Genomic DNA, 72,089 nt, shown 5'->3' on the forward strand with positions numbered 1-72,089 from the left:
GCACTGACCACACTTTCTTGTGCCTTTCTTATTATATGCCCTACTCTTATAATTTTGTGTTTTAACCTCAATGATCTTTTTCAAATTCATGCCTGTCTTAGAAACGAAGTAAGGACAGTTAGAAATTTTATCCTTTATCCCCTCGTCACTTATCAATATATTCCAGTTGTTTGAAATTATGTCCTTGACATCCTTCGTATAATCCCCTTGTTTTAAAATGCAAGCCCTGGTATAAGGTTTTTCACCCTGTATGGCATTTTCATTTGTGGTATTATTTTGGCTGGCAGACTTGGCGACCAGCCCAGTACCTAATAATGAGGGATATTTATTTCCCCATTCACTAGCCACATAATGTATAATGTCCTCAATCATACTATTGGGGTACCCCTTGTCCCTGAATAAATTACCTATAAATTGCAATTCATTTAACATGTTATCCACATTGGACGACATACGTGCCGCTCTAATGCACTGTCCCTTGACAATGCTGCGTTTCGATGAATACGTATGTGCGCTCCCAAAATGCAAATAAGCATTGCTGAAAGTCTCCTTTCTATATACTCTTGACTGAAAGGAATGGCCATCAGAATAAACATAGACATCTAGATAGTTAATACCCTCCTTGCAATATTGATGTGTAAACTGTATAAAGCTTGTGGTCTGGTTCAAATAATCAATAAAACTTTTTAGTGTAGCTTCGTCACCTTCCCATAACATAAAGATGTCATCCAGGTATCGGACAAAACACCTGATGTAATTCATCCAAGGGGACTTTAAGACAAATTCTTCTTCCCAATCAAGAAGAACTAAGTTGGCATACATGGGGGCACAGGCTGCCCCCATCGCTACGCCAGAAGTCTGTCTATAATATTCCCCTTCATAGTAGATGAAGTTGTTGTCTAACACTATTTCCAAGAATTCCCTCATCAGAACAATAGTATCCTGATCCAAACCACTATGCTTATACAAACTACTCAGGAATCTCTCAACACCTTCGTCCTTCGGGATACAAGAGAACAAATCTCTTATATCTATGGTGACAAAAATTAAACTAGGACTCCACAAGTCCATTTTAAAGATACCTAGGAATTCCCAGGAGTCTTTCATAATATGTCCTACTTCTCTATAAATATGCTTTAAATGATGGTCAATAACTTTTCCAAAAGGAAACACTTTACCATGACTACCAGAAATTATCGGTCTGAAGGGGGGATCAACCGGGTTTTTCTGAACCTTGGGAATACCATTGATAGTAGCCAAGATTGGATATTCCACCCGGAGATATCGGTATAGTTCATCATCTATGCGAGTGCCTAAAAGCAGTTCTTCGAGATAGGAATCAATCCTACTGTGAGCAATATTCACCTGATTCAAGGAAGAAACCTCATAAAAGGAAGAATTGTTCAATATATCAAATATTCTTCCGATATATTTTTCTTGGTCATAGAGAACTATACCGCCCCCCTTGTCAGCTACCATAATTCTTACTTTCTGTTCAAAAAGGTAGTCTGTCACTGTATGGATCTTTTTAATATTCAACCCATGGTGACAGTTCTTTTTATATTTTTGTGTATTGTATAGATCATATAACTGTGAATTAACCACGTTTTCAAAAGAACATCTTGCCTTGTGCATAGGTGGGGTAAAAGTGCTCTTTCTCTTTAAATGATACTGTCTGCTTGTGCACATTATCATGGAAAAATACCCCTAAATTTACTTTACGAAGAAATAGCTTGATCTCCACCATAGTATCCAGTAAATCAAACGATTTATCTGGAATATACTTCATTCCTTTTTCAAAAATATCAAAAAATTCCGATTGCACTGTGCATGCACTATAATTATATATTTTAACATCCCCATTTTGATGAAGAATGGCATCAATGTCAGGTTGATGAATATCCAGGCTAATATCCACCAATTCATTAATACATGTATACAAATTATCCTCTTTCACTGATATTGCCTGTCCTTGTTCCCCCTCTGTGGATGTGTTCTGTTGGAACCCTTGTTGTTCCTTCCAACTTCCTGCCATCGATACTGCCCCCTCCCCTGCTCTATTAAAAAATCATCCCGATATGAAAAATGTTTAGGGACTTCCTGTCTTTTATTTGCATATTTCTCATTATCGAAGTCCCTTGCCTGATTATTATTCCATCTATAAACAGTCCCATTCTTATATTGAGACATATCCCTAATACATTTCTTGCTTTTCCTTTCAAATGCTTTTTTACTATTATTATTAGCATAATCAAACTGTTTATTATGTAATTTTTCCCACTGGGGAAACAATAAATCATCTGTAATAGACTTATTCAACACATCAACTTCATTCAACAACCGACTCAGTTTGGAATCATTACAGACAATAATGAATTGCATAAATTCTTTACCAAAACTGTCAAACATGTCATTGCAAGTTTTGATGTTATTCTCACTCATTTCCACACCCAATGGCTGTTTGAAGAATCTCAAACCCATGCGAACTATACCACACTCAATGTTTTTACGTAAGTATGCATTTTCAACCTGCAATGACTTTATCTTATTTAATTTGTTACCAAAATCGTATATTTTATCCTTAAGCGAGTTGCTGTTACCTTCTTCAATAAATCCAACATGCATAGATTTGTTACTAGTATTGAAATCATATTTTAATTTAAGAAAATTGTCCAAACAATAGTTCTTATTCGTAACAATTTGTTCAACGCTCCCAGAACGCGGAGCGTTAGTGGGTACAGTACCTTCATTATATTTATTATTTTTGCGTGAAGACGCCTCTGGTATGCCATATGTGCGAGTAGCAGTCTGTCGTTTGGGCCTGGCTCCAGAGACAAGAAAAACATCTTCAGAATGCCTTCCCGAGGCTGTAGAAAAGTTTAGAAGACCCTTCTGGCTCGGAACGCCAATATCACCTTCCCTCTGTGAGCTGTTGGACTCCAAAAGCGACGCAAGACGCTGCTGCCCATTCGGGATATCGTCATTGCTGTCATTGTCCAATGAGGAACGTGAAGACACGGAAGCCAGGGGCTGAACGGTAGATGTAGTTCGTTGAAATGAACCAATGGGCGGTGTTAAAAGTTCCACAAGTCGTGTAATTTCTCCCTTGAGTATAGCCATTTCAGAGTGGATTTTATCCACTTCCTCCTTTAATGCAGCTGTAGAGCACGTCGAAATATCTTGCAGGGAATCCATAGCGGAAAACAACCAATAGTGAAAGTAAACCTCAGACCTCAACCACAAATAACAGAGAAAACGAACATTCAAGTCCATTCTCCTATGTTTGTGAGGATCAGCTCTAGTATGCTCGAGCCCGTAGTGGGAGTGTGAACTATCTAATCCAATGTGTTTGTCTCTAGAAAGTCCAGGAATCTTTTGCTCTGCATGTTTGGGGCAAGTGTGATTCCAGGTTAATTATGGGGTAGTTATAGTCACCCCTGAATATAGTATTGGGTTGAATGGTATCTCCAGTGCTTCTAAGCATGAATTATAGGTTTTCTGGGTCATAGAGGGTGACCTATAGCTTGCAAGGATATGGTATGGAACTTTGTCTAAAATAACATGAACATGGAGAAGCTCAGGTCTGTCATCTTGTTTGACCCACCTTGATGTGAGCTTGTTTTTTTAGGTAAATTGAAACAACTTCACCTTTAGTCCCTGTCTGTGCAGTAGCTGACCTAAATATGTGGTAGGCATTGTGGCCCTGCACTACCAGGGTGATCTCTGTTACTTTAAACCACATCTCTGTAACTGCACAGATGTCAGCATACTCTAGGGTTAGTAGAGCTTAGAAGGTGTGGAGTTTCCTGTTCAGCTTCCTGGCATTGAGCAGTAATAACTTTAAATTGCATTTGGTTGGTTTTGTTATGTCAGAAGGTTTGTCAATTTGGCATTTGCTAAAAAAGGTACTTTGTGAGAAGGCAATGTTTTAGCTAATATTCAAAAGCCTAGAGAGAAAATGTGCAGACCAACACTGGGAAAGCAACATGGTCTGTTAATTATGTCCTCCCATGCTGACAAATATTGCACCCCCTTGGAATGAGACCAGAAACTAAACCTATCATTAAAGCCAACCATCTTCTGTTTATATTGTGAGCATCATCCTTGGTGAAGGTAGAATGCTGATTAGTCCAAGGCTCATGCCAGCCTAGGACAAATAGTCTGAGAGCTCCATAATGCCACTCTTCATAGTCCAAGGAGATACATCTTGGGACATTTACATCCATATGGACTATGACCAAATTATACTGGTCTTATCATCCGATGATTTGAGTGCGTGCATGATCTGGCAGATCCTGGCTCCTGATAGAAATTGATTGTGACTTTCTCTTTTCTCAGCCTGGTGAGTAAGACCTCTGTATGTCTCACAATTGAATCTTCTATGGCTGAAATATTAGGTTGTGTGCTAGCTTGACTTATGGTCTTTGAGGCTGAGACTCTGTGAGATGTGGCTGTATGTGTAGCAGTGGGTGTTGTTTCGGTGAAGTACTTTTGGTGCTGCTGAGAAGATTTGTCGTAGGTCCACAATCTAGGAGGTCTTTGTGGTTTAAGAGGAATACTTTAAGTGCCTCATGTGGTGGGTGTAATGTGTGCAACTTTGACAACTTGGTTGGTATTATGGGTGCTTCTATGTAAGAGCTTTACCTCCAGTGATGTTGTGTAAATACATCTCTCACATACCTTACAATATGTTTAAGAATCAGTTGGATGTTCGTAAATATAAGGTGATTGCTACATTGCTTTAGAATGCCTTTATACACCAAGCTGTCTACAGAAATAGCATGAAAGTTTATGTCCATGGTTACTGGTCTTCTTTTTTCAGAAAAAAGAGTATTTATGGGAGTATCTCCTTCAAAGCATGTGGGGCAGTGCTTATCCCTGCTCAAACCAGTTGCTCTTACACAAACAAATAAGAGGAAAGTCTGATGGGTAGTTTTATTAGGGAAAATATCAGTTCTAGGTAACTGTGTTTATACAGTACACTGCTAACTACCATTATACGATGAGCAGTGTCATACAAACGTGCTAAATTAATAGAAGCAGGGAAATCTGACTAAACAAAGCAAACAGACCTCTGACCAATCAAGAGATTTCACTTAAAGCCTTCCTTTGTGATCACCATGTTAGACAGGACAGGCCACCTTCTACTCCCACTAAAAATTCAGTCTCAGACCTTCATAATCTAAAATCACAGCACAGTTAGCCCAAAGTGAATTTGAGCAGGAAATCACACAAACTAGCTTGAAATACACCACTTTTAAAATGATTACAATGCAGAGAACTCAGTAGCTAGGACAGTGAAAAGCATTGTACTTTACAGAGACAGAGGGTATAAAAATGCAAAAAAAAAAAATTCAAAAATACAGCATGCAATACTCTTAGATATCATATAAAAGTGCAAAAATCTATTTAAAGTGCTTATCTGTACTAGGTGTGCCTTGGACTCAAGCCAAATGTTTGTGAGCTCTGTGGAGATGGCTTTTATCCATTGATATATGCACCATTACAGACTCAACCAAACATTGTCCTATTAATTGCAAGCAGAATAATGCATGGAAATGAATGATGCCGTATTGTAGCATTACACAGGTGCAAATAAAATTAAAGTGCATGGGTCATATGTTTACAATAGATTGCAAGAACATTGTGGAATTGGAAATCACTCCCTTCCATTCACAACTGCTATACTGCTACTGCTTCTGATACAGCAATCTGAGTTTTCAATGTTTCATTTTTGTATAAGGATGATCCCCTCCAGTTTTCATACAACTTTTGCAACCTTCCTTCACAAAATAATTATGTGCACTCTACATAATCAACTGTGTTACAATGACTGCAATACTAATTAAATCCTGAGAGCTGAACAGAAAAAGTGCCTTGTATGGCCACATGAAGAGAAATTGATGTATCTGAATGAAGCCAAATTAAGAGGTGTTATCCTTTTTTTTTTCAAACTGCAGTTAGGAGTAAGTTGCTACTGTCTTTTTAATCAGCCCTGTAAGTTGTGTGCCTTGATTGTATTTAATACAAATAAAGCAGATGAAGCAAATGTCACAACATATAACCTGTGTCTTTGTTTGCAGGTGCTCATGGTAGTGCTTCAAGACACCATATGCATTTTCTACAATGATTTACTGATTTGGGTTAGTGTGAATAGCTGCACTGTTTGCATGGATTAAACTGTTTTGTCTGAGTCCTCCAAAATTAACTTAATATGTTCTGCAGTAGTGATTTATTATTAACCTTTCAAAACAAAAGCTACAAACCTGTTTGTCAGTAGCTTCACAGCTACATTACTCAAGAGAAGCTATAAAAATGCATTTCAGAATGTGACATACAGACTAAATCTGAGCACATAATCCTGCTACAGTTCAAGACTCTCGACTCACTGTGCATCGAGTGCCATTTTCATAGACATAGTTCTAAATGTTTGTACCCCACTATCTGAATATGTGCTTGCAGCTTAGCATAGACCTTTTTTGGAGTTCTTGTGCCTGCTATGTATTTAGAAATGAAGCCTTCCACCCATTTTTATTCTGCATTTATTGGGAAGCATTTATCCATCATTCAATGAGTGTAGCCTCCCAAAATAAATTACTGGATAGTTAGCTTTGTAGCATACAAATCCTCTACTAATAATTATATGCATATCTTGGGCTTTATGTAGATGCAGCAGATTCTGTCTTTAGGAGTGCTTGAAATTTTCTTATGAGTCAGATGTGCCAAGATTTTCACTGTTCATAGGTTCATAGGTTCATAGGTTGGTACTAGGCTATCAGCCCTAGGGCCTATACAAGCCTAGCCATAACAATTCCCTGGCTATTTCTTCCCACATTATTTACTTTCCTGGACCCCTGTCTAGCAGGGTGACTGACGTGATCCCTGGGGTGAATTTCCTTTCTCCCATCCAATCATCAAGGTTCCTCTTGAAGAGGTCCAAAGAGGCACTCTGCTTGACATGTATGGGCAATCTATTCCAGAGTCTGGGGAGTCTCTGGGTCAGGAACCTATCCCTCCAGCATGTTTTGTTTATTGTGATGACAAGGTTTAGATCCCTGGAGCGTGTAGCTCTGAGGGATTGGGATTTCTTTAAGTGTAGCATGTCCAACAGCTCTGGGTTTGACATGGCCTTGTATGTTAAGCAGAGATCGCCTCTGAGTAGATGATATGCGACAGAGTATAGCTGGAGTTTTTTAAGGCGGTCAGCGTAGGGCATCTGCTTTAGGCCTGTGATTCTTTTAGTGAGGTATTTCTGAGGCCTTTCCAGTTGTTGCAGATGTCTTAAGAGGTACATACCAAATGGGGCGTTGTATTCTATAATGGGTCTAATGAGGGATGAGTACAGTGGGACAATGACCTCCTTTTTTCTGGATGAAAAGCCCTTCGTGATGAGGTGTGCCACATACAAGGATTTCCTGAGTGTTGTGGCGATGTGGTTATCGAAGGTGAGACCACTGTCCACCTGTGTCCCTAAGTCTCTTATCACACTTTCTGTGTTTAGTGTACTGCCACCTATATGGTAATTCATGGATACATGTTTTTTCCCAAAGGGATAACAATACATTTCTTGGCATTGAGCTTGAGCCCATGGCTCTGGCACCAAGCATCTGTTTCTGTAAGGCCCTTTTGTAGAGTATCCACATCATTTGGGGATTCAATAATGGCTCCCAGTTTGCAGTCATCTGCAAACTTTGTTAGCCAGAGTCCCTTAGTGTTGACCTGTACTTCAGAGGAGTAGATGCCAAACAAGAGCGGCCCCAGGACTGAACCCTGAGGTACTCCACTTGTCACTTGTCTGGAGCTGGATTTGGAGTCGGCTACTTTTACAGTGTGAGTTCTATCAGTAAGCCATTTAGCAACCCATTGGGTGACATAGGGATTAATGCCCAACTTAGTAAGTTTATCTATGATTCCAGAGTGGGGGATGGTGTCAAAGGCCTTGGCAATGTCTAGATAGGCTGTGTGGACCACCTTACCCTTGTCCATGGCTCTGGAGACTGATTCAAAGAAGTCAATCAGGTTCAGGAGACAAGATCGGCCCTTCACAAACCCAAACTGGGTGGGGTCCAGTGTTTGAAGGTTGCCAATGTTTTTGTTTATAAGTTCCATGATAATACGCTCCATGGCCTTGCAGATAAGGCTTGTCAGACTGATGGGACGGTAGTTTCCGGGATCCAAGGTGGATTCCCCCCTTGTGGATTGGGATAACTGTAGCTCTGTGCCACTCAGTGGGCACGAAACCTGTGGTGAGGTATGATTAAACATGACACTTAGGTGAGGTGCCAGTTCATATTGTAGTTCATGTAGTACACAGCCCTGGATGTCATCTGGTCCCATGGATGCTGTATTCTTGGCTTTAGAGAGTGAGTTTTGTACCTGTGTGGCCGTTATTACTGGAATTTGGCAATCTTCCAGTATTGAGATGGGCCATTTAGGGGGTGAGAGGGGGGTGAAGTTGGCACTGAATCGATCTGCCAGGATATTGGCAATATCCTTCGGATCAGTATATTTAATGCCATTCTGTTTTACCTCAGAGCAGATCTGAGCATTGCCATTTAGATTCTTGACATAGTTATAGAATGCTTTGTGGTTGTCTTTTGAATCTTTGGCAATTTTATTTTTTTAACTAGCTTTGGAGGATTTTATGAGGCATCTCAGTTCCTTACTGAGGCTAGTAAGGGAGTTTTTTGCATCCTGGGATTTTCCTCTTTTCTGCAAAAGTTTCTTCCTTTTGTTGTAAAGTTTGTTTATGGCAGGGGACTACCAGATTGGCTTCCTTTGTAATTTTGGGAACACTGCATTTTTTTCTGCAGAAAACACAAATTGATACACTTGTATCTGCTGAACCATATAGAGTACACTGACTAAACTCTGAAATAAAAAATATATATATATATATATATATATATATATATATATATATATATATATATATATATATTTATATTATTGCAAGGCTCATATTTAACCTTACTATAACAACCCATTTATACCAAGGTGTTATATATGACCTGTGTTGGTGCTGAACTCTATGCCATCATATAGACATCAGCCACCACATAGTTGCATTGGAAATCATCTGAAAGATTTGAAAGGTGTTTGGCACCTGGCACTGTGCCTGTCACAAGCAACAAAAAGAAAGACAAGTGTGGCACTGGAAAATGTGTAACAGTTTTTATTTTTATTTTTTTGTCTAATCGGAGTTGCACTTCACTTCTAGCTGCCATTTTTAAGGTTATTTTAAAAGATGCAATAAATAAAACAAAACAGAAGCAATAACAGTTAGAACACTACTTTATATGACAACCAGAACATTATAATCAAGAATATTATTGAAGATTATGATCAGGTCTCCAATCATAACCAGTTTATTTGTGTTTGAAACATGGATGCCAAGAAATTCACATGAGGAGTGAATCTAGGCACCTGCATTCAGGACACATAATTAAAGGTTATAATTAATGACCCAATTATAATTTATTTAGTAATTATAATTTTTTTTTTGTAAAAACTTGGAGCTTTATCTGCTCCATTTACTACAATTTACAGAAAAAGGTGTATTAAAGTATTTTACTGGTTTGAACGAAAGTCAATCCCTTAGTGCTATAAAACAGATAGCAGTACATTTTTCAGGTTTTTTGTTTAAGAATTCTGGACAAATCCAAAAATAATGGGAGGGACAAAGGATCAAAATCAGAGATATTTTTTAAAATAATGCTGCTATTTACTTAAAAAAATCAAAGAACAACAGATTTTGCATATTCCTCTTCTTTTGGCTTTTCCTGTTAGGGGTCATCATAGCAGAACAACAGTCTGCAGAACCATTGGCAGTGGAGTTTTACAGTGTTGAATTGCCAGCGCAGCGAACAACCTTCCACAGAAGGCACACATCCACATGCACTGACACATAGGGCCAATTTAGAGTGTCTAATCCATCTGCAGCATGTCTTTGGGATGTAGGTGAATACCAGAGCACTTGAAAAAAACCCATGCGACTGCAGAGAGGACATTCAGACTCTACACAGAAGTCACTCTAGTTGAGAATCGAAGGGTAGAACCTCTTGCTGTGAGGTGGCAATGCTAACTGCAGCACCACTGTGGCCACCCCATAACAACAGGTTTTGCATCAATATTCATTTTCTGAACAATAAGTAATAAGAAACTCTAATGTCTGGCATTAATGACTGACTACAATCTTTAGTGATTTACAATAAAATAAAAAAAAAAAATGAGATGCAGAGCAAAACATCAGATAACTCATGGACAGTTAGTTGCAAGGCATGGACAGCAGACATAGACAAAGCAGTTTTACTTTCTGTTGTTGCTCTTTGCTGGTGGGAACTATCCACTGGAAATCCCTAGACCAAGATCTAATCACTTCGGTTCAGCACCCACCTTAACACTGTTGCAAACAGGTCTCATGAATGATAGGAAAGCTGTTAACTAGTTTACCTTTTTTCACAACATGAGTTCATAATCTTGGCACTCCATGTGCTGCATTTATATACATAGACACCAAACTATTAACCTTAAAAATGAACAGTTAAATAGCCAAGTCATGTGAAATGAACACTAAGTGCCGCATAGCCTAATCGATTACTTTGCCCATGGAAATCCCTTGACCATCTGTATAATCTTACTTATTCCACTGATGCTGTTGTCATTATTTCTCCTATCTATGCCCATAATGGACTAGTCTCTGAGAGGCCCTGAGAGGAACATGCTAAATATCACATGCCTGTCTGGTTTTCTGTCACAACTCTCATCAAAGGTGAGTACCTGCCCACACACACTTGCAATACTTAGTTCCCTTTATCACCTTGGAGTATTTCTGTTTTATAGCTCTGTGTAGCCTTGCAACTACTGTAGACTGAACATGAACAATCCAAGGAGACCACAAAAGTATGCTGAAAGGTAGTATATTTTCATTCAAAACATACACTGGTGATTTAATTGTGTGTTGCTTTACACCGGGAATGGTAGTTGGGTGGGCTGCCTTATCACATTCAAATCTACAGCTCTTTAAAGGCAGACACCACACAATGTTTTTTTTTGTATTACTGTAACTTAATCACAACACAGAATGCATATTATTGGGTACCACAATTAAGCTGTTTGAATGTCAGAAAATGATTTTAGCTGAGCAACTAAGACAAAAAAGCTGCTTTATTTTTTCAGCTGAAAATCTTTTCTCATAATTAGTATTTCTTTGATTTGAAGTTCCAGACAGTTGTTGTTCAGCCTGTCATCAGATAGGAATGTGATACCTCATTACTTGACTGCCAGCAGGTGATGAAGAGTTAAAATATGGGACAATATCAAAAGCTTGCAACCTGGAAGTGAACCTAACCCCTTCTCACACATATAAATGCAGTGAATAATATAAGGGACGTTCTCAGCTACTAAAAATCCACTTGATACAGAGAGTTATTAAGGACAAAGCGAATTTGGAAACATTGCTGAGCTCTTTAATTAAATTACACAACGTCACCATGATAAGCTAAAATATTGCCAAGATAAAATCCATTACCATCACAGTGGGTACCACTCATATTCTTTGTATCATATACCCAGAACCAGAATATACTTCATGACTAAGCAAACACATTTATTCTGGAATAGCCCAATACAAGTGACCATCAGGCATAACCACCACCAATGAACCAATGAGCTTCCTTTTTATTAGTTAGACAATGTATTTTTAATCCTAGGGGATCTCTAGGGATCTACTTGATAAAATATTAGGTTATTCACTTTACCAAATGCCTGTACAAAACCATTCTTATATGAAGAATAGTATCAAAAGCATTTTGAGTGTAACATAACATCTACAGATAGTTCTATATACCTTATATGAATGGTATTGTCATAGAAACCAGACAGGTTAGAAAACACAAGACAGTTTTTCAATGAAAAACATGAATAATGACACTATTACATCCTAATTAAGATGGGGGTAAGACCTCTGTTACCATCTATTCAAATATTTTCCCACATCTGGGTTTAAAATATATAGGAATTGTTAAAAAGAAGCAATAGATGATTCCCTTTCTGTTAAAAAACAAACAAACAAATAAACACTGAGCTGCCCTCATTTTTTCCTGTGGGCATATGCCATAAGAGACAACTCTGAAAAAAATTGAAGTGGGAATATTAAATCTGCCTACTTTCTCAGGCAATCAAAGGTAATGGTGAAACACAAGTGGATCATTAACAGTGTAAGGAATGTGATTGTGCTAACGGTAAAGCCTTTCCGTGTAGGAGAGAGCAGATGGGGTAGGGTTCACATATGAAGTGGGATTGGCATAGGGTTGCTAGTTTTAGCTTAATGGGGTGGGGATGGCATAAGGGGGTGGTGTTGGCAAAAGGTCTTTACCTCAAAGATACAAGGTACAGGGTTTGACTCTGGCATTTTTTTTTTTTGGGGGGGGGTAGACTTGTAATAATCCACTGACTGATGGCCTACTATTTACCTATGAACTTATAACAGGAAGCTCCTCACTTTTTTTTGCCTTTGAGTCTTCACATCAAAATACTTGACCATAAACTTGAAACATGTAAAGGAAGTATAAACATCAATGAAAGTGTAAGAAAACATCAACATTTAAATTTCAAGTCCTCCAGTATATTATGAGAATGAAGTGAAGTGGGGATTTTAAAAATACACTAATGCATTGTGAATGGAAACACAGTTGTGGCTAAAGTACTTAGGGGAGTTGGACTATTTGATAATGGCTGTATTAAATCTAATTTAAAATCATGTATAAATAAAAAGTATAAATGAAACTGATAAAAGAATGGAATACCATATGTCTGCATTTATTGTATATAGTACTATTTGTATCTTAGAGTAGAAACTTAAAATGTTAGTTTTTATTGTTTTCTAGTTTTTAAAGTGGCCATGTGAACTTAACTGAGTGCTGCTGGATGCTAATCTTGTTGCAAGCTTTTATTAGTATCTGTTGCAGAAGACAAATGTTCAAATGTTACAGTTGCTCAACAATTTTGTGTTTGTTGATTTATGGTATATGTGTTATATTGTCTTGTGGTTTTATTTTCTTACTATCCGTTATTGTTTCTCTGACCCTGTGTCACACATCCATATTGTATCTCACTCCATCTCCTTTGCTTTCAAGTGAAAATACTTTAGCTCCTCTAGTCTCTAGCCATATCCTTTCCCTCTCATCCCATGTACTGTTCTGGTAGCTTTCCTGTTAATTCCTTCACTAACCCACAATCCCTGTTCTTATGTTCTTCCAGAACTATACACAGTACTCATCGCATGGCCTTATTAAGATGTGGTACACATGAAGCATTAGCACTTTGTTTCTGGAGTCTACTTACCTGAGGATACATCCCAGTTTTGTGTTGGCTGCTGTTACTGTCTTCTCACTTGGCACTTGGTGGTTTATTTCAAATGTCATCAACCCTCACTGATCATTTTCTTGCTCAGCTACCTTCAGTCTCAGTCCACTCTTCCAATAATTTAGACCAGTGTTGCTGTGGTCCAGATGTAACACTTCACATTTGTCTGCAATCAGTTTAGATTTCCACTTCTCAGGTCACTTCATAAGGCTTTCCAGATTCTTCTCTGGGCTCCTCCCCCTCTCCATTTTAGCACTAGATTGTATAATCAGTAAATAAATCGTTCCTATTCTCTTTTTCCTTGGATAGGTCTGAAGCAAACATATTGAATAGTATAACACTTAAGACTAAGACCTGTAGGCCTACATCAGTTACTTATTTTGTTTCTAACACATATTTTTCCACTAAAACACTCTGTGTCCTACCATTCAATCCTGCAACAAATTATCTATTCTTTAAACATAATATTATTTAAAGATATTTTCTACACATTCTGTAACTCAAGATAAAAGAAATTTACCATGCATATAAACTATATGATTACCATCACACAAAACATGGATGACATTCATTTATCTATCTATCCATCTATCTATCTATCTATCTATCTATCTATCTATCTATCTATCTATTTGCATTGTTAACTAGCACAGTCTGACTGAGCTCAAAGCCATTTTTCATCAAAGACCAAGGGAGAAAAGCTTCATTTTGCACAAAGCAATATAAATACCCAGAAACAGAAACAGATTGTTAAAACAAATACATGTTTAAGCAGAAAGAAAATACATAAAGAAAAACTATCAATAATAATTATGTACATTGATTACAAGCTGCTGAAAACAAAGAATATTTTATAAGATATAAAAATAGATCAGTATGAGTGGGATGACAAGTCGCAGGGTGTGTAGGACGTTGACAGAGATGGGTCTGTACAATGGAGTTTAGTGGGCATCGTAACCAATAAGGGTAATGAAAAAACGCGCGCGCACACACACACACACACACACACACACACACACACACACACACACACACACACACACACACACACACACACACACACGAGACAGAAGAGAAAAGTGAGATGGATTTTGGGGAGATTTTTGTGTACAGGTTTATCTGGTGGAACATAACTTTTTTTTTTCTTCCAAGTAATACTTAAATTAACAATTTATAACTGAGCAAGGGTTGTCAGAAAAGATTGGTACTATCCAAAGGGCAGATCCAAGTGGTCTTTAGATATTTCTTAAGTAGGTATTCAAACTGTTTTAAGATTTGGTTCAAGTCAAATTTCAAAAGGGAGAATCTTTCATTGTCATACAATATAAACTGAGTACAGAGAATTGCACAGTGTATTTAGATGTTTAAGTAAGTAATAAATATTGATTCTGTATTCTAAGATTTCTGTTGGGCACATTGTTGAAGAAGTTTGTTGAAAGTGGTACATTCATAGTTTTTCTAGAATTGTTTGACCATTTTCAGTTGGGAGTAAGTCAATAGATGAGGTGGTTCTAGCCTTTGCAGCTCCTCTATAGCTATACTTTGACACACTCTACTTTGCAGAATAGCTGTGAATTTGGCTGTTTTGTTTTATGTTATTTGCATACCTCTCAACTGTACATATTTTCACAGAATGTCCAGATTTTTGCCTCATATTTTCTGGTCGGTTTTTCATAAAATTGTGGTTTTCTAGCAAATCAATACCAAATTACTAAAGTTTGAAGTCAGAAAATAATGACAGACATTTCAGCTTCAGACTTCATAACCTTCAGAAAATTCATGCTGATGCAAAACCTGTTAGTCTATCAACTTTCTAAGTTTGTAAGAGCTGTATTTAAAACATGTCCCTATTTTTGGGCCTTTGTCCCCTATTATTTATGGCTTTGTCCAGATTTTTTGCTTTAAGAGGTTGAGAGGTATAGTTATTTACAGTTTGTTGAATTGAATAGACTAGCTGTTGGTTAGAGTATTAGAGGATATTACAGACATGGTAGCAAGAGTTAGTAAGTAGTAGGTATGAAAACTTGTTCACAAAGGAAATGCTTGCCATTGTAAAGTATTTTATGTTTACTGTTAGTTTTGCTTACAGTGTACTTGATATGTTCAGTGTTAGAAAGATCAAGTTCAGTATCTTCAAAGGCCTTCAAATAGCTTACCACCATAAAGCTCCAGGTCAAATACCCCTGAGCCAATCCACAGTTCCATTTTTTTAAGTATTAACTGATTCATATTTCCTGACCTATAATGGAATATTATTCCGCTGCAAACTATACTTTCAAAAAACAAAAGTTCCTTGACTTTGTGAATTCAAATGCCCTGGAGCAAATTGTCCACACCCCAACAAGATCTGGTCCTCACCAACATGTCAAACAGGTGCACTACTGCAACTGTTGGACCCTCATTATTTAAAACTGACCACAAATCTATTACCTTTGAACTGACACTAACACCAGAACTCACAAAGGGTAAAATCAGAATAAAAAATTTCACCAAGGCAAACTGTACCCTCCTAGGTGAAGGTATAAATGCATTCCAAACCTCACCCCAAGCTGAAAGTGGTAACTATGCTGAAGCCTAGACTAAAGCCCTGTACAGTTACTTGCATACATGTATAATCTCAGCTGTACCAGATAGTATCAAAGCTAGAACCCCAAGTAAAATCAAACTGCCATAGTGGACTTCCAGCATCAACAAAACATTGCTGTCCAAGAAAACAGAGACAAGGACCCAGTAATGGAAAAGTACCCTTCTCAGCCTTAACATGCAAATAAGACAACTTGTCAAATCCTCCAAGAGCTCCTTTGAGAGAAACCTAGCAAGTACTACCAAGGATAACCATAAGGCCTTTTACAGCTATGTATGTACATAAACTAAAGGGTAGGACCCGAACATGTGCAGACCTGGTGGCCAATGGTATCACACACACTGACCCACCGAGATAGTGAAACTGCTATCGGATAGGCTTGATGAAAATTTCATTTCCTTATCCACTCCTAACTTACAACAAACCCTCTCCCACACCTCTTCTCCACCTTAAATATCTGAAAAGCAGGTCCTCAAAGCCATGTTCAAGGCAATGAACATGGGAGACTTATGCCTGGGGTACAGAGCAGCCCAAGATCCAAACCTAATGATCTTACTGTATATCAGTAAATCAAATGGGTCTAGGGCTACCCATTTCAGAGACTTAAATATGGCCTGCGACTTAAATAGGTCATGCTGGAGGGACAGATTTATCTCCCGGTGACTGCGACTTCTTTGGAACAGGCTAACAATTTTTCTGAAACAAAGCACCTCTATGACACTGTTCAAGACCAACCTGGATGAGTGAATGCGGCACTGTGAATTCTTACCAGGGATAGTGCCCACAACCCTCTGGAACATGAGCAGTCATCATTGGGTATTGACTATTACCTCTGCAGCATTATACCAGGTTGAAATGGCTAGGCTCAAAATTACCTTCGGGTCAATAGTCTAGTAATCTCCTATGATCCTGTGATCCAATGCAAAACATGATGCTGCCCGGACAGTGAACCAACAAGCTCATCAAAAAATAATTATTAATCCTGGTATTCAGTAGGTGTGTCCTACTATAAACCCATAACATCACAAAAGCTCTATCATTAATCATTTACAAATAGCAATTACATCTCCCTTGAATAACCTATATTTAATTGTGAAGAAAGATAACAGATTAAGTCTGTGATAATTTATACCCAGCATTCCTTGTATCCCACTAGTAAAATGCCTTTTTCATTCTTTCCAGTCTATCTAACTGAACTCTATCAAACACATATATAAACCGACAAAACTCTGCAGTAGCCTAATTATAATTTTAAATTTAGAAGTAATACCTCCCTATCTTGGCTAACTAAAAATGAAAAATAATATTCATTACACACTAATGCCTTCTAATAACATCAAGTAAATGTAGTATCCAAATCTTTTATGACACATTCATCTTTAATGCTAACATTATCCAATGTATAATAATATTAAGGACTGTCTTCCCCAAAGAGCATAACACAGGTTTTGTTGACATTAAATTTCATATCATTGTCAGATACCCATCTTAATAAATTATCCAGATATAACTGGAAGGATTATTCATCAGATAACATAGAAATAACTGAGCCAACTTTTACATCCTCCACATATTTATTCGTGTATCAATTTCTTACCTTTGGGAAATTGGTCATAAAAGTCCAAAATAAAACTGGACCAAGAACTGAGCATGAGCAACTCCTGCTGTTATCTCCATTTTACCAGAAAGTATGCTATCAATCTTCACCCTACATCTAATCTCTTACAGCCACCTATCTACAAATACATTAATATTGCTTTCTTACTACCACTTTCAATAAGGACATAATCTTGCAATGTGGTATTGTATTAAAAGCTTTCAACATGTATATAAATATAAGATCAACTACTATCCCTTCACCCACAGATTTCCATAGATGCCATTTAAAAGAAAGCAAGCTAGTACCACAAGACCTCCCAGCTACAAAACCATGCTGAGTGATATCATAATTCCAGACCAGAATATCAATAAATAAAGGCAAAGGGAAGATATCAGACTGGGAAGGTGGTAGTACAGAGTGGAGAGGGAAGTCAAACTTTTTTCTGATGCCCTGATTCTAATGCAGTTCCTACCTGTTGCAGCTATCCAATAATGTTAAACACTGGTGTGCCCCATTCCTCTTGTTTTCTACTTATTCTGGGATTACTACTTGCCTAGAGGTATTCAGGAATGCTTTTCTGCAGCCTATCAATTGATTTTCCTATTATTATATACAGGTATGTCTGAAAATGAAAAGTACTTTTTGGTAGATCATCATCATCCTTGTCATCTGTATTCTACAAAGGAAGGCTAAATTAAAAATATTCAGATGAGTGATACTCTGCCTTAAATTATCTAATAGGGGTTTATTTATTTATTATTTTGTTTATTTTATGTATATTGACTGGGATAGTCCGACTGGATATTATGTCCATTTTCAGCGGAGGCCCAGGGAGAAAAGCTCCAAGATAATAATACACATTGAACATTTAGTAAATGCTAGTTTCAAGCAGATTACAGTCAGAAGCAATACCAGCATTTAGCACATATAGTACTAACTTACTATAAAACACTTTACAAAACATAACATTATTTTCAAAGTTATATATAGATAACATTACATTCAGCTTTAAGACACATTGGGCAGCAGTTATACAATTGACCCTTCCTGAAATGGAGTGGTAGAAAAAAGTTAGAAGTAGTTGAAGGTAAGGCACCTAAGAAATAGAGTGGTCACTAGTTGGGGTTAGTGCAAGGACATAACCAATGAGTTTTGAAGTATTTCTTGAGTTTGTTTTTGAATTGAGTGATTTTACTTGTGTTCTGATGCATATTCTCATATACTGCATATTTGTGACTACATCTGTGAGTAGGTTACGTGCATTCTTATGTTTTGATTTTGCCTGTGCATGAATAGGATAATCTGTTTTATTATAGTTTATAATGTATAGCCCTGAAACTTTAATAATTCCTTATTTGTCCACAGAACTGAATTCATAGATGAAATTGGCTTGGAAAGCCAAATTACATGGTCATCTGCAAACCACAAAGATATTTTTTTCTGTGCTTTGGAAACTGGAGAAGCAAAGTCCCTGTGCTTGTTTCTTAACCACTGATCCAAAAAGAAAACAACAAATAACATGGCTCACAGCAGGCACCCTTCTCTCATTCTCTTTGTATGCTTTTTGGATCTGACAGATATGTCTTGTTCTTGGGTTACAGAGGCTGGCATTTTCTTATATAGGAGTATGGGGATCCCATATTTTCTATACCCACACATAAATACTGCCACTCTGCTGAACTGAATGTTTTCTGCTAATCTGCAAATAATGTTGCTCCTTCCAATCGCTCATCTGAGTACACTTTTTTACACTGAACCAGACTCTCAACTATACAGCTTTTCATAGAATATCCAGATTTTTGCCTCATATTTTTGGTCTGTTCCTCATAAAATTTGTGATTTTTCTGGACTTTTTTTGGCAAATTAGTGAGGATTCACTAAATAATGACAATCATTTGCGTTTCAGAATTTATATCCTTCAGAAAATGTGGGGTAACACAAGACCTTTTATTTTAGCAACTTTATAAGTTTCTACCAGCAGTATTTAAAAATGTGTCCCTATTTTTGAGGCTTTGTTCCCCCATGATTTTTCGCTTTGTCCAGATTTTCTGTACGAAGAGGCTGAGAGCTGTGCACTGAACTGTAGTTTGATTATATCAAACCCTCTTTTCCTTCTTTTTATGAAACCTTGATTTAAGAGAATGAGCTGTGAGGGTATTTTCCATAACCTGTTTCAAGTATTTTTGCAAAAATATTTCAGGTCTACTTACATCAACGAGATGGGTCAATAGTGCTCAGTTTATTGTGGGCTCTTCCTTCATAAGGAGCATGATGTATTTTCCTGTGGGATTGAACCCTTCATTTCTGCTGTAGCATAAGGTTTGTATAACTTTTCCATTATATTGGACTGACTGCTTATAACAATTGGGAATTAACCCATCTGTTCCCAGTGCTTTTCTTGTCATTAGACCCTTTATTGCTTGGATATTTTTTGTTTTATTCACATGATTTACAAGCATTTTAATGTCTTCCTGTGAGATTTTGCAAAATTTTTCTTGCTTCAGCAACTCGTTTGCATTTTGATATGCAGGGATTTGTTGCTTTTGTGAATCACTTTTGATACTCTTATATCATATGTGTGTGTGACCATTTTGCCTGGTTCATCTTTGAGAGGGAAGATGGCAAGCTCTTGTGCCATTTGAGACTGTCTAGCCATCAACCTTTGAGATGCTATCCTTTTTGTCCAAAAGAAAAGTATGTGGTGGTCCCATCTCTCTGGTATAATATTTGCTTGTAGTGCTCTGTACTGTTTTTAAGATTGATTCATCTTTACATAAGTGTTTTATCTTTACAGCTGCCTTTCTTATACCATTCCTTCATGCCCCTGTCCTTAGTTTCTGGCATCTGTAATTTATCTATTTGTGCAGCTTTCCCACCCTTATTATCTGCCGACAAAGCTTTCTGTTTGATTCCTTGAATTCTAGCCAAATACTAATATCATCTTAAATTCATTATTTCTTATTGGTCAAAATAGTTGTATAGCTGTAGTTTTTCCTTGTCATTTAACCAAAATGAGTAACATTCTACATGTTTGCATGCCTAGTTATTTGAGTATTGAAAATGTTCCTTAATATAGAAAGGTCAGAGTATCTGGTCAAAATGAATTCTACCTTTGTGACCTTTGAGAATAGGGGTTTGGATATCAGCCACCCAGCCAGTCTGTTACCTATACCTACCTCACACCTGATACATGAATAATGTGTGCATGGGGTTTACTGTGTGCCATACATTTGTTAACCCTAACTCATATCAGCTTCTAGGGCTTTTATTTTATTGAGGCTCCTATTTTGCCCTGGAGGTGTTTTATCCATCCAATAATCCAATTTCATGTTGAAATCACCCCCTGTCATAATATATTCTCCATACTTTATAAACTTTATCAGCATATTAAATAGTTCTTCAAAGTCTTTGGTGCAGTCTATGCTGGGGCCATAATAGTAAACCAGCCATCTTTTACTTTGCATTGTCTAAAACTTAAAGATGATCTGATTTGAAATTTTGTCATTATAATTTTTTAATAGCACCCACTTACTTGACGAGTGCATTAAAATTGCAATCCCTCTTTTGTCCGGCACAGCTTAGATGTCACTGATCTGTTCCATTGTTTTTTTTTTTAAGCCAGACACTGTCACTATTGTTTAATTTCGTTTTCTGAAATAATTTCTTTTTCATACCTCTAATGCTTAGATAAGTATGGTAATTACTTTCTGCCATGTACATTCCATCTGACAAAATTATAATCATTATTGCCTTTTGTTGTCTCTGCATACTTCCTTTTCCTGTCTGAGTCTTTCTCTGCTAGGTCTCTGTTTTGTGTTAAAATTTTACTGTCTTATTTTATCACATTGATAGATATACCAGTCCTTCATTTGTTTGTTTATAGCTGACAAAGTAATTTTAACTGTAAAACCTAAGCTTGGCACATCTGAATCCCCTAACTTTGTCTTGTTATTTGTACTCCTACCTATGAACTAGCTAATCTAGTTGGACTTAAGCAGTAGAGGTGTTTATTACCGATCTTCCACTACATGTTACACAGAGTAACTGAATGGGCAGCCTCAAATTCTCCTCCAGTCTATCTTGTCTTGCCCTTCTTGACGCTGGAGTTAACTTTTGAACATGGGTTATTGGCAAAGCTGGCAATGCTCTGCAGACCGATTGCTTAGTGTTTATGAACCTATGAACCAGAAGTGGATAACTTTTAGAAAAATCAGTCAAACCATAACCCTCTCAGACAAACTTCCTCTACAAGAGATCTCACTGCATCTTGTTGACATGACACACAGTTCCGATTTAAATTTAATTTCATTTTAAATATGACGTATTGTTACGATGACATCTAATGTTTTTACTCTTCATCATTCCTTCTGTGATAACAATGCTATTTTGTTCTATGTAAAATATGTTACTAATATTGACATATATTAAGCTTTCTTAGACATGCAGTTGTTATTACTTCCTCTTATCTTTTCTTTTTCTATGTTTCCTCTATTTTGGCAGATTTTAATGTGAGCATATTCTATTAACACTGAAGCATTTTGCAGTAAAGTAGTTAAATTCTCTAAAACTACTATGATTGCTTCAATTTCTTCCATCAGTTTATCTGAAGTTGTTGCCAGCATGGAATTCCAAGCAACTTGCTTTACTGGATAGTTCTTCCAAACTGCAAACATTTTTGTTTATACTGACATTTCATTGTATTTTTAATAAACATTCAGCTCTTCAAGCCATCTGCAACTCTCTCCTGATGAATTTGCTACCATAAAGGGCTATAGGCAATTAAAACTTTACTAAAACCATGATCTGAGAAGAGAGATAGAAGAAGACATAATTATTCCTGCTGCTGCCTCATGTACCTGCTCATACACTGCCTTAACCCCACAGCTTTGTCCGTGATATACAAACTGCAGAATTCTAACAATTAACAGACAAATCTATATACCCAGTTGCCATTCTAATAAATATATCTATAAAAGAGGCATATGTTCCATATATTGTTTCACTCTATAAAAAGGCCAGTTTTCTTGAACTTACTAACTTTAGGTCAGTTTCCATACTGTTTCCTCTAACTAAAACTCTAGAAGAATGAATCCATGAGCAATTTTTGGATCATGTAAATAGCAACAACAACTTACTCTCACTATCACAGCATTGTTTTAGAACATGACACATTAATGAGACTGCCGGATTATCTTTCCTAAGAAAGTGTCAGCCAAAATAGAAAACAAGAACAACTTCTAGTATACCTTTTTCTAAACTTCTCAAAGTCTTTGGGACAGTGTCACCCCACCCCCCTCAAGTCCTAACCAAGCTAGAACACCTCAATATCAACAGCTTCCATTAGTCTTTACAACTAAGCATCATTAATGCCTGGATATTTTGTAGCATTAAGCTTTGACTGCCATTTTAACTCACACTTGTTTACGTGCTCAGCAGTTACAAAGCCCCCTAATTCTAATGAGGCTTGTTCCATCAGCTCATTATTAAAATTAAAGCATTTAGAAGTCTGAAGAACTTATGTATACTCAGGGTTTGTGTGTGTGTGTGTGTGTGTGTGTGTGTGTGTGTGTGTGTGCGTGCGTGCGTGTGTGTGTGTGTGTGTATATAATATATATATATATATATATATATATATATATATATATATATATATATATATATATATATATATATATATATATATATAGGTCCCCTTCACATCGTCGACATTCCAAAATATCGAAGACCATATGATCAACATTTGAAATGCCAACCATGCGTAACTGGCATATCTGTACAGTGCGGGATTGAAAGATTTCCATCATATGCACTATAGTGCGATCTTGGAGTTGGTATATTTAAGTTACAGAGGAGAGGGGGCTTGACCCCTGCTTGTATGTAGGGCAGGTGTTTGTGTATGTGTAGGAACGTGCATGTTTGTGTCTGTGTGTGTGTGGTATGTTTAGTGTGGATGTCACAATTTTAAATTTTGCGCTCCCGGGGTTTTGAGTTTATGGATTTTCGGCTTCATGGTCTCGAGATACTGAAATTCGGGATTTCAGTATTTTGAAATTATGAAGTGAAACCAGACCCCCCCCACTCTCTCTCTCTATGTAACGGTGTAAGGTTTGAGAAAGTATTAACAGACATGTTTATCACTCTTTGGAGGATCCCTGTAAAATAGTTTAAGAGGTATTAGCAAGTATGTCTAGTACTGTTGTGAATGAGTTGCCTAATACCTCTGCATTGAAGCAGTGTGTAAGTAGAGTAAGGTATAAAAGGAGACTAAGTTTGTATAAGGACATGTGTACATCGAAAGATTTGCAGCCTAACATGCTTCCCATTAAAAATGGGTGCTTTATAATTGAGCATGCCAGTGAGTCAGATGTCTGTGTGAATGCAGTTATAATTACAATGGGATCAATTATCAAATTGTTGTGATTGTGATGTTGTGTTTATCTGAATACATCCTTGTGGACGTCACTTTTCCAGTTAGCACTAGAGAATGCAAACAAGTATATAGTATTCACTGCCCTTTAGAAGGCAGTGAGAACAGGAAAATCATTCCAGTTGTAGATGGCATAATGCCATGTAAGACAGAGGAGTGCTACATCAGTTTTGGAGAAATGTACTGAATATATGTTCACGTCATAGTCTGCAGTTATGTCCAAAAATGATACTTATCAATTTTGAAAAAAGGTGCAGTTAACTCAATAAAGAGATATTTAACCAATACTTCTGCAAAGGGGAGCTGGTTCCCTCTCTGCCAAATTACATGAAGGCAGATTCAGAAACTTTATTTAGCCACTGAGTTTGGAACAAGCATGGGTTTTGCTATGCTCTGTAAACAAATACCAGCTGTAGCCTTTCTATCACCTGATGACATATTTAACACCTTTGCTGAAACTGAGAATGATATGCAGACAGTGGTAAACCATTATGCATTTTTTTTAATGAAAATTACAGTATTGGTAGGCTTAGGCATTATGGGATAGGAGGTTCAATGTCAGAAAGGTTGCCACCTCTATTTGATGTGTCTTTTTGGAATCAAGTTTGAAACCTGCAGTCTTGTGTACCCTTGCAGCCAAAATGCAGTAGAAGGATGGCACAGATGTCTTCAAAGTTTGATGGGAAAGCAGAAACTTTTCATGCTTGCCGTATTACACACTATTCAGTTAGAATTAAACAATGCTGAGGGTTTGAGAAGTAGGTTGATGTCATGTTTGCCTTCTTCCCCAAAAAGACATCAGTTATATGACATGGAAAATGTATCTGAACATTTTCTAAGCTGCAGGGAACAGCTGACACTGTGGGGTTTCATAGAACATGTTGCTCAACATTGCTCCTTCTGAAAATGTTGTTCACAGTATGCAAAACCTGCAATGTGTATACATTGGGAGTACGCTCTGATGTTTCAGCACTTCTCTCTCTTTTCACTAACATGGATTGTACAGATATCAATTATCCTTTACTCTTCAATGAACAGGGGATGATGCACATGTATATTAAAAAAATAAAAATGTTATCTTACTACTGCATATGTCCAATACTAACAGGGTATACAGGTGCATTAACATAAGTAATGTATGCTGTAAGTTGATGCAATTGTTGACTTAACCATATGAAACTTACAATTTACTTTCTGGCATAAGAATGTTGATGTCAAATGAACAAATGCAGACGTTCAGATGTTCTAATACAGTGTATTATAAACACACTGAATTTGAAATACCATTATCTCATTTTCAACATTGTTAGTAAAAATATTCAGATTTTTGACAGCTAAACTCACAATTAGCACTACTCAATCAGATACATTTCAATATTTTGATAGTAAAACTATATATATATATATATATATATATATATATATATATATATATAGATCTAATTCTAAAGCCTGACTCTCAGATGACCGACTTTCAAAATCCCAAGACAAAAATCCCGAAAGTTCAGAAAATGGAACGTTGACTGTTTACTAGGCTAAGTAAACATTTGGCCTGAGTGTGAGTTTTGTTTACAGTTGGTCATGTTGGTGTGGGGTGCACAGCCTCCCACCTTCATGGGTTTTACTTACCTCAGTGTGAGTTTTGTTTACAGTTGGTCATGTATTTACTTCTCCTGTTAAAAATCAATGTTTGTTTCTGACCTTTTGTGATTTTTATTTCAGGATTTTGAAAGTCGGTCATCTGAGATTCGGGCTTTATTCGTAGACCCCTATATATATATATATATATATATATATATATATATATATATATATATATATATATATATATATTATATATTCACATATATATCTTTTGTAATGTTTTATGTGTATATTAACATTTATATGGGCCTAACAGTTTTGATTCCTTGGACTATATTAGTAGGTATTTATTGGATGTTTTCTTATGAACAAGCATCAATTTATTTGTTCGGTCAGTGGCTTTTTAGCAACCTTTTTTCTTTGGTTGATTTTAAATGAATGAATGTATTTTAAGGCTGCTTAAATGATTGTGTCTTATTCTGATGAAGTTTGTGCAGGATAAGAAACAAAAGCGCTTAAAACAGGATATTCAAATGTAGCCTTTGGAATTATTGTTATTATTTCTTGTAGAGTTTGTTATATATTCACTACATAGGGAGAATCAAATTTTCTGACTTTGTGGTATTTCAACAAGCAAGAGGTCATAAACTTATAGACTGCATGTAAAGAGATGATATATATAAAAAGGTGGACCTCAGAGACAAATATTACTGTCTGATATGTTCACATCCCAGGGGAACTGACCAAGGTGGTAGAATCTCTGGGCCACTTAGTCAGACATCTCCTGAAGATATGGTTTTGGAGATAGTTCTGAAAGGGGCACTCTGGAAATCAAATTGTTGTTACTTGAATCCAAGTTCCATGGCATAGAGGCATAAAGCCCTAGCTATGCAGCAGGCAATCTAAATTTGACTAGGTGGGGGAAAATAGGAGTGAGTGTCTGCTGCAGATTTTCTCATCTTTAGGAGAAGACGATTGACTCACCATATGGGTAACACCTAGTAGGAGCATAAGGTGTTCACTCAGTGGAGCTCCAGGTTAGCTAAGCCTACTCCACCATTGTGCATTCACACTCCATAGCCAAGGGGAAACTAGAATGCTGAGACACACTTACCCTTATTTAAGCAGCAATTGTGGGCTTGGAGAAACTGATGGGGTGGGAGGCACTTTAAGGGGTAGAGTGAAGGCAGCCATGCAGAAGCACTAAGCTGACCCACTCCCTACCACTTGATGCATACCAGGGAATGGACTGCAGATAGGGGTTCCCAAGCAAGAATGAATGGACTTTAAGGCTATCGCCTAGCCTGATAAGCCATCAGGCATAGTCTAGAAGGATTGGAAGAAATGTTGCCAGTTGAGAGAATGAAGATATCCACATATTCTGTTGAATGCTGTAGGACAAGGCAGAGGCATCAGTTGATTTATTCTTCATCCTGTAGCATGGCACATTCTTGCACATCTCCCTTCTGCACCCACTTATCCCATGCCTCATCATAAAGTTCAGAGAAGAAAGACCACACTAATACTTATTCACTGCCTTCTGGCTGTGGATGTACCATTTCAAGAAATCAATTCTCTAGGAGTACAATAATTTACTTAGTCCTAGTCAGGGGTATTCCCAAACTTGCAGCTAAAACAAACTGCTATAGGGTCTGGATCTTGATGTAGATCCAGTAAATCTTATGTTATTCTCAATTTGGTTTTAGAAGTTTTTGAAGGTGTTGAGAAGCTTTCTAGTTGGCAGGCCTATGCTTCCATGTTTCAATGTAGAAATGGTTCTCCATAGGGGCAGAGCAGTACACTCTATGGAAATGGCTGCCTAGGGTCTAGCTTCAAGAATAGCTAAAATGCAGATGCATACATTGCTGTCACTAGGTGTTCAGTGCACATATTTAGTGGCATTGTTGTTGAACCAGAATTCCAGGAACTGGGCTTCTCTCAGCATGATTATTCTTCAATAGTTGGTCTTTTAATTCCTGGTCTGTCCTCCTGCACTTTACAGTTTGTTCAGAGGTTCATAGGTATATACCAGACTAATGACCATAAGGGCCTTTATATACCTAGCTATGCAACCCACCGCAATTGTGTGCCCATGTAACATGGGCATCTGTTTGGAGAGGTATGTTAGGAGTTTGCTAAAAGTTTAGTGTGTGGGTGTGTATGGGGTGTATATTAGTTAGGGAATGTTTACTGTCAGCCTATGTCTATTAGAGACATGGTGGCCAGACTGGAAATAAATTTTCAATTTCACATCCCATGGGCAAGGCTGCATTTGAATAGGGTTAGGGATGAACTCTGCTTCACATGGATGGAAGCCTATTTCAGAGCATGGGGATCCTTTGAGACACAAAACTTTCTCACCAACATGTTTGATATATGTCTCAGGCAAAACTTAAATCTTTAGGTCTAGTGTTTCTGGTCTTGTTCAGTTTGTGGACATGCAAAAGGTCCATTAGGGCTGGACCTGAAGATATCTTATATGCCAGACATAGACTGCCTCTCAGTAACCTGTAGGAAACTGACTATAGAGATAGGGATTTGTGGCAATCTATATAGGACAATATGTTTATACCCTGGATTCTGTTGGTGTGGAATCTTTGTGGGAATTCCATCTGTTGCATATGCCTGGTCAGGTACATACTGAATGGGAGATTATACTAGATGGGTCTGATATGGCAAGTAAAGTGGTGCTATAACTTCCTCCGACCTGGATGCCATACCATTACTTATAAGTTGGGTGTCATAGAACGATTTTTTACCTCCTTGGCTACATGTTGGTCAAAGGCCAAATTACTGTCTACATGTATTCCCAGATCCCTAACTACCAGGTCAACTCTTAGGGGTGTATTATTGATGAAGTAATTAACCTGAATGGACATTTTCCCAAAAGAAACCATAATGCACTTCTTGGCATTGAGTTTTAAATCATGGCTGTGGCACCAGTCATTTGTCTGTGTTACTCCCTCTTGCAGGATGTTAGTATTGTGGGAGGAATCTATGATAGCTGCCAATTTGCAGATATCTAATCTGTTAACCATGTCATCCTATGCTGACAAATAATGATTCCTCCCTGGAATGACACCAGAACCTAAGCTAATTGTTAAAATCAATCAGTTTTTGTTCATACTGTGGCATCGCCCTTTGTGAAAGTAGAATGTTGCTTAATGCATGGTACATACCTGTCTATGACACATATTCAGACAGATCCATAATGTTTCTCCTCTTATAGTCTAGAGAGGTACCTCTCAGGTCACTTACACCCTGGTGCCTGTGATGCATTGACTTGAGAGTGTGTGTATCCTAGCAGGTTCTGACTCCAGATAAGCAATTAACCATTATTTTCTCCTTGTCCAGTCTGGTGAGATGGGCATCTGTGTGTAATGCAATGGAGTCTCCTATGATAGGACTCCTGTGTAAGGTGTTTGGTTGCCTTTTGAGCTCTATTTTGGTGGTCCATTGGATGTAGAAGTATGTGTGGTGTTTGGTGTTGCTTTTGATGTGTGCTTTAGAGATTACTGAGGGGAAGCATTGCTGTTTGTAGTTTTAGGAGATATTTGGGTTTGGGAATATTGTTTTTTGTGTTAGCATAAGATGTTCTATGCATGTGGTAGGCATCATGTGTGGTGGATATAGGGTATGTGCTGCTAACAATCTTGCTTGTGAGATTTCTGCTTTCAAAAACATTGCTTATATATATCTCTCTTGGATATTGTGTTAGTTTCTATAATGATTAAAAGATTGCCAGTGAACAAGAGACAATTGTTGCATTGTCTCCGGATGCTCATATCTACCAAGCTGGCAAGGGAGACATTTGGAAATTTCATATCCATGTATTCCAGACCTGTATTAGGGTAGACTATTATGGTTTGAAGTGTTGGTTATACAAAGGTCTCCTATGGTGGTTTCTAGGGTTAGGGACTACTGCCTGATAGTGCTAAGATAAGTCATTAGTGCCATTAGATGCACAAACTAGCTGGCCTAGGCTTAACTCTACTTAATGCCTCAGTAATATAGAGGTTATAGTCCTAATACTAGTTATGTAAGTAAACTTTACTGTCCAAACCTTTGCATCTGTACAGGGCACTGCCAAACATCCATCTCAACCTGGAAACATCAAAAATCTGGATAAGGCCCATGAAAAATAGGTACAAATCTGTACGCTGATTAACATGCAATTTGCATACATGATTACATAACCCCACCCACTCCAGTGGAATTATGGGATACCAACTTTCAAATGTAAACTGAAGAACAGACAACTAAAATATGGCACCAGAGTCCCCCTGCAGCTATTCCAATGACCCATTACCTGGCTATTTCGCTCTACTTACCATAAACACTAATGTGCATACTGCTTTACTTCTACAATGAGCATTTGGATTTTATTTTTACATGTTATAGCACAATGCACAAACACTAATAAACATCTGCTAAATAAAACATTACTATCTCACAATGAAACCAGACTTAGCATTAAAACTTCTTTGCCCTTGAAACTTGCATTCATTGAAACAGCATTGAAACCCATACCACATCCAAAGAAAATGTATCTGGCCAGTGGTGGATAAAGATTACCTTTGGGCTGTTTTCAAATCATAGGCCCCTTGCACACAAAACAAGAAACATATATGTGTTCTTTGATACAGCTTCCTGATTTTATTAAATACATTTCAATCATAAAAATCTACTTCTACACACACATGAGATATATATATATATATATATATATATATATATATATATATATATATATATACACACACACACACACACACACACACACACACACACACACACACACACACACACACACACACACACACACATATTAACTGCCATACCTTCTGAATTATTCCTAGACAAATAAACAGCTTGTGTGTTGCTCTTCCTTATTCAGCTGCTGTAACTATATTGTTACAAGTGGTCAGACTGCCCTCTGTCCTCCTTTCACCCTCCCTTCAAATACTCAGTCTTTCCTGTTTTATCTGATTGTAGGAGATTTTCCTTCTATAGTTGTACCTCCCCGCATTGATGATTGGAAACCCCATTTTATTTGAATCCATGTACCTGTTTGCTTTTATAATTTTAAATCAAACTGTTCCAATGGCACAATGACCATTATGGGTATAAAGGCTATCAGCTGATATATTTGCAGCTCATTTGTTTGTTACTTTACACACTGAAATTAAATATGGTCCTGTAGCTTTATATGCCCAATTCCGACATCTGTTATATCAGTTATGTTACTTGTGTATGTTTTAGGTCCTTTCTTGTTTGTTATGCCTTCAACACTATGAAACTGCTTACTAACAAAACACTAAAGAGTGTAACTATTATAGTCATTTTCTGCCTTAGGTTTGAATCTGTTACTCTCTTGAAGTGGGTTTAGACAGGTTGCAACAAAAGTCATGAACTTGAATTGCAGTGATTTGTCCTTCAGCAGGCTGATCTTCCGTTACTGCACAGACACAGAATACAAAGCAATCTAGACATTTTACAGTCCTCACATTGTGTGGAGGAAACAAGCATCTGATCATCTAAGGGCTGTTACATCAAATTTATGATATGCTGTATAACATGGCAATATTTATTTAGACACAGACAATAAGAAGATGAACATTTCAGAAAAAAGGTTAATTCCATTCAATACAGTTGGCAGTGAACTCCTCCTTTCATAAGCAGAAACTGCATGGATTTGACCTGTTGCTACATCTAAAGGTCTGACTGGCTTATATTTGGTTTTCAGGTAATACAGCCTTCTATTTTCATTCTATCAGTACTGACTTAGTCCATGTCTTACCCACACCCCTAAACAGACAGACAGACAGACAAACAGACACATACACACACACACACACACACACACACACACACACACACACACACACACACACACACACACACACACACACACACACACACACACACACACACACACACACACACACACACACACACACACACACACGCAAACACACGCAATCTAACATATCTCTGCTGCATATGAAATGGCAGCTCTTCCATTCCTCCATTGGCAGCAGCTCACACATCCCTTCCTTCTTGTCAGCAGTAGCGCTGATCAGCCTCACATCTCTCCAGTCCACCACAGTAGTTCTAGACTCGCATGGCGGCTTTGAAACGCTCATATATATCCACCACAATTGTTCATTCCCACTAAACATTTGGAAATGAGCAACCAGAAATGGATGCATGACATATGTTGAGGAGCCTTTGAGCTTGGTGCTGGCAGCTTTCTCATGGAGCAGACATCATCACGTGATGACATCAGCTCAAAAAAGCCAGCATTTAAATTTTTAAAATAAAAGTGCCGGAAAATTGGGAATGAAGTGGTGCCAGTCAGGAATCGTGACATTACATTATTTGGGCCCCCAAACTCAGATTTACCAAGTAATTCCATACAGTTGGGAGGTATACTGCCAAGTGATGCAGCGAGGTGAGCAGCTCTGTACAAATGTGCCTATATAGCATCAGAAAAGAAAGTGAAATCTAACCCCTGAGCCCTCTGACCAATAAACAGCGACACTTTCAGCTTTTCTGGAGTGCTTCCCAACTCAGAAAAAAACAGGCAAACACCTTCTGCCACAAGATGGATTATCCAGTCCTCTTAATGTAAAAACACAGCAAAAAGGAACCTTCAGGTACAATGCAACAACAAAACAACGTTTTCCCTAGTTATAATACCCAATCGCAAGGTGATTTTAATGCAAATAGTTTAGAAAGGAACAATTAGGAAAAACAGGTGATTTTTTTTTCACCAAAAATACTTTAAAAACTCTTTAACGGTGGTAAATCAGTAGTGATCAGTTAAATAATGAAGTATAACTGCAGTAAATCAAATACAATAACTAATCTTTGCCTGGATGGCAGTGGATATAGTTTAATGGTCCTGGGTTCTAGTACAGGATGTGTAAACTGTGTTTGGGATGTCCTGTGTGTTCTAGCAATTAGAATTCCTGGTTTTCACGCAGGTGGCCTGGGTTTGCCTCTCAGTATAGGAATTGGTCACTCTTTTGGAGGTGGGTTTACCATAGTGGTTAAGGTCATTACCTCAAAGACACAAGGTATAGGGTTTGATTCTGACCATGGGGTGTTGGCTAGGCTTAAAATGGCCCTTCAGGGCAGTTAGCCTATTATGAACCAATGTAAACACTTCTCGATCACAGGTGAGGATACAAAGCTTTGCTGAGCTCTGTTGAAATGAGCACAGAACCACACAAACACACCTAATTTATAGCAACAAAATTAACCTGAAATCTATCTCCTGAGCCCTCTGGCCAATAAATTACCTCACCTTGAGCTTTTCAGAGTGCTTCCCAACTCAGAAAGACCAGGCAAACATCTTCTGCCACAAAATGGATGACCTAGTCCTCCATGTAAAAACACAGCAAAAAAGGAACTTAAGTGCAAGGCAGTGCAACCACAAAAAAACGTATTCCCTGCCTAGATTGCCCTGCAGCAAGTGATTTAAATGCAAACAAAAAGCAACAATTAGAGAAGACAGTTGATTTTTTTCACCAAAAGTACTTTAAATGCTCTTTAAATGCAGTAAAACAGCAATGATCTGTTAAATAATGAAGTGTTGAAGTGTGGTAAATTAAATACAATATAGGTGATTTCAAAGCACGCTAGCAGCAGCTAGATCACGGAAAAGCAAATGAACTTTATATTGATAAAATACAAAAAAAAAAAATAAAATAAATTATTTGAAAACATATCTGCAGTCTTCAGAACTAATGTAATGTTCCTTTGTTCCTTTTTGTTTCTTTTCTCACCAGGAGCAAAATAGAAGCACCAGTCCCCAAGCTGATTCCTGAAAATCAGTTCTCAAGCTCTGCACAGTAGTAAAATTTCAGATGTTAGAGATTTCAAAACAAGTTGGAAAGAAAGAAGATGATAACTGAATTGGACTTAATGCACTCTTATGGCCCATCAAGAAGGGTCCCTGAAGGTAAATATCACAGATACAGTCTTACTATAGTGTTTGACCTATGAAATGATCTTACTTGTTGTGCTGTAGATGTCAAATCATCACTGTCATTTCTTCATTTATGAGGTGCACCTGTTAAAAATTGGGAGTAAAACATCAGACGCAGAAGCAGGAGATCTTATGTAGGTGGTGTGTGAGATTATGGTATGCACCAGGACTGAGATCATCCACCTTCTAGTATCTGTATTCTGAAAACAATGCTGCGTTGTTACAGATGGAGAGGAACCCACCTGGAAGACCGACCAGTGAGGATCTCTCATACATCAGCTGATTTAAGAAGACCGTCTTTCGTATTTATGTTAAAGGCACAAAGAAGTAAGCTGGATAAAATGTGAGGAAAGAAAGTTAGAAAAGCAGAGGGGATAGAGTTTCAAAAGTATAAAATGGCAACATAGTGAGGACATTCTGATGGAGATAATCTGATTCCAATACAGTAACAAAAGGAAAAAAAAAAGCATGTCATGGAAAATTAAGAAGATGCAGATAAAAATGTAATACAGTATTTATTTTATTATTTATTTATTTGACATTTGTTTACCGGGGTGGTCTGACTGGGTCTACAGAACCCATTTTCAGCAGAGGCCCGGGGAGAAAAGCTTCACATACAGTACAATACAAATACAGTATAATCCAAAACAATAAAGCTTACATTAGAAATACTATACAAAAAATAAGTTGAAAGAGCAAACTGCTACAAGATGTTCTTCTTCTTCTGGCTTTTCCCAGTTAGGGATCGCCACAGCGGATCACTTGTCCGCTCATGATTGGCAGTGGAGCTTTATGGTGTTGAGTTGCCAGCCCAGCACCCAACCTTCCACAGAAGGCACACACACACACACATGCACTCACACCTAGGGCCAATTTAGAGTGTCCAATCCACCTAGAGCATGTCTTTGGGAGGAAACCCATGCGACCACAGGGAGGACATGCAGACTCTGCATAGAAGGCAGCCCAGCTGAGAATTCAACCTGAGAACCTCTTGCTGTGTGGCAACAACGCTAACCGCTGCACCACCATGGCCATCCAAACTGCTACAAGATGTTGTAATATATTATTGCATATCTAAACAGTTCTGTACAGTTAAAACATTGCAGACGATAATAGTTACTCTCATCATACATGATGCAGACATATAGTGAGAAAGAGTTAAGAAAAATAGAAGCAATAAAGCCTGAGCAGTAGCTTAAGGATATGGTATAGAAGCAGAGAAGGAGTTAGAACAGCTTTAGGATCTTGCAGTCTGTGAGGGATCGAAATGTGAGAGAAGAGGAAGACCTGAGCGTTAGGCAGGCTTTATGCAGGAGCAGGGCCATGTATTTTTGAGATGATTTTTTAGAGGCTTTGAAATGGGTTAGGCCAGGAATAAACCTGGTAGCTTGAGGTAGTGAATTCTAATCTATAGACACAGAGTATGAATACAGAGAGTGACCAGGTTTTCTTGTGGGTTTTGAGATAGTTAAGACATTTTTGTCTTCTGATCATAGGGACCGATTTGGTGTAGAAGGTGCAACTAGATTGGCTAGTACAGGGCAGGCAGTAGGCTTGAAAATAAGGTTGTGCAAGGTGAATAGCTGAATAAAGGCAAGTTGGTTGGGTAGTTCAAGCCAGTTTAATTCTAGGAGTGGTTTACAGTGGTCTGTGTGATATTTAGTTTGTGGCAAACTTTGCAACTTTGTTGTAGCACTGTTTCAACTTGCTTTGGGTAGAATTTTATGAGTTAATTAAGATAGGGTCACCATAAAGAAGAGATGGAAGTCAAAATGTTTTTGCAAGGGTAGTTTTGGTTGCTGTAGTAAATAAAATGCTTGTTTCTATATAAGACTCCCAGTTTTTGATGTGTTTTCTTTATATTTTGCTGTATATGGGGGTCAAATGAAAGTTTATTGTCAATTATGACACCTAGACGTTTGGTTTCCTGCACTATTTCTATGGCAGTGTTGTCAGATGAAAGGATGTTGAAATGATCAGTGACAAGGGAGGTGTTTTTGGGATGAAAGACTACTAGTTTTGTCTTCTTTGGCTTAAGAAAGAGTTGGCCATTTCATAGCCAGGATTCAACTGCTGTAAAGGACTGTTGAGTTTTTGAAAGTAGTTCTGGTAGTGATTGAGCAGTGCAGTTTATGGTTGAATGAGGGTCCTAGGGTGAGAGGTTGTGTGAAGGCTGTTTGTGAAAATGTTGAAGAGTATGGGTCCTAGGTTGGAGCCTTGGGGGACTCCAGTAGGGTTAAGGAGAAAGGGTGAGAGTTTGTTGGACCATTTCACTGCTTGTCTACGATCCTTAATGTAGCTCTGAAACAATTTTACTATGTTATGTGAGAAGCCTAAGTTAGACAGTATATTCAAAAGTAAGGGGTGAGACACTGTGACAAAGGCCTTGGAGAGATCAAGGAATACTGAGGATATATATAATCCTGCATCTCTGGCCTAGTTCACGATGTCTGTAAAATATAATAGGGCTGAAGCTGTGCTGTGGACAGGTTTGGAAGCCATGTTGGATTTTGGTTAAAAAATTGTTTTGCAATAGATATTGCATTACCTGCTGATGGATACCTCTCTTGAGAATTTTGGATATGGGTGACAAGATGGATATAGGACGGAAATTGGATAGATCAAAAGAGTTGCCTCCTTTGTGGAAGGGGGTGATGTGAGATTGTTTCCATATGGTAGGTACTTCTGATTCAGATAAAGACCTACTTATAAGGATACTGATTGGATAGACAACTGAGTTAGCAACCAGTTTGAGGTAGTATGGGAGGAGATTGTCAGCTGAAGTGGAGCAGGGTTTTAGTTTTTGTCACAGTTTCCTAATGGTGTCAGTGGGTATGGACTGAAATGAGAATGGGGTTTGTATGACATTTTGCTGAGTATGAGGGTTAGTAATGACAGGGTTAGAAGTAGTTGATGGCCTGGGGTCGGTGTCTGAATAGGTTAAAGGGCAAGGAGGTCCAGAATTAGGGGTGTTAGTTAGTAGGTCTGAAATTGATTTTATGAAGTGCTTGTTAAAGTTTTCGGCTATTTGTGATGGAGGGGTATCAGATGATAGAGTGTGCTCTCCATTTCTTCCAGGGTTAAGTACAGAAGATATGGAGTGCCAAAATTTACTGGGTTGATTTTATGCTGGAGTTGAAGCTGGGAATAATATGACTTCTTATCTCTGTTGATTATTTTTGTCACTTTGTTATGTAGTGTTTTGAAATTTACATAATTTTGTTCAATATTGTTTTGTTTCCAGGTTGATCAGGCTAGGTCCCTTTGCTTCATCAGGTGTTTACATTCCTTAGAGAGCCATGGTGCTGAGTTATTTTTGATTCTTTTCATACAAATGAGAGCAAGGGTATTATGTATGTGAAGGAAGGTGTTATTAAAGTATAGTGCAGCAGCATTAAGGGGTAGTTGTTTAACGGGTGTCCAGTCTATTCCCTGTAGGAGATTGTTGAATTTATGCTGATAAAAATTAATTGAGTTCCTAACTGATTTTATAGTGTGTACTCTTAGTTGTTGGGAGTTTGTTCTAAGGGAGTAAGCTGGTAGATGATCACTCAGGGAGCTAGGCAGTGTACCAGAAGAGGGGTAATTAGCAGGGTGGGATACTAGAATCCAGTCTAAGGTGGACTGGCAGGCAAGATCTTTGCTGTATCTTGTTGGAACATTGATAGGTTGAGAAAAAACATATTGATGTATGCTATTTGTGGGGGAGTCAGAAGCTATGGTTTGCCAATCTATATTTACATATCCTAAGATTATTGTTTCAGGGTTTATTGTTTGAGATGTCCAGGATAAAATATTTTCCAACACTGGTATATTGTTACCACCATAAACAATCCTGTACTGTATATGGTTGACTGGGTTACTTACTGTTGCAATATTAAGAAAATAAAATATCTGAAGTGTCATCAGTGAGAAAAATATACACTAAGCTTCAAAGGTGGCCAAAGCTGTAGTTCAGACAGTCTTTTCAGCAAGAAAAAACACATCAGGAACAAAAACAAGTTTATTCTGCAAAGCTTTTGGGTTAACTCCCTTCCTCAGTGCATTATAAAATCAGTTAGTACAGCCATTTTAAATAGAGCATCATTTAATCACATGTCAACCAGCTAACCTATCAAACCCATATACCACCCCCCCTTTTTTTCATATATACAAGTTCATGTCAATTTTAAAGTCACAGAGTTGTTCAAAAGTCAGTTATTAAAAACACTCATTAAACATATATATATATATATATATATATATATATATATATATATATATATATATATATATATATATTAGATGGTGCGCTCCAGTTCAATTCTCAGCTGGGGTGCCCTCTGTGTGGAGTCTGCATGTCCTCCCTGCATTCGTTTCCTCCAGGTACTCCATTTTCCTCCCACATTACAAAGACATGCATCTGGAGCATTTCTCTCCAGGCCTCTGCTAAAAATTGGCTTTGTTCCAAGTCAGACTTTCCCAGTTAAAAAATATAAAATAAATAATATATATATATATATATATATATATATATATATATATATATATATATATATATATATATATATATATATGTTAATAAATATAACTAGTAACATTTCATTCTTATTTTATTTCTTTTTGCTTTTTTACTAAAATAGGTTTTATACTTGCCATACTATTAATACCTGGTTTACAATCTGCTCTCAACCTTACTATCCATTCATGTTCTCTTGTTTCTAAAATAATTATTCAGATCACCACCCCTCATACTCATAACTACTCCATCCATCACTGTGAACTTAAAATAATGCCCCAAATCGTTATCTGTTATGTTTACTTAATGCATTTGTATTTATACTTATCCTAATATCTGATTTATGTTCCACTATTCATTCCCTTAGTTTCCTGGAAGTCTTTCCCACATAAAACAAGGAGCAGGCTACACAGGTAGCTAGGTATATAACTTGTGTTGTGTTGCAGTTTGCATAACAGAAGGACTTATATTCCTTATACCTAGCTACCTGTGTAGCCTGCTCCTCGTTTTATGTGGGAAAGACTACCAGGAAACTAAAGTATATGGGTTTGATAGGTTAGCTGGCTGATGTGATTAATTGATGCTCTTATTTAAAATGGGTGTACTAACTGATTTTATAATGCACTGAGGAAGGGTGTTAATCTGAAAGTTTTGCAGAATAAACTTGTTTTTGTTCCTGAAGTGGTTTTTCTTGCTAAAAATATACACTGGCCAGTAGTAGGGTCTCCTGAGTAGAATCTTACACAAAAAGCATACAGTTAAAGCAGGAGGTAATGCTCAATAATGCACAAACTTTTAGGGTGGTTAGGAATAGATTGTGCTAACTACCATACAATAATTTTCAAGCAATTGAAATGAAAAGCTGAGGAGGAGAAGGAGGAAGGTTTTAAAACATGAAGAAAGTATGCCTTGTCCAGATGAAAAGTTAAGCAATAGAACCAGATTAGTGAAAAAGTATAATAGTACAGTTAATAAGCACATCCAATACAGAAAGAGAGAAAACTATTTCATCCAATTCAGTTAGAAAGTGTATGGACTTAAAATGAGAACAGTGTTTGTATCAGTTTTACACATAAACCACTTCTATATAATTGTGCATTACAGACAATAATCAAGCACTTGCATGTATAATAGGGACATTAATCCATAGGCTCACACACTGCAAATGTTTTATTTTGATGTTTAAGTGCAGCAGCACCAAATTAATTGCATTATAAGAGGGAATGAACGTTCAAAACTGTGTCTGCTTAGCTATGGCAAAAACACTTCAGAGAGAAAATTTAAGAAAAAAAATGGAAAGATTACAATATGATCATCAGGGAAATATATTGATGTACTAGGATATAGTTTACAGAACATTACTTACTGTTTCAGGTATATTTCTCTTCATTACTATCCCCCTAAGTAGTGTAAAATGCAAAAGCAAATAAGCGGGGCAGTATTCAAGAACAGTCAGTACAGGGCATTGGGAAGTGTTAACAGCAAACATACTGTTTCTCAAGTTACTTTCTACTTTCAGGTGAAGCAAGCTGACACATTATGACTCTTTTTAAAACCACTTTAGCAACACTTAAGGAAGGATTCCAAAAGCTATTTGCAGACACCAAAGCATGCTGAAGAAAGACGCCAGCTATGGATGAAATTTCAAAAGACGCACTGCAAGCAGTCAGAGTGCTTTACTATTCAGCATAGGATAATTTTGGATTCTACACACATCCGTCAGATTTTAAAACACATCACACGTGCCCAACACAAATTAAAAGTGACAAATTGCAAAGCTGAATGTGTTTCTGAAATTCTCAGTGTATGCCATAACTGCAACTCAAGGAACAGAAGCTATCACCACAGAATACAACCAAATCTGTAATATTACCAACTAAAAAATAAAAAAATGCTACCTGCAGTGAATGAACTGAAACAGGCTGCTGTACTGAAAGCCATGGAGGAGGGTGTGGCTCTTTGTCCTAGAAGGCAGCCAACTGGAGTGAGAGCAAGGTTGCAACTACACCAACTGTCAGATCAACAAATCATTGACAGGTACCTCCTGACAGACAGCTGGTGCAAGCTGGGTGTGTAACGTGTGTCCCACACATGCCTGTGCAGACAATATGAGGCAACCCTACCTATCATGAAACAAAAGTCGGTCTCAACGTGGGTGTACTGGCATCTGGGACATTCCAAAGACACATGGTGGATGCCAGAAAAATGTCACAGGCAGCTGCCAATCATTTACTTTCATATTTCCTGGCAGCAATGTGCAACAAGGTGCATGAGTACATACACTTTCCATCTACTGTCCTGGAGCAGAGAACTGCTATGCATCAATGCTATAACTCTGCAATGTTCACACATGTATTTGGTGCAATAAACTGCATCCCCATCCCTTTAAAGTCCCAATTCATCCAGAAGCAGACAGATGTATCAACAAAAATGTGTGGCTATCCCTGAACTGCTAGTTCATGTGTGCAGCAGATGGCAGCACAGCAAACATCATGGCAACACACCCTTGAAGTGTCCATGATGAAGCCATTTGGAGGGAAAGGGGTCTGAGGGCTGCATTCCAGAAAGTTGAAATACCTGAGGGACTACTACTGAGTAGGTACAGGAATAAAGCTAGGATGTAAGCTAAGGATACCCCTTCCAACAATATCCATACTGATAACAGATGTGTTTACTTCCCACAACATGTGACTGTGGTTATTGACTTGAGCCCTGGTTAATTACCCCCATACAGAGAACCATTAAACTCTGCAGAAGAGGCCTATGATAGACAAAATGGAACAACATGAAATACCATTGAGCATGTGTTTGGTGTCCTGGAAGCTAGGTTCAAATGTCTGAACACATCTGGGGGCACACTGTAATACACATCTGAGAAGGCAGAATAGGTGATACTTGTTTGTGTCATGCTGCACAATATGCTAGGAATAGCACATGGAGGTCTTCCAGTTACAGGTGTGGGTGAACTACCCCAAGAGCTCTAAATCGCTGAAGATATCATTTCACAGCTTTCAGAGGAGGAGCAGTAGACTACAGGGGGCAGTAGACACAGGGGTTGGCAATGGAGGCTGTGACTACTTGTCCAGACCAGGCAACATGGCAGTGTCTGACACACAACTTTGAATCATGACAAGGCAAGCCACACATATATAAGTACAATGATTAAACACTGATGTTTAGTTATTGCCCCACCACAGATTGCATCTAGTGGTGATCACCCACTAGATGTACACACTGATCATCATACATAACAGCATAATCATGATCATAACATATCCATCCTTCCTCAGCCCTTTTCCCATTTTGCACATGAGATCAGAGTGTAACTTCAACAGTGACAGTTATCTTGAGCCAAAGTTTACACTCCAGGTGGCTAGCCCTGAAGTGATAGTTTATCCATACCACTCACTCGCACATGCACTCACACCTACTGCCAATTTAGAGTGTTCAATCTATCTACTGCATGTCCTTAGAATGTGGGAAGAAACTGGAGCACCTGGAGGAAACCCAAGTGACCACATGGAGGACATGTAGACTCTGCACAGAAGGCTCCCCCAGCTGAGAATTGAAACAGAGAGCCTCCTGCTGTGAGGTGATAATGCTAATCACTGCACCACTGTAGCCACCCATAATGATACTATATAACATTAATAACATAATCATAACATATAACATTATGAAAATATACAAATCTATCCCACATGGATCATCATCTCAACAGACACAGATATGCAGACAGACTAATAATGGTGTATGTGTGTATGGCAGACAACAAGAGACACACATCTGTGAAACACATTCCTACCAGTCCACTATCAAAGATGCAAACAGGAATACAGCAGAGGGCATAATGCCGAACTGTTGTTGCTATTACAAGCAACATATTTCAATGTAATGTAGGGATAAATTAATGTAATAAATGGATTCCCTGTGTTTAGTAAAGATGATGGACTCCTGTGGCATCAGACTTCACAACAAACACAGATAAATGATATTATCAGTGGCCTGCACAGCAATCATCATCGCCACAGGGTGAGACTGACACTACCGGACAAAGTGAATCATCTGTTAATGTTATTCTAAAGCAGTCTAGGACACTTACTCTGACAGCTCACAATGTGGTCTGGTCTGCCCCTACCACATATGGAAACATTTGGCCCAGGTATCTCCACAGAGGAGAGTGATGGGGTGATGCAGGCATGTGGATATACACTGTGAAAAGGAGCATGAGTTTGAGTTGACTGTCTAGTCATGTCTGCTAAGTCCACATCAGATGGGTGAAAGCAGAAGTGTGTGCATGTTTCAGCATAGGCATTGATGCCCATTAGGCCAAGGTTTGGTCGGCTGAGAGGGGGGGCCTGCCTCTCCCATGTGACAATTGGCTAAGTACAGTCAGGGCATGCAGAACCCTGCTTGTCCTAGAGCACTGCTGTAGTATTGTCATAATCAGGGATTCTATGGACCATGCCACAGATAACATGCTTTCATTCTGTGCAGTCAGTGATGCCATGACTTCACTGGGTCTGCATTCCTCTCCTTCATGCAGCACACCCAGCTGGTGTGCAACACAATTTGTGGCACAGGCAAGTGCATAGATGTCAGATTCATGATGTTACTGTGAATGTTCATTTACCTGAATAAGTAGGCAGACATCCTCTGACACCTGCCCTTGCACACCATTACATGCTTGTATCTACTGCAATGGGCAGTATCAATGTGTTGTGGGGAACCATCATCATCACCAGCAGTCTCATTCTGTCCACCATAAGATGTCTTCTCATTGTCAGAATGGATTGGAAAGTTGTCCTCCACATTTGAGGCTACAGCCACATATGCAAGACTGTCACCATCTGGGCCGGACTTTATCTCCATGTCAGTGCCCTGTGTGCCAGAGGCCATACTACCACATTGAGATGTATCAGATCCCTAATCAGGATTAGTGGATAGTCTAATGGAGGATAAAGGCAGTTGATGTGCTAAAAGAAGAGACAGATGACACAGGTCATGAGAATGTGCTCACATCACATGCTGTATATCATCAATGGCATATTACATGTATATCTCACTGCAGTGTTATAGATAATAATGATTTAGCATGAAGTCTTGCCTGTGAATGGCCCATGGAATCTATATAACAGGGAGTTTGCAATTATGTTACATATCCAACATACATGATATATGTGAGGAATACAAGCATAATAAACACCAGACAAGTCCTTGTGGGAAGCTGCTTCTGGAGGACAGAAATGAAATGCAACTGTTGTAGGGAAACAAAGTTATAAGCACAGCATTCTTAATCACATCCTTACCAGCATGGACCATTCCAGCAGCATTAACACACACAGCAGGCATTACATACACATACCAGTTGTTTGTACATGAGATGCTGTTGTAGGCTGTTCTATGAATGGGTAGAAGGACACAGTATTAATACAGGACAACAGCAGGAATAATAGCAATGACTCGTATGAAAGAGAGATAATATCATACCAGTGACTCCTTCTCAATGTTGTGAGTTTGTGTGCCGCAGTGCGGATTCTGCCATGGTAGAGACAAAGCCAACATGTCTGCAGGCAATGGAATAGTCACAAGATGACATATACAAGAGAGTAACAGGGATTGCTAATGCTCATGTGACATTGTGGACCTGTTGGCCATATGTCCCCCTGTAGAAATACAGCAACATTAATTTCATGCAACACAGGTCTGCTATAGATTGCTGCAACCTATAAATATGTTGTGGCATAATATCTGGTCTATCTATCAGTCTGTAGGTGCACATGAAAAGCTTGTGTTGCCAGAGGATGCACCTATAATTTACAATGTGAAGGAAATATCAGTATGACAGTAAACAATGCAGGCATGACATGAGGCTGAAGCCATAACAGGTAATGGTCACAGTAAGAGTATGTGGAGACGCCGTCCTGTCATTTCCTAATGTTGTGCAGAAGTAGATGAATTTGGGAAAATGAATACAGACAACATTACACATGTTGGTTACACTACTATGTCTACACTGTAATTGTATGGCTACATGTCATTACACTCATATTGACTTTCATCACTGTGTATGGGCCCATGTGTACAATGCAGTTCTGCTGCTGCATCACAAAAATGGCAATAAATGACTATGCATGCAACAGCAATATGCACTGATTTACTCTATATGTAGCAATATTATGCAAAGTAACACGTACATCTGTGGCCTGTAACACCTGCTTCTATCTCAAACCCTGGTATGTGGCACTCCCACTCACCAAATGCAGGAGTGCAAGAAACTGTATGATCTGAGGAAAATGTTAAAGGCAAGAAACAAACCAAATAAATGAAAAAAATGGCAGGAAGGGTCCCAAGGAACACCAAACACAAAAATGTTGAATAAAAGCAAACTTTAATGTTGAATAAGTCCAATAAAATCGATGTATAAATCCAGTAAAATTGATGTATGTGCACTTTCGTTAAAAAAATTATCTTTACATTCTGTTTAGTTGTGCTATTTACATCTGTCTGTACAACACATATGGGAAAGTAATGCTTGTTATTGATGCAGATGTCAACACCTGTATGCATACAGGAAAATCTCAGACCACTCCAGTAAGTCACAAACATTTTTCACAATGCACGTATTTTCCATTAATGCATTGATCAAAAGAGATATACATTTGTTAAGGAGCTTTGTTAACATAAGACCATAAGGAGCTAAATATTTCCCAAAACAGCAATGCTAGCAGGTGCCAAATTATGTTTGCAGCTGCCTGTGAACCAGGGACTACTGAAAGTAAGACCGGCTAAGTGCATACATCTTTAAAAGTGCCATTTGGGCCTTACATAATTAACATGGTTCATTAAAATTCATCATTTTGGCATCCCATTTGCACATGTCCACATAAGTTCTTGAAATTCAGTAAATTACCCAATAGCTCAGTGTAATGGGGAGGTTCCAGATCTGATAACATGTCATAAGTGTCAATTTTAAATACTGATTTTGATACATTTGCAGATAAGACCAAAATTACCTGTGAACTGAATGGGACCTCAGTGAGCAATTTTCCGAATTGTGTTTTTCAGTTAAAGATTATTGACACTATCAATGTTATCAATATGGCTGCTTCCAGGAGGCTTCAACATGTCTGAGCACCCAATTTGACTGAGGATGAAGCCACCCAGATGCTGGTGATCTATACTGAAGAAGAGCATTGCATGAGAGCCAGACCATGCATCTTCTCTATGGTTGACATTTGGAAATGGATTGCAAGGAAGCATTGATGACATATGGGGATCTACCGGATTGGAGAGCAGGTTCACCACTGCTATGATGACCTGCATTGGAAGGATGCAAAAGACCTTCATTGGAGGGTCACTGAGGTGCAGTGACAGCTGGTGGATGCCTATAGTAAGTGTCACAATTCTATGTATACCTGAACAATCCTACAGAATTTAGAGATACAGCTGTGTTCCAAATGTATCAGATATATGCTTTTTAAAACCATTAAGTAGCCCTTCTGAAAATTAGGATAATTAAGAAGACATGGTGACTGTTCTCCCTATAAGTGTGTGCTCTATTTCCATTGGATGTATTTATTCTGGATCGTACATGATATTGCACATTGCAGATATATATCTGTTTTCTTACATATAACATAATTTTACACATCTACTATAGTCATGTATCACTGACACCTATAGTGTCTAGGCCGCATATGCCTACACATTTCTTAGTTATCCTTAATATTTTGACAGTATGACCTAGTCAACTTGTGTATGTTTGAATAATAACTCATAAATAACTTTGCTAGTCTGTTCCTTTTAACAAACTGAACAAAGGTTTAATTTGTTTAACACAACAAGAATGCCTGTCCGACTGGCTACACAGATCTTTACAGTTGTAATATTTGATGATAGCTAGTATTTGTATGGATCATGATGGCTTACACCATTTATGTGTCTGATATTACCATATTCATCCATTATCTGCAGGAATATGGATACACATGCACACACACACACACACACACACACACACACACACACACACACACACACACACACACACACACACACACAGTACTAATTTGTTTCAAAGAAATCCATGCTGGCTATTAGCATAACCTGTAAAGAAAGAGACTAGCATACGTACATCTTTGTGGGGTGTGGATTCATCTCCACATAGGAGAAAGCTCTTATTATATTCTCATCATTTTGTCCTTCACACATTGTTGAAAATGCTGATCTACATACCTGCTTATTGATATTAATGGTTATTTTCTGCATGCTTATGAATAAATAGATTCTTCACCAGATTTCTACAAATATCTCTGTAATTGTTATGTTTTGCTAACAGCATTTCTTTAACTACAGATTTATGTGTAAAGCTTGGAACAGACTCGTTTATTTTTGCCAAATGTTTTGTGGAATATGCTAAGATTTGCAAAATTAATTTCATGCATAATTGTGTCATTCTTTATTCAACTGACTTCGACCACCTTGTAATCCTTACGTTTGGAGGGAGTCAGACGGTCAGGCATCTAGACAGAATGCAGAACAGGGAGATACACTGATATCATACATGCATTTGATTTTTTTTTTTTCCTCAAATTTGTTTTTATTTTTCAAATACAGTTGCATAAATTCCCTAGTATTTATATATAACATATTAATACTTATGTACAATATTTACATCAGCCTGACATTATAACAGAGCCCAATATATATAATTACTTTATAGGTATAACAATCCAGTTATCTGAGTTTATCTGTTAAGTTATTGTAAAGTGTCAATCAATGATCAGACTTTTTTCCATGGATTGTTAATAAATGGCTTAGGATGAATCCTTAAGTCTTTCATTTTAATTTTCAATAATGCTGTGGTCTTCAGTAGGCTGTAGAAGCCTTCCAAAGTTGGCATTGTGTTTGTATTCCATCTTCTTGCTATTCACTTCCTTGGTATTGCAAGTATTGTCCATACTAGATACATATTTGACTCATTCAAATGAGAACCTTCATACACATTTAATAATACTAGAGCTTTAGATGAGTTAAACAATTCATTAAATAAAGCTTGTAAAAAGTTTTTAATACCATTCCAAAATTGATTAATTTTAACACAGTCGAAAAAAATGTGATTCCAATCTGTATTGTGTATTTGCTCACACCTCCAACATACTTCCTTTGTGAAATAATTAATTTTAGTAATTCTGTCTGGAGTTAAAAATGCTCTTTGCAAGCATTTTCAGTACTGTATAAAGGATGTATGTTTTATTGATAATAAAATATTTGATTTAATTTCTTCAGTTAGCTGTAATGAGTGTCCTTCTGTTATATAATTTCCATATGAGGATTTTGGTGTTGTTTTATAATTTATCAATATCTTGTAAAATTTCAAATTACTATTTCCAGTGTCATAATCATTATATATGATTTCATATAGGTATTTTTTAAGTTTAGATATTTCTTTAAATTAAGAATTACTAATTATTCTGCATAAATCTTGTGAATATGTCAAAATGCTTTGCATAGTTAACCAATCTTGTTGTGGAATTTTGTACATTGTTTCTATTGTTTGCATATCCAGAACTTTTAGTTCTTTGATACATTGAATCCAACAAAGAAATAATTTCTGTTCTCAGGAATTAATTATTTCTCTGTATATTTTACGTCGATAGCTCTTTGTAACTATGAAGGGTGTTAAAAAATCAAACCAGATTTTTAAATCTATAGATGCATTAATAATTTTCCTAAATGAGTCAATGTAATAATTAATCATATGAGTTTAGTCGACTTAGTTATGTTGTATTGCATATTGATACATAATATGTGCCATGGAAAATAGTTTTTATCTGTTATTTGATTTTTTTTTTGTAAATCAAATTCATTTATTGATATTACAGTTATAAATTATTTCCAATTTGCAGAATAATTTTGGCTTATCCAATCTGAGATTGTTTTAGATATTGCTGCTTTTATATATGATTATATATCAGGAAAGTGTAATCATCCCTGTCTCCATGGTCTGATATGATGTATTAAAGCTATTCTGTTTTTTTTTAGGAAACCATAACAATTTTATTAGGCATGAGTTTATTTCTTTGGGTATATAACTTTCTGGTAACAGTTGTATTGCCAAAGCTATATATAGAATCTTGGGTAGTAAAACCATTTTTATTAACTATAGTCTATCTTCAAATGTTAATATTATTTTGTTCCACTTTACCACAGAGATTTTAATTGTATTGATGATGCTATTGTAGTTTTTTTAGACTAATTAATTATTATCCTTGCATAACTCAATTCCTAGATATTTTAAGGTAGATTCTTGTTTCCCTACAATATGATTCCCCTTTGTCTACAACTCTTTTTTATTTAAAAATAAAAGTTTTGATTTTGATTTATTGAAATGGAGTCCTGAAGTCCTGTAAAATGTGTCAATTAAAATATCTAATTCTTCTAATGTATCTTGTATATTGGATAATGTTAATAATATATCATCAACAAAGAGCATTACTTTAGAATTGTATTGTTCATAAACATCTACTCCTTTGATTTTTGTATTGTTACGCATTGAATCTGCCAATATTTCAATAGCCAAAGCAAATAGAATCAGTGACATGGGACATCCTTGTTTAGTACCCTAAGTTATATGTATAGATTCAGAGGTGAAAGGACCTAACTTAACATACACTAAATTATTTGTATATATATTCTTTAGTAGATGAACAAAGGAAGGAGGAAATTCAAATAACACCAGAATTTTGAATAAATAGTCCCAATTTAGGGACTCAAAGGCTTTCTCTATATCTAAGCCAGTTATGAGTGTTTCTTTATTTTCTTTAAGAGAAATTATCCTTTTAATAGTGTCATGTGTGTGTCTATGATATATAAATCCAGTTTAATTATTATTTATTGTTTTGGATAGTGGTATTTTCATTCTATTAGTTAATATTATCATAAATATCTTACAGTCATTATATAATAATGATAAAGGCCTATATGAGGTAGAGAGGTTTGGGAATTTGTTTTCCTTTAGGATTGGTGTGATTAAGGAATATCTCCAAGAGGGTGGTATTAAAGCTTGTGACTTAATTTCTAATAGAGTTTTATGGAAGAGGGATAGTATCTTTGAAGGAAAAAGTTTATATATTTCCATAATTATGCCATCTATAGCTGGATCTTTATTGTTTTTACCCTCTTTTTATTGTATCTGTAATTTCTTTGTAGGATATGGGTGCTTCCAGATCTAGATTTAATTTTTCTGGTATTTATTTATATTAGAACATTTTTCATCTAGATGTAATTGATCAATATGTACATTTTGTTTTTGGAAATGTTCCATATAGTGATCCCTATAGGCATCAAGAATGTCACCTATATTCAAGACATTTTTCCCTTTTTTTCATGGAAGATACTTTTAATGTTATTAGCTTTTGATTGTGTTTTGGTTCTTGTGAATAAATTATGTAGATATTTGGGAGAAGTGGCCAAGGTATTACTTTTTATTTTTTCTGAAGCTAAACTAGTTTTATGTGTTAGAATTTTGTTGTATTTATTGTTTAATACTTCTACTTTCTTTTTCATCTCCAAACGATTTAGATTTTTTTCAGTGTTTACTGACAAAAGTTTGGATTGTAGATCTAATAATACAGATCCCATTCTCTGATTTTTTTTTATACCAAGTTAGATTTTTACCATATATGCGAGCATTTAATGAGTCCCGTACCATTATTTTATTTACCTCTGTGGTATAATTAATATCTAAACAGAACTGTAACTTAGATAATAACCAGGGTTTGAACTCTTTAATTTTAGCTATGTATGCTGGAATTCTGGAGTTAAAGTTTAGTGGTTTGTACCCATTTTGAAGTTTTAGTGTCAATGAATTGTGGTCTGAAAAGGGGCAGGGAGGGATTGAGAAATTAATGATTTTAGAGTATAAGCCATGGGCAGGAAATATTTTATCTATTCTAGTTTGGGTACCAAATCTGTAATCTTGACAGGAAAACAACAAAGATTTATCTTTTTAATTTGAAAGTATCTACAAGATGAAATGATTCTACCCACTTGTTTAAAGCTTTTGATACAGCAGATGCACACAGTGGTCTTTTATTTGTAGTTTCAGAAATATCAAATATACAGTTAAAATCTCCTCCTAATATTAAGTTGTCTTTATAATTATTGGAAATGAAATCCAAGTGTTTTTTAACAGTTCCTGATCCAATACCTGGGAACCCGTATAGATTGGCAAGGGTCCATATTCTGTTATTATATTTAGATATTACTAATGTCATAAGGCCTTTTTTATCTACATACTTATAAATGATTTATGGGTCAATCACATTTGTTTTCCATAAAATTGTTACCCCTTTTGTCTTTGTCTTATAAGTAGATTGTGCCAATACAATATATTCCTTGGGATTCCATTTGTAATTGTCATTTGTTTTGAAATGAGTTTCTTGAAGGCAATTTGTGCTTTGTTCAGTTTTAAATATTTGAGCAGATTTGATCTTTTTATAGGATTGTTTAAGCCATTAGTATTTAAAGATAATAAAGTTAAATCCAGCTTAGGTTATTTAGACTATGTATTTTTTGTTTTATTGTAACTATTAACCATTTTCCTCTGATAACTATAAAGTATATGCTTGAGCTTGTTATGCACATTTACTTATATGAGAAAATCATCATGCTTCCCCTTGATGTTCACTATAGTGTATGTCATTTATGACAAGTTAAAACAATAGTGTTATTATACACAAGCCCATGTTATTAAATCGATTGTCTATTGTGAATTTCATACTATTTGTTCAGAATATGATTGTTACATTCTGTGACATTTCAAGTTCAGGCTTCTATTGTTTCTCTTGAACAACTTTGTCAGTTAGAGGTCATGTATAAAACATTAGTTAACTTGGTAACTGCTGAAGGATTATATATGGTCAAGGTGGGTTACAAAAACTACAATTCAAGTTAAAGCAATTACATGACTTGTTATGCATTTTTATTTATATAAGAAAAGCATAATGGTTCCCCTTGATGTTCAATGTAGTGTATGCCATTTATGACAAGTTAAGACAGTAGTGTTATTATACACAAGCCCATGTTATTAAATCCTGTCTTTAATATCTAAATAGCAGACTGCTTCATCTTATATGATGATTATATATTTTATGTCTAGATTTACTAAAATCATAAATTACATAACTAGTGTGTGTGTGTGTGTGTGTGTGTGTGTGTGTGTGTGTGTGTGTGTGTGTGTGTGTGTGTGTGTGTGTGTGTGTGTGTGTGTGTGTGTGTGTTTTGGCTGTTGCTTAGTTATTTGACAGACTGCAATGTTTATTCTTATTATTAGCTCCTTCTAAGCATGTTTATACAGTCAATAGACTTTAAATTATGAGACCCTTCTAGTTTCTTATTTGTTATAAGTATATTTCCATCCTTACATACACACATATCAGTACTTCAAGCACGGGCAACAATGCCCATCCAGTTTTGCCAGAATACCATTCACTAGTTCATGTGGTGTGTTTCCAGGCTGTTCTTAAAATATCCAAACCAATATTTGTCCTGTTCCATTTTACCAGCCTGTTCCATGCAGTGGCCACTCTATCAGTTAACCACTCAACACACTTTCCATTCCCACATATATTTCCACAAAGGAAATCTGATGACTCTCTAGCACTTCCTGGTATTCCTAAACACCACTAGAATCCGCTATCCCCATATGCCCAATGTCATTGCCGAGAATCATCTTGGAGGCTCCTCAGAACCATTAAGCATTATCGTCACTCTGTCTCTGTTACCATAGCAACCTGGGAGTGTCTGTTTCTGTTAGTGTGTCCGTGTACTGCATATCAGAGGCTCACGATGCACCTGAAGCAAAGCTTCACTTCCCTGCAACTTCAAGCCTAAATTCCCTCCCTTTCAATGATGCAGCATCCAATAAAAGAACAGAGAGCAAACAGATCAAAAAAAAAAAAAACTCCCACCAAGCTGCCACAACAAGAGACAACACACTCCTCCAGCACTCCCACTGCTCACTCAGCAGATGTACAAACAAGCCATTCTCTGCCAAAATGTCCCAAATCACAGTTGTATCCACCCCCTTACCCTGGATCCAGAGTAAAACACCAAATGTCTCTTCCTAATTCACAAGCATCAGTAAACCTCGATCACAAGCCACAAACCACACCTTCCCGGAGATGAAAACAGCAACACATAACAGCTGCCAGACACAGCTGCATCCACATACACCACGTCTGGCTTAATCAAACAGCTATGATACCTGCCATAATTGATATTAATTATGTTTAGACAGAATAATAATGACATTTGTACTAGCTGCCAGACATGGCTGCATCCATGCACACCATATCAGGATTGATTAAACAGCACTCAAAGCTATGATACCTGCCATAATTGATATTAACTATGTTTAGACAGAATAATAATGACATTTGTACTAGCTGCCAGACACACCTGCATCCACACACACCATATCAGGATTGATCAAATAGCACTCATAGCTGTGATACTTTCCATAACTGATATTAGCTATATTTAGACAGAATAATGATGGCATTTGTACTAAGAGCTTGCTTCTATTATTTAACAAGGATATACATGACATTTCTAAATCATACTTTAACTGAAGAAGACATTAGTCTCCACGACATCATTTTTTTTCAAAACACTCTACTGTAACTGCTATTATATATGATGCTAATTTATTACATTTGAGTCTGAACTCTAATGAATAATACCTTGTTGAATTAGTTAATTAATTACTTAAATTATTATAAGTAAAATCAATGAAAAATGAACAAGGTAAGTATTCATTGAGTTCAAGTAGGGGAACAGAAACTTTTATGTTTGTATTATATGTTGCTTTGTTTGGCTTATATATAATGTAAATAATAACCCATCCTGACCTACCTTTGTTTGTGAAGAATTATTGGACTCTTTGACATTCTGAATGAATCATTACTGTTTCTCAGTTGTTTAAGAATCCTTCCTTTTTTTAAATAAAAACAGATGACAAGTGATGTACCATATCATTTGATACTTTGAGAGATATAGGTGCAAGAGTTATTTTTTTGGAACAGCAATCTTGGAATCAGTTTTTTGTTTCTCCTTTCTAGCATTAGTCCAAGGATTTGTTTCTGTTATTCTTTTAAGAGTAGGGGCCATCCATTCCATTTAATCTTAGATAGACACTATGTTGTTGTTTTTGACGAATATAGTAGCTTCTTCTAAGTCATTAAAGGTTCTCATCTCATTGGCAAAAAGTATTTTTATCTTGGTTGGAAAGGCCACCTGTGCTTTAATGTTGTTTTGTTTCAACAGTTGTATTATTGGCCAGACTTTTTTCCTTTGTTTTAGTATTCTGGAAGAATAACCATTGTCAAACCTTATCAGGCTTTGAGTGTATTTTAAGGGTGAATTTCTCCATGCAGATTTTAATATTAGTTCCTTGTCCAGAAATGAAAAACATTTTATTACTATGGATCTAGGTGGATTATTTGTTGAGTTATAAGCAACTTTCCTCAGTGCTCTTTGTGCCCTTTCAATTTCAAATGAATGTCTCTCTTTCAAGTGTAAAAATTCAGGAATGCATGTTGTTAAGAATTAAATAATGTCTTCTCCTTCAGTGTTTTCAGGCAGACCAGAGATCCTTATGTTCTTTCTCCTTTCCCTGTTTTCTAAGTCATCTATTTTGTTAAGCAGCCATGTATTCTGTTTAAGCAGAAATTATTTTTGTAATTCTTCCTCTTTGAGTCTCCCTTCAATGTTATTTAGAGAAGTCTCTGTATTTGTTATTTTTGTATGGTGTTGCTGTAATAGTTCCTTAAGAGTATCAGTCTGTTTTTTGAAAATTTACTTTGAGGTTTTCCAAGTCATTTTTAAAGCCATCCATCTTTAAAGATAGTTCCTGTAAGGTAGATGTCATCAATTGCAGTTCTTTTTTCAAAGCAGCACCTGAATGAGAATTCCTTGAGTTGTTCATATTCAGTGACTCAGCATATCTTTAAGTTACTTGACAGGAACATTTTTGTATATCTACACCAAAATTGATATTTATGTAGTTTAGTAGTTTATCTATAGATTTCTGAAATTTTAAACTTGAAAAAAATAAATGCTTCCTATATTATTATGCTAGTTTATGGAGCTCTCTAAATTCACTGCTCTCAGTTGGCCATCTAGACTCCACCCCCACATTTGATTCTTGAAGTGTACTTTGCCATTGAATATCTGTACATGTTTTAAGTCCTCCCACATAAAATATATTTCTGCATCCCTGATATACAGCACATTGCAGTTGTCTGTTAATAGCAGCTGCATGATATGTAACAGTGTTACACTTTCTGAGAAATGAAAGTTTCATTTGGGGTGTTCAGTTATGACCAGTGTGCTGAAATACATTTATTCTTGCAAATTGTTTTCCTAAATGCACAGCATGTTGTCCTTTTAGTAAATCCTAAGCCATGATCCATATTAGTATCCCATCCTTGCATATTTATAACTCAAAGTCTTTACTGCATTCCAAACATGCTCTCTCAGGCAAGATGAATTAGCTAGGCAAATAACTGTCAGGGTTAGAGTCTGGGCATAGCTTAGAACTTCAGTTTTGAATCTCAGTTTCTCCAATCTGTGATCAGTTCTGTTCCAAGATATAAAGAGATGTGTGTGTATGGTCATTCTGTGATATTTTTCAAGAGAAACATTTTGAGAAACTAATCTGAGCAATGATGTATATCATTGTAATTTCATAACTGCTGTTTTCTTTTTGGATTTGATATGCCATGTGCATTCAGCAGAGGGAGAGAGGTATTTTGATTGCTTTGCCTGATTTTGTAAATAAAATATATCTGATCCTTGTTACAGGCTCATTTTTTGACATTACCATGTATGTTAATACTCATCATGCATCAGTAAGGTAACATGGGTACCGCATCTGCCTACAACAACTTGGATGCTTTTGTTACAACATACTTGTATCCTGTGCTTGGGAATACTTGCATACACAGGCATTTCTTTGCCCCATTCCATAATCAGCAAGCATCATCAGGATTTTGCATTTTGCAGGCTACTGATTGCTAATAAATGTAGGTACAGTTGTAGACAGACAGTAATGTTTATACAACATATACTACATTCTTACATGCCACAGGCTGTGACTGTGTTTATGATTGCACTTTATTACTATCTGGTAGTGCTGTTTTCCCTATATTAATGAGAGGTCAGCCAGTGACCATGCTGCCTGGCTCAGTTCTTTATCACCAAGAAAAAACCAAGATGAGAAGAACGCTGGACAACCAAATAGCGTAACAAAATTTAATCACCGCTTTCGTCGTAAGACTTCTTCAGAATACAAGTTAACAACATAAACAAGACCACCTTATATAGTCAGTAGTAAATTAATTAATTAATGAATGAAAAAGTTAATTATTCAATAAAATTCTGTTAAAATAACTTAGCAATCAATTAAATGTATATTAATTAAAAAACACTTTTGAAATAGTTTTGTCAATGTCAAGTCTGGCATCTCTCAAAAAACATTTTATATTAATTGTATCATTGAGTCCTGGAAATTTATCAGATTTCAACCTGATCTGCCATAATGTTTCCCTTTGCTCAATATAATTTTTAAAATCCCCACCCCTCAAATCAGTTTTGCAAACTTCTATCACAGAAAATGTAAACTTTTTGAAGTTATGGCATGTTAAAGAATGCTTAAATAAAGCATTATTTTCATCACGGGCCTTAATACTATATAGATGTTCACGAATTCTGAATTCACGGAATGACAACTAGAAGTCTGAACATCAGAATTCGTGAACATCTATATAGTATTAAGGCCCGTGATGAAAATAATGCTTTATTTAAGCATTCTTTAACATGCCAGAACTTCAAAAAGTTTACATTCTCTGTGATAGAAGTCTGTAAAACTGATTTGAGGGGTGGGGATTTTAAATATTACATTGAGCAAAGGGAAACATTATGGCAGATCAGGCTGAAATCTGATAAATTTCCAGGACTCAATGATACAATTAATATAAAATGTTTTTTGAGAGATGCTAGACTTGACATTGATAAAACTATTTCAAAAGTGTTTTTTAATTAATATACATTTAATTGATTGCTAAGTTATTTTAACAGAATTTTATTGAATAATTAACTTTTTCATTCATTAATTAATTAATTTACTACTGACTATATAAGGTGGTCCTGTTTATGTTGTTAACTTGTATTCTGAAGAAGTCTTACGACGAAAGCGGTGATTAAATTTTGTTACGCTATTTGGTTGTCCAGCGTTCTTCTCATCTTGGTTTTTTCTTGGTGTTCTACTTTCTGGATTATTGTTTTTTTGTGGTTTTTCAGCTCTTTATCATATGACTTACATGTTTTCCACATTATTGCCATCTCACTTTGTCTTCATTTTAATAATGTTAATTGGTGATTGTTCATATGATTCATTACATGCACAGACACATGGACTAGAATTTATATTCACACACAAACTTATCTGCTCAGGGAACACATACAAGAGAAAAAGAAGGGAAATATTGATATCATCTCAGACACTCAGCTAGACAGTTTACTGAAGCAGACATCATGATTAAACAGTGCAGGTCCCAATATTAATGTTATGTTGTCATTTTCAAACATTTTTTGTCAAATTACAGGCATGTGAATGTTGCACAAGGCAGTGTCAGGGCATGCTTCACTTCAAATGTCAGTATATGTTCAGTGTACTGGCTTTGCATATGCTGGTCATGCTGGCCAACAAACAGTTGTTCAGGTCAGGTCATGATTTCTGCTGGTAATTTCTGTTATGCATGTCATTGGATGGCCTTTAGTAAGCTGCTCACAAGGTGTGACAGATACAGTGTCCCTGACACGTTCTGTTATTGAAAATATCCATAAGTATATATAATGGGACATAGGAAAAGTGTTGTTATAATTGTGCTACTTATTAATGTTTGCGCCTTTTCATCTAGAATTGTGTTTTAAATGGGACCTGCAATGTATGCTAATATACCTTCATTCTCATATTCTGAATTGCAGAACTTACATGTGGATGGGATGCTAACTAATGTCTGTTCGATTGCAGATGCACACATAATTTTCATTTTAATGTCACTTGTCCTAGCCCCCCTGTGAACAAACCACTCTGGACACACAAAGCCATTTGACGACCTTTATTATTTATGATCATACATGAACTTCAAACATGTAAACAATATCAATTGCTATCAGCCACAGTGATCCTCACTGCAGTGTCACAACTCACCCTGCTCAAGCACCTCAGGGCAGCATACCTGCTCACCCAGAAACTTCCTCCACTGGGGCAGCGTACCTGCTCACCCCCCCACAAATAATAGGCAGCGTACCTGCTCACCTTCCACCACACAAAACCATTGGCCAAATCAAACCACATCCATAGCGAGGGAATAGAAGAGTACAATCTTGTTCCTCTTCTCCGGACCAACCAACCAAATCTTCCTTAACCAAAAAAGGGAGGGTGGGAGGGACCGACTCACACCAAATGTAACTACTTCCTTTAGCTCCCTACACTTAAACCCATCTTGAGTCCCATCCTTCCTAACCTCACTTCCTTAACTACTCCAATCCCCCTTCACTACCTACATTGCCATGACTCTAGTGATTAGCCAATTCCTTAATATCTAGCCTAGCTCTTCCACATCCCACACCCTCTCCCTCCACTTACTTGTGGATCCAGGACAACTTTGTTTGTGCCAAACTGCATTTGTCCTGGCCCCCCTTTGAACAAACTACTCTGGACCTACAAAGCCATTTGACGACCTTTATTATATATTATCATACACAAACTTCAAACATAAACAATATCAATTGCCATCAGCCACAATGATCCTCAGGGCAGTGTCACAACTCACCATGCTCGAACACCTCAGGGCAGCGTATCTGCTCACCCTGAAACTTCCTCCACTGGGGCAGTGTGCCTGCTCACCCCCCCCCACACAAATAATAGGCAGCGTACCTGCTCACCTTCCACCACACAAAACCATTGGCCAAATCAAACCGCATCCATAGCGGAGGAACAAAAGAGGACAATCCTGTCCCACTTCTCCACCACCAGCCTGATCCCAGGCTGTTCCCCCTCCTAAACCCTATCCTGCAGCATCTCTTGAAGAAAGAGCTTGAGATGCAAATTAAACAAATCCAAACCAATTTCATTCAGGTGATCTCCATCCGAATGATACTAACCTACCTCTCCTTGCCCAAAGTCCCCATGCTGAATGATATGTATCCCCAATTTTCTTAGCTGCCCCTCCAATGTATGGTTAACAAACCTTCTGTCCCTTTCATTAGCTTTAAAACTGCACGCCTCCCTCCAAAACAATCGAGGAATCAACTCTGACCACACCATTTGCATACCCGGGTACCTATCTTGTAGTCTCCACAAATCCTGCAAAATAGTCTCCACTAAACTCTTCTTAGTCAAAATACCCAAGTCATTACCTCCCAAATGAATTATTATTATATCAGGACACCCTATCCATGATATAGCCTGCTGAAATTCAAACATTAACCTATCCCAATGCATACCCCTAACCCCATGACAAAACACAGGACATCCTAAATAAGATAAACTCAAATTTCTTCCATCCTCCCTGATTAAGGCATGCTTCTCAGCCCAGTGGATATACGAATGGCCCAAAATGAGTATACGCTTCCCTAAAAGAAAAAGAAAAATTGTTAATAACCACAAACAGTACTATCTAATATAAGGTAAAAAGGCATTAGAGGACCACCTGACCGCCCTCTTAATAACCTCAATTGAACTACCCTGTCTAGCCAAATCTGAAGCCCTCCCAATTCTAAAAGAATGAGCTGCAAACTTCTCAACCGGAAATCCCATGCAACCCAAAATTCTCCTAATTAATGTATAAACCTACTACTGGAAATTACCCTACCATCCTTTGAACAAAACATCAACCCCTCTGAACACCCTAACCTCCTACTCCTAAATTCTGTAATCCAAATTACTGGGCAAAGACAAAGGTTCCTGTCCACTTTGAGCACTATCATACATCCCCTACCCAACTGATTCTTCTTGCTTTTTTGTATTATGATGTTGACCTCCTTTTCAGTCACTATAACATCCTTCCAACATAAGGAACCTAACAATTTCGATACCCTGAAAGCACCAAAATATAACCACATGCATAGAGTGCCCCACATAAAACAATCCAGCGACTCACCATGTAATAATCCCAAACCCTGTAACAAAATCTTCAATATTCCCCTTGTAATTGGCAACTGTGTATCCCTATGCTCCACCATCACCCTCCCCCACCCTCTCAACATATGTCTTAATGTCCAGGACTTTGTAAAATCTTGCAACCCCTCCCCAACTTAGCAAAATTGCTAATAGCTGCCAGATACACTTTAACTGCCTGCAAAGCCTTACCTTTCTCCCAAGCATTAGCCACATATCTTAACAATAATTCCTCTGACCATACCCTTACCTCTTCCGGCAATCGCAAAACAAATTGATTGAAATCAAAAAGAGCCTTATTGTATGCTTTCTTCATAGAAGAATCCCAGGAATGTTGCATCAGACACCTGACTATCCTGTCACAAGCTTCCATACCTCCTCTGGCAATGGTTCCGGCACCTCGACCACCCCCGGAGCCAACTCTCATAACCTGCAAAATTGAAAGTGGGACAAACTAACAGCAATATCATTCTTAACACCAGGCACATGTACTGCTGTAAAAGAAAAATTTATTAACAAGCTCTGCAATACTAACTTCTGCAATATCCTCAACAGCAATTCTGCCCAAGCTGTCTTCTTTTGTAGCACCTTCACCACAGCCATATTATCCAAATGAAAAATTACTCGCTTGTTCCTCAACTGCTCCTTCTACACCACCGAAGCTGCCCATATCGGTTCAGTTTTAAAAAAGTGACATCACGCCTCCATTCCTTATCCCAATCTGGAGGCCATTGCGCTGAAAACCATCTTCCCCCAAAGTAAGCCCCCATGCTGATACCGCCCGCTGCGTCCGTAAAAAACAAGTTTTTCCTGACCCACCCAATCTGATAGCCAAAAGGAAATCCCATTAAATTGTTGCACAAAACCATTCCACAACTTCAAATCCTCCCACACTAGCCTGGTCACCCTAACCCAATGATGTTTGCTCCTACCACCTTTTAGCATATAAGCTAATGCCCTGCAAAACGTCTGACCCGGATGTATCGCTCGACAGGCAAAGTTCATAAGACCCAACAGTTTCATGACTGAACCATCCCAAATCTTATTCTTGTCCAACATCCCCCATATCACTGACCGCAGCCTCTCTGAGGTATCCTGTGGTAGATGAAACAATCCCTGCTCTGCATCTACCATTAACCCCAGGAACTGCAATGCTCTTGCTGGGCCTTCAATCTTGTGCTGTGCCAAAGGTACACCCAGTTTCTCACACATACTGGTAAATTCCTGCAACCCCTTTGAGCCCCCACCCTTCTTTCCCTGGCTAACAAGAAATCATCCAAATAATGCACCGCCTTCTGTGTAATCCAGTATAAAAGTGTACTAAATTTCTCAAATGTCGCACATACCACAGAACAACCCATTGGCATGGCAGTGTCAGAATAGTACTTACCACCTACCTTCATCCCCAGCAACAGCCAATCCTTCCTCCTAATGAGTAACAAATGGAAAGCTGATTCAATGTCAACCTTAACCAACCACGGCTCCCGAAATTCCCTGATCACCTGCACTGCATCGTCCAAAGAGGCATAACACACCCTAACTTCTTCGTCCCCAATAAAATCATTCATTGACCACCCTTCTAGAAATGAAAGATGAATCAATATAAACTCCACAGGCCGTTTCTTTGGCACTAAACCCAGCAGCAAAACCTTGTAGCTAAAAAAAGGTGGCGTATCAAATGAACCCCATAAATGCCCTGTCTTACACTCCTTACCTACCAACTATTCCAAAACATCCTCTTTCCCTTGCACTGAATGGAGGTTCTTACAACCCTCCCCCAACCCCACTGTGGACTTAATAGGAAATCCCCGTTAAAACCTGTGAATGACCACAGTCTTAAAAACAAAATTAGGACACTGGCAAAGCATATCCTCCAATACCTCCACCTTAATGGGGAAAGGAACCCCTCCCCCTATTGCCTCTAAAGGATCCCATTCCCCTGAGTCCACGAAAATTGCCCCTATCTCGAGCTGCCTGTAATCCTTGAGAGGAAAGAAAATCTCCCTCTCGGCCCATACTGGTGTTGTTCCATGTACCAAAATCCTGCTGTCCACAATAAGCCGCCAAATGATTTCCTCCACATCTTGAGCAAGTATGTGCAAATCTGCACCCAACCCATGAATAATTACCCTTGTTAAATGACCAACACACCCCAGCTGCCTCACCCACTGTCATCCTCCTATTAAACACACCAAAGCTGTCCATCATTGTAGCAAGCCATATATCAGGATTACGCACCTCCCACCGCAGACACTGGTGAACTGCCTTCCATTTATGGAACCGCTCATCATACCACAACCATGCGTTCCCTGGCCTCAAACGTTGTGCCTCCCGAATGGTGAGAAAATACCCCAAAAGGGGAAAAGCCAAAGCTCCATCCTTTTCCAACTGCACTGCCATGTAATAAATAAAGCCAACCACCCAGTTGTCCCAAGTCCTGGGCTTAAGCTTACCAGTCCTTTTCTTACCCAGCTCTGCTAACACCACCAAAAAGTCCTTGCTAGTGTGTGACTCTGCTTCCACTAACCTCTGGACCCCTTCTGCATCAAGCAGCTCAAACACATCCACATACTCACCTTTCCAGATTTTTTTCTTTCACTGCCCCCAAAATGTGCGGAGTTAAAATAACCCCTCTATTGCCCTGTCCAAGTGCCTGAGTAGCTAGCCAGTCCCCTTGCCACAGCCCAAAATCTGATCCTACCTCTGAAGCAGTCAAGCTGTCCTTAGAGCCCAGGTCCACTCCAACCATCCGTCCGCCCAGACACCTAGCTGCCTGCACCAACCCCCTTTGCACTCTGTCTAACACTGTTTCTCCCCTTTCCATATCCCCATCCAACAAGACCTCATCAACCACCTGTGCCTCGACATCTTCACCGCCTAGTTCCCCAACCATTGGTAAATTAATATCATTACCTGCACCTTCACCTTGCATCGTACTGGAAACAGGGTCTTCCACTGTAACCGTCTGTTTCTCTGCCTGCTGCCTTTTCCCCCAGCCTGAAGTTGTCACAGGGCACTGTCTCTTTCTGCCAGAAGCTTGCTCTGGCTCCGACTCGGACCTCGTCACATCCTGGAATAATTCTTCAGCTTGGGCTACGATAGCCTGCCATCATTGTTGCAATTCTGGTAACTTAGCCATCTGTAAAAAAGAATACAATGTTAACGCTGTTACACAAACCCGACTACCCTACTCCCCCCAACCCCTATAATGTTGTCTTGCCCTATGCCCCATCACTCTCAACCAACTCCCCTACTTACCTATACTCTGCAGCCTAGAACCACCCCTTGCATAGCTTACCTGCTAGGCATGCACTCTCATCAGTAGCTAATGCACTTATACTTCCTTCCTAAATAAAATATCCCCTGCCTATCACACTCTTCACCCTTCCGCTGCACACCCATTCAGCCACACACTTCCCTGCAGCTACCATCCCCTACTCTATCACTACCAGGTGTGTATGTGTGTGTGTGTGTGTGTGTGTGTGTGTGTGTGTGTGTGTGTGTGTGTGTGTGTGTGTGTGTGTGTGTGTGTGTGTGTGTGTGTGTGTGTGTGTGTGTGTGTGTGTGTGTGTGTGTGTGTGTGTGTGTGTGTGTGTGTGTGTATATATATATATATATATATATATATATATATATATATATATAAAATGAAAGAAAAAAATCCTATCCTCTACCCACCAACATTCAAGTCACAAATACCAGCACCATTCAACATCCAGAAGCCTGTAAACCTTACCTCTTTCTTCTGGACCACAAATCCTTATTTCACGAGAGGCAACGGCTGAAATCCGCAGTTTACATGTGTGAACCATCACCCAAACAGCCAAAAACGAAAGAAGAAACCGAGAAACCACCAGGGAAAGTGAAAGGGAATCCCCACCACTATTGATGCACAGGGAAGCCAGCGAGGACATCCCCATGCAAAGGAATGGCAAAAACCAAGAACCGACACCGGAGACCATAGAAAGGCCACAGAAGCCCACAAACCCACCAGGGAGCACCCAAGGATCCCATAGACACTGAGGAAGGGCCGGATTACAACACTGGACACCCCACAGCCTACCATGACCACCAGGGCATGTGCCAAAAACCGGAGAAAGCCACAGAAACCCACAAATCCACCAGGGAGCACCCGAGGATCCAACGGACACTGAGCCAGGCCTGAATTACAACACTAGACCCCCACAGTCTACCACGATGACCAGGGAACACGCAAAAGGCTGGAGTAAGCCACAGATGCCTACAAACCCACCAGGGAGTGATAGGGATACACCAAACTCAATGACCTATACAGGATTACAGCACTGGACCCTCACAGCTGACCTTGACCACTAGGGAACACACCAGGGACCAGAAAAAGGTCACAGAAGCCCACAAACCCACCAGAGAGAACTAGAGGTACCCTAAACATGACGCACCTAGACCAGATTACAGCGCTGGACCCCCCCGCCCACAGCCTACCGCATCCACCAGGGAACACCTTTTTTTTTTTTTATTACCAAGCCAACCCCCCTGTTACTACCTGACTGCATGGCCCAGCCGAGAAGGAGGAACAATGAGCCCAGCCTACCCAGATGGCTACCCCGACCACATGGCAAAGGCCTAACCCACCGTGACCAGCCCTACCACGCAACCAGAGCCACCACTGGACCACCAGCAAGCACCTCAACAACTGGGGAACAACAGGAGACACTACAGGACACCAGGAAGCACCTACCACAACACCCTGCCTACTGGACCTCCAGAGAATCACACCAATACCCAGGTAAGCCAAGCACCACACTCATACAGACAGTACCCACCAACCATTCACCCACATACACTCTCTTCTCAGTAATCTTCCATGCCAGCAAGCCCAACCTATACCCCAAACTCCATCCCTCCCCTTAAAAGTTTCTAACAAAGAACACCAAAGGGAGAGGAGGGAACTAAACTAATCCCGTCTCTCCCCACCATCCATGGCCTACCTGCATCCGCAATACCTACAGGTCATCTGGATATTAACTAGCTGCTACTGCACCAACTCACACCAAATGTAACTACTTACTTTAGCTCCTTACACTTAAACCCATCCTGAGTCCCACCCTTTCTTACCTCATTTCCTTAACTACTCCAATCCCCCTTCACTACATACATTGCCATGACTCTTGTGATTAGCCAATTCCTTAATCCCTAGCCTAGCTCTTCCCCACCCTCACCCCCTCCCTCCACTTACTTGTGGGTCCAAAATAACTTTGTGCCAAACTGCTTTTATAATTTCCACAGGAATGTGCAGAGTGATAGACAATTGTTTTTCATTGTTATGGTTTTGATTACACAGATACATTGCATATAGTGGTACAGTTGACTATGGTCATAGTATACTGTAAGGTTTCATAAGGACTGTTTTTTGCCCGTTCATTGTGTCGCAGTGGCCATGTTATGCAGACAGGTAGTATCAATTATGCATATGTAATTTGGGTCTATATCAGAATAATAAAAGTGCATATGTGCGACTACATAAAAGTTGACACATAATATGCGAAACCTGTAAATAGCGAATGGCTACGTAATCAAATTTTTTCCTACTGAAAAAATTCACTTGGCCATTTGGAAAAAATAAAAATGAAAAACCATTATCAGGTGGGAGGCTTCACCTCCCCCACACCTCCCAATGTGGGGGGCTGTGCTCCCCCCCCCCAAACTAAATATACCAACTCCGAGATCGCACTGTAGTGAAGGAAAGGGCAACTCCATGTAGTTGGCCAACTACCTCCTTGCCCTGTGACATATTCATCAAATCATTTAAATGTGGTTCGAGGAATATGTGTCGCTCTTTATGTGTTCGCACAAAAGCAGTTTAATACTTTTAATATAGACCCATGTAATTTCTGTCCTGTGTTGTGATTCATCTTGACAGAGCATCAGGCCCTTGGACGATTATCCATCAGACATCAGTGGTGAGTGCATGGCAGGCCACTGCCAGAGTCCTCCAATAATGAAGACCATGACAAAGATGAGAATGATGACAAGGAGGTTGGACCTGCATGTACCATATTCCTTACTGCATCCCAGAAGAGACAATGCCAGAAACAATAGTGAAATGATTAATGGGAGCAGATCTGGGAGGTGGTGACCAATGTGTTTCATACACAGATGAGGGACATGATGTGGAATTTCTTTCAGGACATATCACAAGAGATCATTGATTATGTTAATCTCCTTAAGGGCAGTCCCTTAGCTCCATAAGTATTGTTTGTGTGATCCACTTGTGTAATGCTGAAACCACAGTGTTGCCATATCAGTGACCGGACTGTATATGTGCACTTGTGCATGCATAACATTTTGCTGCCATGTTTAAGTGATACAGGTCTAAACATACAATGCAGATATTGTGTGACATGTAACATTATGTTTCAGCATGTGCATGACACACGTTAACACATTAGATTTTACTTCAGTGTTCAGTTGTCCATGAATTTTGGCAGTTAACATGCAACTACTGCTGCAAGAATTCCACTGTAAATGTGTGTTAGTGACAGAAACTTGCAAACAACATGTTATCCATAGTCCAGCACTACCACAATGGCATGGGGATAATCTGTGTATTGCCGTAATATGTATGTGCAACAGAAAGGCATGTACTTGCCCATGTTTTGGATAACATTTATCATGCTGCCCCACAGGCATTTTGTCATGTTGTGTGGCATGTGTTGGTAATGCTGATGCCATGTTGGGTCATATAAATGTATCTCATACATATGGGCAGTCCTCCTTTACTGAATGCATAGACCACAAATGTAACATTCATGTATACACCAAGATAATGATAATATATTCAGTAACAGTACAGTATGCTGTGTTTGTTCTATGTTACATTTCCACATCCTTTCATTATTCACATAAATTCACACCTTTTGGGAAATGGTGTACATATTCGATGATTTATGTACATGCTTCTGCACATAATCCGATCCATAGTGAAACACCTTGTACTTAATGTTAATGTGCTGTAATGCTGCTCATGCATCTGTCCCCTGCTCAGAAATGAGCAGGGTCCATGACATATAGTTGGAGGTGTTTATTCCACATTTTGTTTTACATTGACATTACAGTATATGTGTATATGATAACAATTATTAGCTTGCTCTCTTATGCCTGTTGATTTTACATGATTACAGGATTGTGTGTGTGTGTGTGTGTGTGTGTGTGTGTGTGTGTGTGTGTGTGTGTGTGTGTGTGTGTGTGATTTATACACAGCCATTTTTGTTGACATCTGCAATGCACTCTGCATACATATGCCATTTGCTTCAATGTATTTTAGGTTGACTTCAACAGCACCCTAAGTACACATACTTTTGCAATGTGCAACCTTACCTTGTTGTCCTGCTTTATTGTTGTCCTCCTTGATGTGGGCCTATGTTGTCCACCTCCCTTCCAACATTATAGGCATGAGATATATCTTGCAGACACATTTGCCTTTGTTGGAATTCTTGTCCATTGGCAATTTGCCATTTATTTGTTTGGTTATAAGGTCAATGTGTGGCAACTCTATGGCTCTTATACAGATGCAAGACATATGAACACAAGTCACTGGTTGCTGCTTGCAATATATCCTTGTTCTTGTTATACTTGTGTGTTACATATTAACCAGTGCACACTGTTAAATTTGTGTGCACAATCTGATATTTTTATATAGCAGTACTGTTAGATTTGTGACCATAGATTATTATTACGTTACTGATGAGTGTATGTGTACTGACATTGCTGTTATATAATTTCTGGTTAGGCCTTTTTTTAGACCCTGTCAATATGCACATCAAATGGGTTTAAAGACCATGAGTTTTTGAAGTATAGCTGAACTATACACTTATGCTCTACTGATGAGGTCAATAAAAAGGTGGAAACATGCATGTCCACAGCTAGTGGGGTTTGGTTTTATTGGCCTGAATGTAGCTATATAGGCTTAAAAAGTAAAAAAAAAAAAAAAAAAAAAAGCCATGGACATTCAGAAGCCATGTAGCCAAAACACGATATCCTTAAGGAGTCATTTGCATATATCCCATAGACCTCCGGTACAGGACAGGTAACACATAGTGAAAACTGTAGCTTGGCTGAGTTTTACATGCAGTTTTTCCAGATTTTCCTATTCCAGCACACCTTTCGTGTGCCCTCTTCTTCACCCAAGCACCATGTTCCTTTTTCTGTCTCTATTTCCTTGGCAGTGGTGCATTACCTGTGTCTCCCTCATGACCTCACCCATTGTTATCTACTGTTTGCTGTGGCAATGCGGCTATGACTGCTCTTCTCCTTTATTAATTTTTGTTTTACTAGAAACTTTACAGATTCTGACATCATCCGTAAGTGATAGCTAGCATATGTTAATAACAGAGAGACGTAGATATTCTGCAGTTGTTTGTAAGCTTACTGGAGAAATTCTTGAATAGATATATATTTACGAATGTCAAGCTACTTAGATTGTGAGATTGTTTCTGTACCTTTGTAAATGTACATCACGTTTTGACAGCAAGTTTTCATAGGTTCATAGGTTCATAGGTTCATAGGTTCATACTAGGCTATCTGCCCGAGGGCATTTACAAGCCTAGCCCATAGTTTTGTGGCTTACGCCACCCCTTTAGTATGGGGAACTATACCCATTATTTTGCTGTGCCTCTGTCGAGCAGTGACACTGAGGTAATGAGTTACAGAGTAGGTCTTATCTTGATATACAGAGTGGCATTATTACTGAGGTTCTCTGTTATAAGCCACAATATTCTGAGTTCTCAGTGACATGTTTACATATTACATGGTTATCCACAACTCTTCTGCTGATATCGGTGGAATGCACTGGATTCAGCAAACTTTATGGAATCCAGTCCTTCCTTTGTAACATCATTATTTTTTCCCACCATGGATGCTATTATGCCTTTAATTATTTTGGGAAATAATTTCCAATGAAAAATATAAGGTGTGTGTGCTAACAGAGAAGAGTACTAAGCAAACTATGTAAAAATAGACTTTATTTCTATTAGTGAGAATCACAGAGTGATAAATATAAAAAAGTCACTTTAGGAGTTGGTCAGTTGACACAACTGTATAAGGTGTCTGTGTTGCTGATAATCCAAGTTTGGGAATAGACCTCTTACACTGAAAGGGTTGGTTAATGACACTTTGATAAACTGATCACCATTCAGCTCTTCTATTCCATGGGTGGGTACAGCATGTGAGATTACTGTGGTTTATGGTATCTCTGATGGAAATAAGGGACCTTGCATGTACCACCCTGAACTGGAGCAGGAGTGACAGTTTGAACTTTGTACACAAAATAAGGTGCATACTGCATACAATAATGTCTTTGCTCATCACTCCCTCTGTTAGGAATCCTAACCAGATGCCAAAGACAGATGGCTTCTGGTAACTTGCTTGCTTGTAACTCCCTAACTGGGTCCTTGCTTTCTGCCCTAATACTGTGAAGTCACAAGGCAGTGTACCTATTAAGAATTTAGGAGGCCCACCTGGTTCATGTCTGGTTTCAGGAGCACTATGGAAGTACTATTGAAGCACAATGGTAGGATGGAAAGTAAGCCTAAGTTTAGTGTTTGTTGAGGGGAAGGGAGAGAAGAGGGTACATAAAGGTGTTACTTTGGGCCTGCACAGATTAAGAAGTGCATTAGTAAAACAGCCAGTAAAACAGTATTATTATTTTTTTATTTCCCCTTAAGTGCAACCAAGAAACATGAGAAACTCTCCCGCTTTTCTCTCAGAGGGCACCCTAGGAAATTTCGATGTAGGGATTTTCTAAGTTGCTGACCCCCCAGTGATGCTTTCCATGTGGGGTGAAGCACTATAAAACCCTCTGTTATAAATAGGTTAGACTATTGGATAATTACTTGACAGCATGCTGGTCTATTATCAGGAACTGAAAAAAAAATTACCAAACTGGCAGAAAAAAAAACAGAAACCAGGATGGTTTTTAAGCTTGAACAAATGATATTCATTTTGCACATTTCAGGTTTGAAATAGAGTCATTTAAGACAGATTTTACTTTTAGAAAACTATTGTGAAGCTGCTGGATGAGGCAATCTCAGAGTTTTTTTTAAATTTTTTTTTGGGGGGTTATCAAGTCTATTATGAGATTGAAGAGATCTTAAAATATGTATTTTTTTTTCAAGTTATCTCGTTAGTCAGATTTTTCTTTATACAGTGTGCATTTTTATAGTAGGACAATGCTGTTTTATTTATAAGCTGTTTCTCAAATGGAATTTCTTATTTATTATTATTAGATGCTTTCTATACTGCAGTGGTGGTGCTGCGGTAGCGTTGTCGCCTCACAGTAAGACTTTGTCCTGTTCGATTCTCAGTTAGAGCATCTTCTGTGTGGAGACATGCGTGAATGGGCGTACCTTCGTTGAAGGTTGTGCATCAGAGCTGGCAACTCGACACATAAAAAGCTACTGCCAATCATTAGCGGACTGGAGTTCCGCTGTGGCGACCCCTAATCGGGAAAAGCCGAAAGACACAACAAAAACATTAGATGCTTTCTGGATTATATACTCTGAGTTAATGAAAGGTAAGCAGCATGGAATTTAATGTGCAAGGTGGCACTGAAATGTTTTATTAAAGAAATATTACAGAATGCTGGAAGATATATCTAATCAGACATTGTTCTGGGAAGACAGTGTCTAGTTAGGTATGTTGTACTGCCAAGATGTTTGTAGGCGCATAAATAAGACTGTCACTGTTTCTACCTTGAGATTAAAGTAATATCTTGATGAAGAATTTCAAGTTATTACAGGTGACCTCAGAGGAGGGCAAGCTGTTTCTTATACATTCCACTACTTGCAGATTTTACTAGCATAGCTAGAGTATGGTTTAACTCTAATTACAACAGCCTCAAAGAAAAACATTATAGACCATCAATTACAAAATATTCCATTGCGTAACCCTTTCCCAACACCATGAACATTGCTGTCTAAGAGTCAGTAAGGCTACATACTAAGCAAGGAGCATGTCTTTTACTTAGCTTGCAGCTGTTTAAGATGTTACATTTAGAAATTCCCAAAGAACTTTGTAGATCCCTGACAAATCAAATACACTCAGACCCGATACTGCATACAGCCTCTAACTCTAAATTTAAATCACAGCTTAAAGCCCATTTACAGACAGAAAACTATCGCAACTGCTTCACTTCCAGTCATTTTACATGACACCTGAATACTCAATGTACCATCTCTGTTTAAGTCACATTATCTACATCTGTCTTATATATTCCATACTCTTCTACTCCAGCCTCATTCCCCATTTCTCCACAGTCTACATTTCTTTTCCGCAGTTTAAACTGCACTTCACTAATTATGTCATTCATGACACTTGCCCATTCTCTAGACTGTTTGTATAACCTTTCTATTCTCGACATTTTCGATGCAAATGTATGTTATTCTTTTTCACCAATGTGTATTACATTTTTTCACTCTTGTACTGGATATAAAATTGTTCACAATTGTGTGGTTTTGTGCTGTTTGTATATGTTGCATTTGTCAGAGGCTGAGCTTGAAATTTGTCCATATGGATAGCAATCTACACTGCAAAACACATTAAATATTATATAAAATACAATATACACATGCCACTTCTATGGGAAGTATAGATTTGTTGCCCCAGCTCATTATTTGCACTTTATATGATGATGGGTGGGCAATGTTAGCTGTAATTCATTAGAACGCTATAAACATAAAAGTAAATAAGGATAGAGTTCTGCATCTGGGCAGGGATATACAGTACTTAAGAACAGAAGGAATTTGTATTTTGGAAAGGAATTAAACACTCATATGCACCTTTTTTGTCCTATTTTTTTTCATTAGTATTTAAGAATGGTTAAATTTAAGTTGACTCATACTAATTTTGTATTTGAAAATGACAACATCTACGGTACGGAAGCTGCTTTGTTGCATACTGTTTTCCCTTGATGACCTTATTTCTGAGCAGTTAAAGGAGTATTGTTGGTAGTGATTAGTTGATAGTGATTTGTTGGTAGTGATTTGGTGGTAGTGATTAGCTGGTAATTATTTGTTAGTAATGATAAGATGGTAGTGACATGTTTATAGTGATTTTTAAGGTTAATGGCTCGTTAATATTTGACAACTGCATACTCACTTATTTGGAAAGGCTTTGGGAAGTTCATGCATCTTTAAAATGGGTAATAATTCCTGAGGTTCTTGTAAAATGTTTGAAGGAGAAAATGCTTATGGTATATGTATGGAGGTGGCATGTGGATTGGAAAACTGACAGGCAAAATTATATGCGGTTGCTACAAAACAAAAATAATAGTTTGGTAGAGGGACAACACTTTATGGCAGTTTGCAATAAATTACTTTGGAAGATCAGAATAAAATGTTGCAATGGCATATGTAAAAGACTTTACAAGTGAGTGTTAGGTTCCATTTTAGTAAAAAAAAAAAAAGCAGTGTAATGTGCTTTTTGGTAATTCAGACACATTGAAGGCTGTAGGTCTATCTTTAAGAAGTATTTACATGTAACTGAGGGCCATTAGTCTTAACTTCAAGTCATTGAGAGCAATTCTACAAGACACATTTTGACCATCAACAGCAGTTCCAGTGAATGTAAGAAATGTGAAAAAAGAAAAACATTCACCAAAACTCCTTCCTCTGAACCTCTGAGGCATTCATTTTTTGTTTGGGGGAAGCCCATATACAATCCCACAAGAAGATGTCTATCCTCAAACATAGATATATATATATATATATATATATATATATATATATATATATACATATATATATATA

This window comes from Protopterus annectens, chromosome 11.part0, assembly GCF_019279795.1.
Source record: "Protopterus annectens isolate FY-2018-M chromosome 11.part0, PAN1.0, whole genome shotgun sequence".
Lineage (NCBI taxonomy): Eukaryota > Metazoa > Chordata > Ceratodontiformes > Protopteridae > Protopterus > Protopterus annectens.